This window comes from Zalophus californianus, chromosome 14 (assembly GCF_009762305.2).
Source record: "Zalophus californianus isolate mZalCal1 chromosome 14, mZalCal1.pri.v2, whole genome shotgun sequence".
NCBI classification, from domain to species: domain Eukaryota; kingdom Metazoa; phylum Chordata; class Mammalia; order Carnivora; family Otariidae; genus Zalophus; species Zalophus californianus.
The window spans coordinates 74,655,156-74,727,244 of record NC_045608.1 but is presented as its reverse complement, the minus strand read 5'-3'; the positions used below and the strand labels follow the sequence as shown (position 1 = coordinate 74,727,244).

Below are 72,089 nucleotides of genomic sequence, written 5' to 3'. Positions count from 1 at the left end.
GAGAGTAATGTCTGAAAAACAGAGGAAGCCCTCAATTCTGAAAGATAGAAAACTCTCAATTTCCTCCTGGGTAAACATAGGACTAATTTAACCACAAGATGGGAGGCCCAACTTACCATACCAGAATAATTAAATCATAGTCTCAAAGATGTTTCAGTAATATAATGTAAACAAGGACAAGATGGCTACATACTAATTTCCTGGTACTAATTTTATAGTGTGGAAATTATAAATATGGAGACAACTTAAATTTACTGGGCAATAACTTCAAAAGAGGGTCTCTAAAAAAGGACTCGGTTTCTAGAAGGGTATTCAGGATTCCTATGGAGCCAGGGTGGGGGTTCAAAACTCAACTGTTGAAAGTCTAGGAGAGATGGAAGAAAGGGGTGGGATATGCCATTGAATATGAGAGGGATGTTTTGAATCTAAGAGTTTATTAATTCCATCTTTGCTTTCTGCTCAAGTAAAACTTTTCTAAGACCTAACCAACATCTTTTAGAAATTTTAGTCATTATTCCATTCATCTTCTAGTACAGTTTTGTTTTTCTTTTTTTTGTTGTTTTTTCAAAGATTTTATTTATTTTTTGACAGAGAAAGACACAGCGAGAGAGGGAACACAAGCAGGGGGAGTGGGAGATGGAGAAGCAGGCTTCCCACGGAGCAGGGAGCCCGATGCGGGGCTCAATCCCAGGACCCTGGGATCATGACCTGAGCCGAAGGCAGATGCTTAACGACTCAGCCACCCAGGTGCCCCTACAGTTTTGTTATACAACTACGTAACACGTATATGACAAGCCATGATGTTGTGTATGATGTTGCTGGCAGATCTGAGCAGATTAGAAATGACTCTAGCCACTGGCAGAGTGAGTGTAGAGCTATAGGAACCTATTTTCTGCCATTATTATAAAGGGCAGGCTGGCTGTCTCAATTATTTTTCCTTGTGTTAATGGTATCCCTCTACTTTTATATATGTGATGAAACATCCTACTAGACCAGAGTCCACAAACTAGTGACTGACAGGCAAATTCACACAAAGTCATGTTTTGATGGCCAGCATGGTATTTATCTTTTTAAACTTGAATTGATTGTTTTAGATTTTTCATCATGCTTTATGGTCACCCATTTCTTTTGAATACTCCTTTTAATCTTTCTTTTTCTTTTGTTTTTCCTTTTCCTTTCTTTTTCTTTCTTTTCTTTCTTCTCTCCCTGCTTCTCTTTCCTCCTCCCCCTTTCTTTCTTTTTCTTCCTTCCTTCCTTTCTCTCTTTTCTTCCTTCCTTTCTTTCTTTCTTTTTCTTTCTTCCTTTCTTTCTTTCTTTTTCTTTCTTTCTTTTTTTTTTCTCTCTCTCTCTCTCCTTCTTTCCTTCTTTCTCTTTTTCTTTCTGTTTTATACATCTTTATCTCTCCCAGAGAAAAGACTGATTGGTACTCTTTTCCCCAGGCTTCCTTGAAGCAACAGTATAGGTTCTCCCGGTCAAATATGCTAAAGTGGAACTTCACTTCAGAAATAGGCACTGAAAGGAATCCTGTCTATCTGGGGTTGACAACAGCAGTGGCAGAAGTTCTTGTCTAGTAGTTAGCATGATTGGTGTGAGTTTTAGTGCCTATACCCAATGGTAACTATAGTAGGCTCTTCACTAGGCTAGCTCTGCAGTGTATTTTGGGTGCTGTTTTTGGCTGCATAATTGCTAGGACTGACTGTCTTAATCTTTTCAGGCTGCTGTAATAAAATATCACTGACTAAGCAGCTTATAAACAATAGGAATTTATTTCTCACAGTTCTGAAGACTGGAAGTTCAAGATTAGGGTGCCAGCATGGTCAGGTTCTGGTGAAGACCCTTTTCCAGGTTGCAGACCACCGACTTATTGCTCTGTCTGCACATAGTGGAAGGAGCAAGCAAGCTATCCCTGGCCCCTTTTATAAAGGCAGTTATCCCATCCGGAGGGCTCTGCCCAAAGACCTAACCAAAGGCCCCACCTCCTAATATCACTTTAGGGGTTAGGATTTCAGCATATGAATGGGGGGGCACAGACATTCAGACTTTAGCAGTGATTCTCTCCTCTTCTGGAGCATATCCAACTTATAAATTTTCAACCTTAAAAAATTGAGAGCATTAACCAAATTCCCCAAATTTCTGGTTTATTTTGGAACAGCAGATATGGCAACCCTGAGTTTATATTCCTATAGGTCAACATTCAGCAGGACCACTAATACTAGGTTGTGATATTGTGATTTATAATAAGAAATACATATTTGATCTTCATCTAACTCATTTCATGAGTTCCTAAAGTTCATGAAATTTTCCGAGTGATAAGAGCTATGGGAGTACCTTTTATTATAATATTTCATCTCTTGTCCTCAGTTCCTAAAATCTCTTCAGAGCCCTAATGGTGAAATGACTGTCTTGTTATTCATAACAAGCCCTTTCCATCACAACTAGGTTTATGTTAATGAGGTGATTGTTGGAAAGCACCTAAGGATGGAGACTCGTTGTCAGGGAAACTGACCAAGAATAGAGGTTTGAAACTTTCCATTCCACCCCCAATTTCCTGGTAGGGGAGAGGGCTGGAGGCTGGATCAAACACCAATGGCTAAAGTCAATTAATTACACCTATGAAATGAAGCCCCATAAAAACCCATAAAGAGGGGGTTCAGAGAGCTTCCTGGTTGGGGAAGCAGAATACTTCCAGATGTTACCACGCCAGGCCCCAAAAATCCATGGGGACAATAGCTCTTTCATTCAGGACTTTGCCCTATGTATCTCTTCACCTGGCTGTTGATTTGTATCCTTTAGTATTTTTTCTAATAAACTAATCATCTAATGAGTAGATGGGTTGCCTGAGTTCTGTAATCCTCCCTCTGGCAAACTAATCAATCACAAGAAGAGGGTCATGGGGACCTCTGATTTATAACCACTGAATCAGAAGCGCGGGTAACAACCTGGACTTGAGACCTGCATCTGAAGTAGAGGGCAGTCGTGTGGGATTGAGCCCCTAGCCTGCGGAATCTGATGCTACGTCTGGGTAGACAGTGTCAGAATAGAGTTGAATTGTAGCACACCCAGCTAGCATTGGAGAATTGCGTGGCAGTGTGAGGAAATTGCCCCACCACACACATGTACATACATACATTGGAATTGGGTTGCTGAAGCCTTTCTTACAGGCACATGTCATGTACTTTTACATATTTACTCTCTGTATTTCAATGTTTGACTCCTGTGATAGTTTCCCACAGGCCCCACCATTCTCTATAATCATAGTATCTTCTCCGATGAAGCATTTATAGCACCTGATACCTTGACCAACTCAAAAGTGTAGTATTTTTATTCATTTGTTTTTAATGAATGTATTTGTTTATAGCCTGGGTCAGTAAATAATCTTTAAGAATTGAAGTTGCTTGAGAAAAGATAGGGAAAACAAAATAAGCCACCACGTAGATTATTCACATTGCACAGAAGCTAGAGAGCTTGTTGTGTGCATCATGGAAGGCACTAGTGAATATGAAATGACTCATTCCCTCATTCATTCACTCAGAAAACATGTATTTGCTACCTAGGCACAGTGCTTATAGTTAGGTTCTTATCAAAGTTTTCTGAATTATTCCAACTTGTCTATCCTGAGCACAATTTTTGAGGAATTATCAAATAAAAAAGCAGGGAGGAGGCAAGGAGACAGGAGAGAGGAAGAAGGGAGAAGAAGGGGAAAGATGAAAGGGCAGAGTATAGAGACTATACACAAAATGGGGTATCCAAAGATTATTAGTTGTCTTCATGATGAAGTATGGGCTCGAAGTGGTTCCCTGAACTAGTCTGAACCATGCTTCTCTATCAAACTGCCACGTGACTCCATCAGATATATCTAATTGTTAATTATGTAGATTGATGATGGAGGCCAGCCACAGTAAATCAATTAGATCATATTTATTTGTCCTGTCATTAAAGACTGCCTTCTATAATATATGGTTGTTTCAGTAGTCAAAAAGGCAAAATCCATTGTTATAAATATCTTAGTACCCATGGTGGGAATCTAAATAATAGATGGTAGAAAGGTGAGTCTAGGTAAACTATAAACAGTGACAGTGACACTTCACAAATCAGGCCATTGGTAGATAAAACTAGTTTATTATTAATAGACACACTTGTCTTCTTAAACTGTTAATCATTCACCATAAATACAGTTTATGTTATGCATTTGCTTTGGAGTCAGATACTGGCCTTGCAACTTGACAATGATTTTGTGGTCTTGAGTTAGTGACTTATTAACCCTGGGTTTCAGTTTCCCTATCTGTAAAATAGAGATATAATATCTACTGTGAAGGCTTTAATAAGAAATAAATATAAAGAGTAAACATGCCAAACCGGATTGATGAGAAAGAACACACCCTAACCTCCCCTTCAACACACATACACACTCACACAAACACCATCCTCCCCAACTCATAGAAATTCTGCGCAAGACCTCAGCAACAATAAAAGTAAACTGTTAAAACATGGCCACATGACTTCTGGTTAAATACAGAATAATGAACATGTGGGCATTTAGTGTCAGTCCTTCCCAAAATTTCATCAAAATAAAAGGATAAAATTATATAAACCCTTAAAGGCAAGTTGAACAGGAGAAGATTCAGAAGAGAATAAGAAGTGTCACCAAATGTTAGAAGGCAGGAAGCAGGTAGGGTGGTGAGAATGGACAGCACAAAGGAGAAGATGACAATATAAATGCGAGACTGTGATCATATGCAAAGCAAGTACATTTGTCAGATAGAAACCTAGAAGGCATCAAGAAATATAAACACCTGACTTGATGGAACGTGGTAGAAAAGGAATGAGAAAAGGTCTAAAAATAAGTGGATTGGTTCAAAATTTATATATCTAACAGTCTCCTCCTCAAGCTAGACAATAACTCCATTGCCACATTAGGGATTTTTTCATTTCGGGGGGTGAGGGAAACTAACTCTAAAGGCCTTAGACTTGGAGACCCAAAGCTCAGTAGAGGGCAGTGAATCACTGCCTAAACTGAATGGTAAGGCGCTCACCCCTGCCCCTTCTCCCAGAACTTTAGCTACCATGCAGGAGACTGGAGGATTCTTCTGAGAAGCTAAAAGCCTCAGGGGGGAAAAATTTCTGTTGGTTATCCCCAAACAAAAAAAAGCTATTCTACCCTCAAATCACCCTACCATAAAATCTACCACTTCAATACATCATTTTGTATTGAAAGACCACAAGAACTTTGAAGATGGCCAGCAACGTGAAAGAACCCAAAACAAAGAGGAAAGAGGACCTTAGAGGAAAACAGTGGAGGAAGCAGAAGAAAACACCAACAAGCTATCTCTGACATACTTTGTATGATAAAGGAAGACAACGCACACAGGAAACAATAATAGGATGCTCTATTTCAAAAATGAAGATAGAACATGAAAGAGCTTTGAAAATTAAAAATGGGACAGTGATAATATATCCTAGCAATAAAATGAATAAAGTCCTAGGGGTAGAATAAAAAGACAATGAAATGCTCCCAGATATTTCACAATACTAATATCTTCTTAAAAAAATGTAGAACACAAAGAATTAGGAGTCAGATAGCATGGGATTTTCAGGAACAATATCAGAAGCTAGAAGATAGTGGAGCAATTCAAACTTCCAAGAGAAAATGATTTCTATACCCAACCAATCCATCCAGCATGAAGTCAAAATGAAGGCAAATTTAGAAGGTATCAAATAGCTTACCCCTCACATTACTGTTAGACGAAGCTACTAGAAGGGCTAGCTCCCCAAAACAAGGAAATAAATTTAGAAGTAAAATGTGGCACCCAACAATACACAGCAAAAAAGAGAAATCTCAAGACAATATTTGTCTAAAGAAAATTAAACATAGATTAGAGAAGGAAACGGGTATGTAACCTATGGGGGTTACCAGGGAAAACATGAGATTGATGAACTGCTGTTTATGAGTTTGAATTAAAATAGAAAACAAACAAAAAATAGCTGTGTGTTGTTCAAAAGAAGTACTTTCCAAATAAAACAACACAAAATTTAAAAATAAAATATCATTAAGAGATACTTCACATAACTCAAAAGAAAACTGCATATTGATATCAGACAAGATGTAATTATGTCAAAAAAGCACCAAGACAGGGATGCTCTAAAAAATAAAAGGTATAGGGTCACCTGGGTGGCTCAGGCAGTTAAGTGTCTGACTCTTGGTTTCCACTCAGGCCGTGATCTCAGGGTCCTGGGATTGAGCCCCCTAAGGGCTCTGTGCACGGTGGGGAGTCTGCTTCTGGATTCTCGCCCTCTGCCCCTCCCCCACCCTCACCTTTGAGCATGTGTGCACATTCTCTCTCTCAAATAAATCTTTAAAAAATAAAAATAAATAAAAAATAAAAATAAAAGGTACAGTTAATTGATTAGCTACAACAATCACATGTTTGTCTCTACTTAAAACCTAAGCCTAAAAAATTAAAGCAAAAATTGACAGAATTCTAAGCAGAATATAATATATCCACAATCATAAGGAATAAAATAGATGAGTATACGGAACTCTGCACCCACCAAATAGAAAATACACATTTTTTAAGTATGTATAACACATGTATAAAGCTCACCAGGCCATATGGAAAATTTGAAAAATACTGCAAATGATGGAGTCTGCGCCCTATGACAATGACTGACATAGAGTCAGTTAGTTGGTGTTTGTAAGAATCATCTCATTTCTTTACAGAGAATGCAAATCGACCCCTTCAGATTTTTTTTTTTTTTTTAAGAAGTCTGTATTCCTAGAGAGTGAAATATTGGCATTATAGAGAGGGAATATGTTGCAGTTCTTAGTAGCTCCTGCTCTGTCAATAGTTAAAATTCTGACTGGGCCCAGTTGAAGCAAGGCACTAAATGCAGAGCTTCAGTGCCCCTGTTGTAGAATTTGGAGGTGGGGCCATTTGTACCGACAGTCCCTTCCAATTCTAAGACTTATTTACTGCTTATCAGTAGAAAAGTCCTGTCTATCTTTCCTTCTCTGTCTCCCTAAATTTGTTAACCAAAGAACATAATGTGGCTTATTTCTAAATAATAAAACGCATCCTGACCCATCCGAAAGTAGGGTGAAAAGACACTGTCAAAAAGTTTTCACATTGAGCACATAGGGATGTGGCCAAGTAGAGAGGGAAAGCCTAAATAAAACATACCGTAGGGTGAGAAGCTGTCAACCCGTACTCAGTAGCACATGCACTGTGTAAATGGAACACAGATTGAAAGAAGGTAATTCCTGAAATGCCACTCACGCATTAAAGATGGCCTCTGGGGGTCAGCAATTTCTCCAGAAGGGAAAGAAGCATCCTGCCTTGATCTGGAATGGTCCTGGCATTCTCCTAAAGCTTCCTTCCCAAGTTCAAAGCCTTAATATCCATTCAAACTGTCACAGTCCTCCAATTATCTCTGGTACAAAATATACCACAGTTCAGTACTGTGCGACATTGTGTGGCTTATACATGACTAAGTTTTGCCCTGATTGATAACATTTTCCCAAAGTCAAACAGACTCCTCTTTTGTCTCTCTGCTTTTCTCAATATAGCTGCACTTTATTTCAATACTTCTCTTGTAATTGAGCAATTCCATAAAATCAAATAAAATGATTTATAATGGAATGATTACTCCAGGGTAACATTTCAAGTGAAATTAAGATTGAAATCTAATTTAAAAGCTTTAATGTAAATGGGTCATTAGAGGAGGCTCTCCGGGGAATTTGCAATTAAACTAAAGTGACAAGGGTTTTGTAGGGGTGATAGACCTAAAGGTGTTACAATACTGATACATGTGCTCATTTTGGATGCAGCTAGCCCTATCACAACTGCTCAACAAGATCAGAGTCGCTAAGGGAAAGCTGCAGTCAAAGTCCAACAAAATCATCCCAACCCATTACAAGAATTTCTCATGAAAAGGGAAGTTCTGATTTATGTAAGGGCTTTAATGAATTCAGTATGTTTAATTGACATTAATTAATCTAGTTAACTGTTGTTAACCATCTCCATATTATTTTCACATCCATATCTTACTTTGATTAACTATAACTATTTATTTAACAATAACTACATTTTCTATTGATACAATCTTTAATATATAATTCGCTACTGCATAATCTCGAAACATAATAATAGAATACTTCTTTCCTCCTGGCCTTTTTGCATCCAGCACATCTCCATTTTCAGAGGCTTCCTTTTGACTGTATGCTTCTTTGACAATTAATCTTTCCTTTATTTCCAAATTCCTTTTATTTTTGTTCTTAGACCTTCTACTGATAGTTAACCTTCCAGGTGAATAGTTCCCAGTTCTCCAAAAAGAAACCATGTTCAATTTTTTCTTGAGTCCCTACAGTCCTTGGAATACTACATCGCAATAATAAGGGTAATAAATATTTGATCTTACTAACAATAATAATTATATTAATAGTTAACTTTTATTGATCATTTAAAATGGGCAGAGCATTGCTCAGCCATTACTGTAAATTCTCTCACTTAAGCCTGCCAGTTCCCCTAGATAGCAGAAATACTGTTATCTCTATTTTAAAGATCTATAAGCTGAAGATTAGAAATGTTTCAGTAACTTGTCCAAGGTCACCGGGTTAATAAGTGGCAGATCCAGAACTTAAAAAACCACAACTACATATCTCCAAAGCCCCTGGTCACACCTATTATGCTACATAGTTGAAGGTTGATAATTGGCTATGATCAACAGGAGAACCAAGGTTATGATGGTCTCTTCCTATTGTGTATATCTATACATCTGATTGATTTTGTATAGTGCCGGATTTAATTGGTTACAGCTCTTCAAAGCTGGACTCATTCAAAAATGATAAAAATAAAATTCCTGAGCCATCCAACAGATGTTTCCAAATGTTTAGATTTATTTTTATGAAGGTTTTATAAGAATCAATTTCAATTTATATGCTTTATTTTTGTGGATGACAGAGATTTGAAGAGCTCTATTGAGAGAAGTGGCTGAAGTTTTACTTATTGCTTTTGAAACTCTCCAATTTTATATACATGACAGCTTTTTGCAGAAGAAGCAACATGGATGGCTCATGAACCACACTTTTTTCTTGGATGTCACATATAAGGTAAGGGCCTAGCAACTGGAGAGGTGTTCAGATCATGAACTATATAGCTCAATAGCAGATAATCAAGAGATTGCACAAACCACTTCAAGGAAGGGAATTTGGAGAGAAAATAAATAGTCTGAGGACATACACTTTCTTGCTCTCTTCTCACAACAGATACAATCTTTCTTTCAGACCATCAAAATAATTATCTCCTTTTTATGGTTGTCAAATTTGTCATCTTGCATAGATTTAACTGATAGAGCAGCGAAGGTGGGGGTAGATTAAGCTAGGGTAATAGTTTCCAGAGGGAAGGGAAGATCCAACAATGAGCACCTAGATAGTCAGAAAAACTGGCAATTCCTTTCAGTTTGTTCTGCGAGAACCTCACATGGATATCATTGGTCTATCCCAGAGGATAGTCAGGTATGTGCCTGCTCTCTGAAGCATGAGCATGGATTGGTTCTGATGGTCAAAGAGATGGTGTCTGGATAAGAGTAGTAACAGCTTAATCACACCCAGAACGATTTCTGGAAAATTATGTTTTATGTTGTGAAAGACACAAAGGAAATCTTCTAGGAAAGATATTGCATTTAACAACCATGGCCTCCAAGCCAGGTGTGATCCGGCTTGGCTCTCTACTCCAACCATTCTAGCTACCCATGCCTTCTTGGAAACATCAAACTTCTTCCTGCCTTCCTCCCTCGTGGCCCTTTCCTGTGCGACTCTCTCTACCCAGAATTCTCTTTCCTAAGATTTTTTCATCCCTTGATTCTTCTCGTCTTTTAAATTTTGGTCTCTGTGCAACTGTCACCTCCAGAGAACATTGTCTGACCATTCTGCGTACACGTGTACACACCACACACACACACAAATGGTTCAATACATACAGAGAACTCTCTCTCCTTTTAAAAGTTAACTGCTAAAAAAAAAAGTTGGGGCACCTGCATGGCTCAGTGGGTTAAGCATCTGCCTTCAGCTCAGCATCAGGCTCTCTTGCTCAGTGGGGAACCTGCTTCTCCCTCGCCCTCGGCTTGCCACTCTGCGTACTTGTGCTCTCTCTCTCTCTCTTTCTCTCTCTGTTAAATAAATAAAATCTTAAAAAGAAAAAAAAGTTAACTGCTAATGAAAAATGAGGAAAGATGGAGAATCTGTCACAGATTAGAGAAGTCTAGAAGACAAGATGACTATATGCAGTGTGGTCTTCCAGATTAAGCCCGGGAAAATAAAAAGGATATTAATGGAAAACCTGGGGAAGTACAAGTAAAGTCTGTAGTTTTGTTCAGAGGGTTGTACCAATGTTCACAGCTTAGTTTTGACAAATGTACCACAGTTACGTTAAGATTTTAGTACTGGAGAAACTGGATGGAAAGTATCTAGGAACTCTCTCTACTATCCTTGCAATTTTCCTAAAATTATTCCCAAATTAAAAGTATATTGAAAAAAATTAACTTCTACGTAACTTCTCTAAGTATATAACTTCCTGTGTCATGAAGCATGACGGTGACCTAGTGTCCCTGTTTCCTTAGTTTTCTTTCTCATTCCTTGCTTTTACCATGTCTGAAGCTTGGTTTTCCATAGTAAGGCTTTCAGGAGAGGGCTTATATCCTTGGTTTGCTTGGGTAAGGTATGAAGGAAAGCACCATGAGAAGTTCCAATATCACATAATTCAGGGCACTGGGCTCAGTTCCTTCAACCATTTCTGGGTGTGCTCTTAGGCCTCCCCGGGCATAGACGTCAGAAGACTTCCTTGCTCCCCACCCCCCTCAGATGGCCCACACTGGCCAGGTGTTTTGATCCAGAGACTTATTAAAAACTGTGGATATCACATTCCTAATGGTGAACTCTCTATGGCTAGATTTTCTGAATGTAGAGACAAGTTTTCATTTGATATAAAAGAAAGTCAGATTTGGTTACAGCAAGTAACAACCATAAGTAGGGCACTTGCTTAGCCCTTTGGGACACAAAGATGAATCCGACAGAGATAGCTCAGACAACCAGTTGGAGTACAGAATATGTCTTCCAAGGGTCAGCTCTTGTGAAAAAGAAAAACTATGTTTATGACACAGAAATCATAGAATGAGTGACCCTTTCAGATAACTTATATTTTAAGTAAGTTATTTGGTACATGGTAAGTACTCAATAAATGTTATAATTATTGTTATTTAAATAAATATGTAAATAGCAAATAATGTTAACAGGGTAAGAATTAGGTTGAATAAGTTCCACCTATTACTGCTAATCAGCAATTTAAGTTATTCTTCCACATTATAGTTCATGGAACCTGTAATTTAAATAAGAGTATCATTTTATCTGCTGATTCATGCAAGTATAAGCAAAAAAGTAATGTACACATACGTTCCTTCCTTCCTACATATACAATAGAGGCCTCTCACTTTGCCCAAAAGATGTTTCTGAAAGTAGAGTGCAAAATAATAATCTTATAGATTGTGAAAAGAATTCCCATTAACTGACATTATTAATTTCATATCTGATTGATCTCAAATTAGCCATTATTCTTGAAATAGAAAATTCTGGTATTTCCTGTTCTATTTAGTTTACCTATCGGGTAGCTAATGATACATGTGATGTTATAAGGCATTTGTCCACTGCCACCACCATTCCAGTCTCCTAGATCAATGTAATGGAGCCACCGATGATACGATAAGTGATTATCTCCAGACATTTTAAGATAAAACGTTTGCCATTTCAACTGGAAGGTTAATTCCGCTGATGTTGATGGAATGAAGTGAAGCTAATGATGTCATAGGAGACAGAATCCCTCAGTATCATAGTACTCTAGAAAGAGAACAAGATCTCTCCAATGTAAGGTCTGCCTGTCCATCCTGCCTCCAGCGTTACCATCTGCCATCTAACCGCAAATGTGGGCTTTATGGAGGAGAGAACAGAGGGAAAAGTTCCATGGGCTTTTTGTACTGGTTTGCCTAGGTTTAGAACTGGGAAAGTAGAGATCATGGCATCAGAATATTGTCTTTCATTAATACAACCCTTTGCTTTGTTTTAACAGGCTTTAATTTCATGATTTTGGAAAGACTTCCACAATGTAGATGGAAAATTTTCAAAGAAAGAAGAAATACCAGTTCTTTGATGAAGGTATTGGCCCTTGACAATCTTGACAAAACCATCAGTGTTTCTTTCTTGTTCTTTGTTTTTATTTTTAACATTCACTGTCCTCTTAAAAAGCAGTGGAAAGAACATGAACTATTTAGTCAGAGAAACTGAGTTCAAATTCTTACTCTATTACTCACAGCTTTGTGACTGTGAGTCATCTGTAAAACACATGATATTTCATGGATTAACATGTAGAAGATCACTGGGTGCTATGCCTACATGACATGGTGTTTACAGGACCTCCGAGAGATGAGGACACTGAGGTTGAGGAAGGGAGGGCCTTGCTCAGGGTTGCAGTGATCGCTGGAGCTGGGCTTCAAACCCAGATGTAAACAATTAAATTAGCTACACCTGCTAAGCTCCTACAACAAGCCAGTACAGTACCTTCTATGGATTAACTAATTTAAACTTTGCAGCAATTCTAGGAGGTGAGTACTATCATTATTCTTATTTCATGGACTATAAAATCCACTAGGCTGCCTTCCTCTGTCAACACACTTCTCATCATATAAGCCCCTCCTTTATAGGTGGATGCATGATATTTTCCTAATTTCTTCATGACACACTTAAACATAAAATGCTAATAAAACCCATGTACATGTTTCCCAAAATGTCTTGAGTGGGTTTTCCCTGTCATTGTGACTCCCAATCAGACACTTTTTCTCTGGGCTCCTTTGTGGCATGTGGAGAAGGACATAATTTATCCTCCATTTACAGAGCTTCTTTTAATCTCTCTATTCATCTACCTATATATAGTTAAAATGCCAACCCAAGACGTCACCATTAAAAACCTTTTGTGATTTTTTATCACTTTTTTTTTCTCCTGAAGAAAAATATAACATTTTACTCATTCAAAAACCACCAAGAAGCAACAAATTTAATGAGAAAGTAATGACGAGGAGAATTATTTCAGTCAAATTCTGAGCCAAGTTGAACCCTAAGGTTTTAAAATGTTCAATCAAATATCACCATCCTAGTGTGGGAGTTTATTTTTTCTTGGCATCATGTAACTTCCTGTTTCTAAGAAAAAAGGATTAAAGTGTCCCATAAAGAAAAAAAAAAAAAACCTCCAAAAGCTTCTTGGACATCAAAGAGACCTTACACAACAACATTTTGATGAGTTAAGTGTAAAGGAATCAAAAACACATGGATTAAATTTCCCATAAAACCCACATGTGTTTAAAAATCAAGGAAAAACGTGCTTGGCCAAATGCATTTGGGGTTTTGTCAAACCCCAAACATTTGAGGAATAGTGTGAGATGTTTAAGGAACCCAAAACACAGCTGGATCAGCCTATATCATTCCAAAAGCATATGCCAGTGGAGACAATACAGAGATAAACCACAAAACTATAGTTTCGGCCTAAAAATCACATCCCTGGTTATTGATAAGAAGCTTCCAGATATATATTTTTAATTGCATCTAAACTTAGAAAGTTACAATTTATATTACCTGCCAGAAGTCACTTATTAAAGAGCACTTCAATTTTTAAAAAAAGAAAAAAGGAATCATCATTTCCAACCTTCAGATTTTCCAACTTAACCAGATGGAATGTTTTCCACAGCTTTCAAACCTGGATCAAGTTGCCCTATGTTTTGTATTATCCTGATTTAGCTTTGCTAGACTAAGCACATTATTAATTGGTTCCCCTTTTATTTACAATACTATTGCTTGAAATATATACTAGAGTGTATAATTGAATTTTGGGTTTACTGTAATTAAAAAAGTCAAAAGAGCAATAAACATAAGCGTTGGTAAATAATTGCCTCTGAGAACTAGCATAAATCATCAAGATTAAATGATTTTATATCATATTTAAATTCCTTAATTTTAATTTATGATTGCCAACCCATTTTCAGTCACTGTTGGCTAGAATTTCTTGTCAGTGCTTTACATCGTTAGAGGTGATGGCAAGGGACTGATGAAGATTCCCTTTTTATGGGGGCCAAAATAATTGATCCATGTCTTTTCTTTCTTGCCATCTTCCTAGTGCATTCTATTTATTTAAAAAATTAGCCCAAGTAGTAAGAAGGACAATTTGATCATAGATTTAAGTACTTTTCCACATCTACCTTCTAATTTAGTAAGTAAAATTTTGACCTTTTGAGTAGATCTACTTTGTAGATATATGAGTAGATGCTTCCTGTAGCTAAGCAGTACTGTATATCACTTTTTGAGTGATAAAAATAATTATTGAAAGCACTGCCATGATTTCCAAGGAGGTTCAAAAGTTAATGAACACATCACTCTGCCTTCCTGACCCCCCAAGTAGCTAATCAGCAGCATTTATCTTTCTCCTTTCCAACATAGACAACATAGAATATCCTGCAAAAATATAATGCAATGAAAATACACATAAAAAGAAAGTATTTTTCCTTAATGAAAGCACAGATATGGGAACAATGTATATATTTTCCACTCTCAGTCTCAAACACTGCAATATGAATTAACAGTTTGTACACACTTGAATCCAAGCTCTGTTCTCCACATGGTAATTTATGATGCATAGCAAGGTCACATCTCAAGAGCTAACTCTGTACATAATAAAGACAGCAAGAACAACCAGAATACCATTTATTGGAGCCCATCATTTGCTAAGATCTGAGTGTGATATTTTAAGACATTGCCTCTTAAAGCTCACAACAACCTGGTCAGGTAGATTTCTATTGTTTTCATCTTACCATTGAGAATGTTGTGTCTTGAAGAGATTAAATCATTTGCCCACGAATATACAGAGAGACCTGTTTGGTCACAAAGCCCACACCCTCTCCTCAACTCTGTTGCCTCCTATACATTTAAGGCAAATAAAAGATAACAGTGACCATCTCTTAGGAGACTGAAGAGAGGGACCACAGGAGAGAGAAGAGTAATATAATCCTGTCTTAAGAGGTTGTCAGGCTCTCACATCGATACGGTTTGTAGTTCTTGAAATCACAGATCCTGTTCTCTTGCCCACCCTAATGGCCATTCTATGTCCCAACGTGATACATCTTTCACTCTGGACATGACTTGGATCAGTTTGCTGCATTTATGGTCTTTTAAATTTCCCTTGCACATGCTCAGGGCATCATTTTGGAGAGCAGTCAATTGCTCAGGGAACTGACTCCATGATGCTTCCAAGGCCGTCACCTGTTTCTCATTATTTTTTTTCTGAGCTTAGCTAACAGACATGAGTGTTATACCTTGGGAATGAAAAGTCTGTGGCCAAAAAAACAAAATCACACCCGCCATCATTGTGTTCTTCCTATTACACTCTCATCTCTCCCATCAGTGTGATGTGTCATGGAATGAAGGGAAAACTTGCTAAATGACAAGATTTTTTATTTGCCACAGCCTTAGAGGCCTTTCCACTAATGCCCAGGATCTGTAACTGGGATGATGGGTCACATTAGATTGGCAGTGCATGGTAAAATAATTAGGAGATGATCCTACACTCGAGCAGGTGCTGTCCTGTGAATGAGAACTGCAGATAGTCTATGGCAGGCCAAGTTTGTGAAAAATAATGCCAAAACCAAAGTCACTACATGAGAACAAATGAACAAAATGAAATCATGGAGGAGGGACAGCTCCCCAAAAGAGAGACAAGAAAAATGTGCTGTCTTGACAATCAGAGTATTTTCAATTAAGTAGAACTAAAACTGGGGGAAATGGCAGAAGAGAAGATGCAGAAAACAGATACATTCAAGTTATAAGAAAATGAGTCCGTACATTGTTGGTAGTTTGAAAAGGTTGGGAGCGAATATTTTTAAAAGCCTAATACGGGTAGTCAACAGATAAATGGACAAATAAAGAGAAGAGCTAATTTACAAAGAAGAAATATAAAGAAAAATATTCCTTTTCACTAGAAATAAATCTATTTTTTTAATGATGCATTGTTTTGGTCTATTAAGTTCGTATTTTAGAAGTGTATATTTCCCATTGATGGTGAGGATTGGAAGAAATGGACACTTTCAAACGTTGCTGATGGTACTCTGAATTAGCACCACTCTTTTGAAAAGAAATTTGACAATGCATATCAAAATTCTCAAGTGTTTACACATTTTAGCCTCTTCAGAAAATTGATTCTAAGAAAATAATCTCAAGTATACAAATGAAAATATTCACTGCAAAAAAAAGAAAGAAAGAAAATATTCACTGCAGTATTACCTATAATCAAAATATGGAGCAACCCCAGAATGTCCTAAAATGGAAGAATAACAGATCCATTTAATGGAATCTGATTGCAAAAGTGATGATATAAAGACCATATAAAAAGCGAGGAAATGCTCTTCCTATAATATTGACTGAAAAAAGAGCAAGAAAAGAACTTCTACGATAACTATGGGCAATCAAAATTGAGTATCAGTAAAAAGACTGGAAAGAAATACACTGGAGTAATAGCACAGATTGTACTGGCATGGTGGGATTCTTGCCGATTATATTTTCTCCATTTGCCATACCTTCTTCAATGTGATTGCATTACTTTTGTTAATATAATGTTTTTCTAAGGAATAGAGCTAATATTTTAAAATCAGTATCTTCTTAAATAATTCATTGAAGAACCAATCCAACAAACAAACAAACCCAAAAAACTATGAACTAGTCAAATACAGATATAGATAGCATTCATATTTAAGAGAAAGCTTGTAGGAGGACATCTAAATAGGTCCTATAATTTCTAAAATGATGAATTAATCTCTTTTATCTAGAAGGCAAAATGTATTGAAACATCCAAAAAGGTTTTGAAAAAGAAGAATTCATGCCAAATGAAATGAATTTCCTTCTAAAATAGTTGGGATAAATAAATAAGGGAGAAAAGAACAGATATCTATGAGATGGCCCAGGCTGAGAGTATTATGTTCTTGCCATTTTAGTCCACATGGAGTCAATCGACAACCCTGCTGGACAGTGTTTCAGAGTGTTTTCCCTGAGGCCACAGGGCTCTACTAGATTTCTTGAGTTATCTTGCAGCTCTACTGTGTATAATAAATGCTAAAGTAAGCAAGAAAGCTTCCCTGATATTTGATTCCAGTTGGTGAGTTCAGTGAGACCTAATCATTAAAAGAAAAATCTTTTTTTTTTCAATTCTTGCTACAGTATGGTCACCTCTCGTTGAAATCATCTTTCCATAAGTTATGCACTGCCTGCTCAATCAAGAACTGGAAAGGACAGACTCTTTTTACTAGCAAATTAAAAAAAAAAAAATTCTTGTAATTAACTATAATAATATCTACCCAAACAGACACGGAGCATGGTTAGAATGGCTGGGAGTGGGCAAGGAAACATGGTCTAATGTGGTAGTGGTGGACTCGCCACAAGATGGTCTAAAGAGTTTTTCTCTATTTGTAGTTCCCATCTTGAAAAATTTGCAATTCTTGCACTTTCATGGAACAACAGACTGTGATTTAAATTTCTCAGTTTGTGCAGCTCATTCTGTATATCACCATGTTTTGTGTTCTATCACATATCTGGTCTTTATACTTTTTGACTTTCCCCTCAAGGATGCTGGGATGTCACATGTGTCCCATTGGGGAGGTGGTACTGGAGGCCAGGTGGGGACAGGAGGGAGCAGTACCCCCCACCACTCTCAGAAATACCCTCCTCCTATACTTGTAGAGATAGACCCACGTCAGGACGACATTCCATTTGGCTCCAGAAATAAGGACTGAAAACAAAGATATTTCCAATGTAGGTGGAAAAGACAGGAAACAGAATCAATTTTATGGAGTGCTTGCTTTTTGCAGAGCATGTTACTGCCCTAGATGAAGGTCGGTAAGAGTGTAGATACTGTCTGTTGTCTTCTGAAGAGTTAATACTCCAATGGGAAGACAAGCATACATGGATAAAAGAAGAGGAAGTTAATTTCTATAAAAAATTAAATGGAGCAAATGAGGAGGCAAGACACATAATAAAGCCCTTGGTTGGTGTAAAATTTGTCCCTGAAGCCTACAGTCTAAGATCTTTGTAAAGGGAAGCATTACAGAAATTTTATTAAGAACAGCAAGAGAGTAGAGAGGTCATTTGCCTCTGGTTGTAGGCATTTGTTCATGAAATATATACCAAATGATAAGATACTCTTCATTTTTTAAAGTGTATTCTTAGAAACATCGTGGCTCATTAGTTTTACATCTCTAGTGATGTTTTGTCAATTACATTGTTAAGATTCAATATGTTTTTAAGAAATTGCATTTTACAGAAACTACAGTGCTAGTGTCTATAATTTCTTTTTTGGCTGGTTATGGGCCAAATCAGGGGACGACGGAAGCCCTGAGATCCAATACAGTAAAATACTACGTACTTCTCAAATTCAGAGGGGGACTCATTAATCTTTGTTGTCCATCCTTGACCAAATTCCAAATAATTTAGATGATTGGATGGGAGAGATGCTGTATGCAGAAGAAGAAAGGCTGACTTATAGACTATTTCTTTATATCCTTGTCTACTTGTTTGCTTTCTTGCTCTTAAATTTTAAAATCCTGCGGTAACCGGAATGTGCTTAACCATGTGCTGCCCAGAAGGGATTAAGGCAATAATGAAAGGAAATTGAGATTCACTCTGCAGTATGTCTGCCTGTGCTAGCATTGCAAGTAAGTTGTCTTATGAAAATATATACAACTTCCCTTGTTTAAAAGTCGGGTATTTTGTTAAGATAGTAAATATGCCACCTTTTCATGTGGGCCTGCTGCTGATTTGCTTAGTACGTTAGCGGAGAGGACAAGAGTCTACTTTCATGCCAAGGATAAAGTCCCAAACTGATGAGACTTTGTAAATGAGAGCTTATGGCAGGCTTTTAGAAATATTGTTATTGTCCCTGGAAATAGTGGTAGACGTCTCCTCTTCATCTAGACTTTCAAAGCATCTATTGTCCCCGAATGACTCTATCTGCCTGGAGTTTACAGGGTCTGAAGCTGGTGATTTAATGTACCGCTGCTCAGACCTGCAGTTTTGAGTGAGGTGAAAGTAATATTTTCAACCAGATGTGCTTCAATCATTCACTCTGTCTTCTTCTACAAAAGAATCGTCCTCAGACAAGAAACTTCACTCTAAAATGCATTAATTGATTAAATATATAGTAGATTAATAGATGTATGTGTAAGCTGGTCTCTTACCATTCCACATTCTTACCTAATCCAGAAAATGTCATAAAAAAACATAAAACTTTGGCCAGAAGAGGCCCTTAATTTAATCCATATCAATCATTATTTCCTGAAATCCAAGTGGTAGGGACTGGCATTTATTGGGAATTCCCTTTGTGACAGAAACTCTGGAGTAATTTATATCTATTATTTCAGTTGATTCTAATGACCTATTTTGAGATAACTGTCATTATCCCATTGTACAGATGAGGAAACTAAAGCTGGAAAAATTTAAGTACACTTCCTACGGTCATTCTGCTACTAAGTGGTTAATCCACAAAGAACACATTTGATTGATTTTGGATAGAGCATAAAACCTCACATTTTATGCTGTTTACTTCATCACTGCTAGATTACGATTGTGTAACTGCTGATAGATGGAATTCATTAATTCATCTCTTAAAAAGTATGCATCTATGAGCACAACACTGGGAGTTTTTAAGAGATCAAGAACAAGGATAGTAAGGAAAGAGCAAGTCAAGATGCCTAAAAAGGCAAAGGGCAGATTCAGTAGGTATTAGGACCAGATGCAGTTAACACATACATTATGACAAGCGCCAAATACTGCATTTTTGAAGCATTTAAGGGACTGATTTACCTAGATTAAGATCTCGATTAAAAAAATTATTCATATGAGACAAGCTGTATTAGAATTTCATTTTGAGGTCTTTTTTTAAAAAATGGAATAAAAGTTGTGTTGCAGTGGGTTTCACTGGAACGCGTTTTTATTGCCACCGAGTGTCTGATGTGAACATCCTGCTGTTCAGAATGGTTACTGCTTGAGGGCAGAGAACACATTTGATTGATTTTTGATAGAGCAGTTGACTGATTGACAAAGAAATCTTATTGATTTTGAGGCAGCCCCTGACAGGATCTGCCAAGCATGAAGAGAAATTTCTTTGATGCTGGGATGTGGTCTATCTTGCCCAGCGTGTTAGGACTGGGTAACAGTCCAAAGAGGAAGCCTCAAGGAAAGGTGGGGGGGCCAGGGAATAGGCATAAATGGGGGTGTTAGGAGATACACCAATAGCAGCCCACCATCCGAAGGCATTTTATGAGAATTCTCTGTCTAGTTTATGCAATTCATTACAAGGTGGATTTGGGGGATGGGTAGAAGTGGGGAAGCATTCCTTTGATTCTCTTTCTAAAGCACCTTCTGAAGATGTTTTTGGGTTTGTTTTGCTTTTACGTTGTCACGATTGCTTATAAATAAGAAAGCATTCCAAATATTTTAACACAGATATATACACGCATAAATATACATATATATTTACACAGGGACTGTCATCAATGTGTTTGATGATAGGCAGATTTTTTTTTTTTTAATGATAACTTTGCTTCTTTCTCTAAATCACAGATATTCACAAGCAGAGTTGGGGGTGTTTTCAAATGGTTGCAAATCCTCAGCCCATGTGATAAAAGATGCTGACATTAATATTCTGGTGTGCAAGCTAATTCCTTCAGCCAGCTGTGAGGCTGAGGCTCTGCGGACCGAGGTGAGACTGCCGCAATGTGCAGCGTGTGCAGGGTCCTCCGAAAGGCTGATCTGTTACTTGCACCTTGAGCAAATTGTAGCAGCTTGACTGTTTCCATGGGTGAGCAGAAGTAGCTCTGTTTTCTTGCTGCTGCGTTCAATTTACTGGCTGCCTCGAAAGGTTCAGAGTGGGCCTAGGGTTTGACTGTTAACTATTTATTTCCTATCAGTTTCTAGACTTCATCCACCATTGAACCCTCTGGTTTACAGAGGAGAGATGAGTAAACAAAATAGCACGAAATCAATAGTATTTAGCTCCGGTGTCTGCAGTGTGTTCATTAAGCAAATCTCCATCTTGCTCCCAGCCCCAGAGAACAGCCCAGTATTTTAAAGAGTACCATTGTGCTGAGTTGCTACTTTCAGGATGTTCCAGAAATTAACCCTATACTTTCTTATATCATTATCTAGTTATTTCTTCTATGTTTTCTTATCTTCCTATGTAGATTTCTAGGTCCCTGAGTTTAGAAAGTAATGTCTCCTTTGAATCCTCCCCAGCTTCCAACCATACAGTTGGTTTAAACGTAACCCTTACTGGTTGTGAAGAGCTAAGAACAGAGTCAGACACACGGCACATGCTCTGTGAATGTTTGTCGTTATTAAAATTTTAAACTGAAATTAATGAAAAAAAAGCCACAAGGTCTGACACGACTAAGGAGTAGCTGGGTCATTTTTGGCAGAGCCTCCATTTCTGCCCATCCTTCCTGCCTTCTGGATCGATGCTTGGCTCCAAGGCTCCACTTTCACTCAGGCTACAACCAAACAAGGTCCGTCACAAATAGCTTTGTCCATCAATACCCCCAACCCGATCTTCGTGACTCCACGGTCCAAAGGCACCTTGTACTCCGGACGACACAGGCTCTACAGGTCCGAGCTGCCTAGTGCCTGTGTGGTGTGCACCTGCTTCCCACTGCCATGCCCTCCCAGGAGTGTCCTCCCAGCCCACATGCAGGACCACCTCAAGCCCCTCCTCGCTAACATGAAGGCTTTGATGACGGACTCCATGCAATTGATCACTCCATCTGTGTCCTCGGGGTTATCTGGATATACTTAACACTGGTGATCTTACTTGTCTAGATATCTCCCTCCCCTATCAGATATAAGTCCTCAGAAAACAGGGTTGTGTCTTATTTATCCTTGTATATCAGTGCTTGACATATAAGGAGTGGTTAATAAATGTTTCTAAGTAAAACATGAACACCTGTCACTCTGTAAATTTCTAGGGTAACACTTGCCATGCCCCCACCCGCATCCTCCATCCCAGCATCAGTCTACCCTCATGGAGTGACCTGGTCGCTTGGCCTAGGTCTCCCTTCCCGGCACTTTCTTGACCACTCTCACTCTTTCTTAGCTTCTGGATTTTCTCTAACTCTTAATGGAGATCTATTAATTATTGTTGTTTAGCACCAAAATTCTTTATTTGGGAAGGAGACATGCTTCTAAGAGGTATTGAAGGATAAAATAAAAGATACTAGCAATCTTGAGATAAGATTAGCTCAATCCAACTATCTAACATGAGATGCTGTTGCAGATCTCCGAAGAGGCAGTTAGGGTCATAACAGGGAAAATATATGAGAATGAAGAGCCTATCAACTTTTTCAAAGAGTGAGCAGAAAAATACAAAGAACAGAGAGCCACGTGGACTGATGAAGAAAGGAGAAACAAAAGCAACCACTGAGCTGGTCACAGAGCTTGTAGGTGGTTGAGCCTCCATCAGAAACAAGGTCTCATGTCGTCCACAGAAGACTTGTCCTATCAGCATTATAGACAGAATTAAAACTCCCTATGCTGCCAAGCATAAACGTTCTTTTTTTTTTTTTTTTTAAGATTTTATTTGACAGAGAGAGACCCAGCAAGAGAGGGAACACAAGCAGGGGGAGTGGGGGAGGGAGAAGTAGATTCCCCGCAGAGCAGGGAGCCCGATGTGGGGCTCGATCCCAGGACCCTGGGATCATGACCTGAACCGAAGGTAGATGCTTAACGACTGAGCCGCCCAGGCGCCCCAAGCATAACCATTCTTTTGGTCACAGACATAGTTGCTGGGTTTATTCGTTGATGAACCTGAGTCTTAACGTTGCACCTTGTGGGCGGGGAGCAGGAGATGACAGAGAAGTTGTTTGGGGGGTTTTGTTGGGTTTTATTTCTTTGTTTGTTCTATAATCACGGTCGGACCAAGGAAACGGGATAGCTAGGAGTGAAACTCTGGGGCCACACCGCGTAGATTTGAAAAATGGCTCAGCCTCTTTTTAGCCATGTTACCAAGTAGCAATTTCCCCCTTTGACACATGTGCACGATAATGACGCCTTCCTCCCAGATTTGCAGAGAGGACTAAGTAAATTAATAACTGTGATGCTTTTAGTGAAATAGTTGGCATGTGGTAAGTGCTCAGGAAATTTTATCTATTAAAGAATTTTAATGTTTAATTTGATTTCCTAGAAAAGCGATTCCCACATTCAAGCTGCTGTATCGGACTTATTGAGCTCTTCACTCTTTGAGATCACTGTGATTTACTAGATACTGCCAAGAAAATATTCTAATGTGTCATATTTACTCATGTTCATAAATCTATGTGCATGCTACCTTCAACAAAGATATTTCTTACATTACGCATTACACACATAAACGTACGTCTTCGTCGAGGAACAATAAACGATGAATGTTTCTCTAATAGCCATAGATGAAGCAGAATAAAGGAAAAAGTGGCAAAATCAAAAAGGATGCTAGTGTCTGGAAATAAGGACAAGGTACAAAGAGGTAAGAAGGGTCAAACAGACAATCTGTCTCTTGCCACTGTCCTGTTCATCCAGCATTAGTCTACTGAGCTGAAGGACAGTCTCTAAAGGGCTATTCTTGGACTCCTCTCTTTCTAAGACAAGATAATCTCTTCAGCCAAGGCCCTTTGAGAGAGATACTTCTGGGTCACCTTCTAATTTCTCATGGCCCTAGATCAGTACCATGAACAGAACAGATATGTAATCATGAACTTTTTTTAAAAAAGATTTTATTTATTTATTTGAGAGAGAGAGAGAGAATGAGAGAGAGAACAAGAGAATGGGGAGGGTCAGAGGGAGAAGCAGACTCCCCGCTGAGCAGGGAGCCTGACGCGGGGCTCGATCCCAGGACTCCAGGATCATGACCTGAGCTGAAGGCAGTCGCTTAACCAACTGAGCCACCCAGGCGCCTAATCATGAACTTTTTATGCACTGAGAGTGGAGGAAAGAATGAAGAGAGAAAGGGTAAGTGCACAGAAGGAAAAGCCCCAAGGCCAGAATGAGAGAAAGGAGAAGCATCCATATGGTTACTTCTACAAAGGTTTCGGAGAACAAAAACTTATCTATGTGGGAGAGAATTCTCTGCAGATACACATAGGTATTCATGATGATCCCACAAAACAAAAAACAAAACAAAACAAAACTACCTAGCCTCCAGCACTTTAAAATCAGGGCAAAGGGCTAAAGTCAGGAAAATGTGTTTTGAGACAGAGATTTCCTATTTTTCTTTTCTTTTAACCACCCCAAAGAAATCATAGGCACATTTTAGCATAAGGTGGATCTTCACACTCAATTCTCATATTTTTTTTCTATTTGAGGAGAAAGAAATCAGGACCTAAGAAGAATAGAGTTGTGCTTTATTTTTTAGTAACATCTACAGTCAAAAGAACCTTTTGTTCAGTGGCCCAAGCCAGAAAAACTTATAAAGAAGGGTAGAATCAGGCCCCTTCTATAGATGTAACCAATTGGTGATCAACTTGTCCAAGGCTACAAAACTCAATGATAGCCAAGCCAAAACCAGGATCTGGATCTGCAAACTCCTAAGTGAAGATTCTTAAAGATTTCCAGATCTCTTATTATACTATTATTGTTAAATAGTAAATAGAGGGGCACCAGGGTGGCTCAGTCGGTTGAGTGTCCAACTCCTGGTTTCTGCTCAGGTCGTGATCTCGTTGGTCTTGAGACCAAGCCCTTCGTTGGGCTGTGCACTCACAGGGAGTCTGCTTGAGGATTCTCTCCCTTTGCCCCTGCCCCCCCCATAAATAAATCTTTAAATAGTAAGTAGATACACTGAACTAAGTCTACTATTTACACTACTAGAATTCTATTGAGTTTTAATTGAGATAATCTGATTTTTTTTGCTACCCATATTTATGCCATCATTTTACAAAAGGAGAATTAATCAAATACAATTTCCTATAGTTACAACTATATATATTCAATATAATTATTTTACAATGTACTTTGGTGTATATCGTAACATGTTGTTTGTGATTTAATTTCAACCCAGATAGGGAATTTTATTTCATGTTAAAAACAATGACTGAAGCACAGAGCTAAGGGGTTTTTGGATGTGTATTTCTTTTGGCATAGTTAGGAAGAATGTAAATAATGTACCATTATCAGTCATATTTTAGAAGTTTATTTCTTTTCAACTACGTTACAATTTTTGTTGTGTTTTATGCCAGTTCTTTTAGGTCAAGGTACAATGAATTACCATAATCAAGGCCAAATTATTCCATTAGCAGAAAATGGGTTTGATTCTACTCCTGCCCTAACCCCAGGAAGGTAAGTTAAAATTACAAATGAAGAAACAGAAAACAGTTGAAAGTAAGTTATTTCTGGAGAAACAAATAACTAATAAGATTGAGAGAGGCTCTTTCAGTGTAAAACCCAGCTGAATTGATTTTGCATGATATTCATCTTTCCAAATAACCTTTTTCGTCATTTCTCTCATCTCAAAACCTTCAAAGGCACCCCATGGTCTAGAGAACAAGGGTAGACCATCTTGACCTGACATTAGCTAGGGCCCCACATAGCCCAATTATGTGTACCTGTGCCAGCTTCTATCGCTTTACCAAAACCTTGTGCTCCACTAAGGCAATTTGTTGGGATTGACATCTCCTGACAAATAGGTAACATAAGACTCCAGAAAAACGTGAAGATAACCAAGATCCCATAGAACTTTCTGTGATGTTGGAGATGTCCTGTATGTGCTGTCCAAAGCAGTGGCTGTGAGCACCTCAGATGTGGCTAGTAAAATTGAGACACCACAATTTCACCTTTGTTTAATTTTAATTAAATTTAAACAACCACATTTGGCTAATACTCTATTGTATCACATAGCTCTAGAATATTGCAGTGGATTGTGGATATAAGCCTTTAAGCAAGGATTCCAAAATTTCAATTATTGATTGCTGCACAACACCCCAAGCCTTAGTGGATTAAAACAGCACTAATAAATTGTTTCCCATAATTGTGTAATCTTGGCCAGGCTAAGCTGTGTGGTTGTTCCACTCCACATGGTATTTGCTAGGACAGGGAGATCCAAAATGGCTCCTTCACTCACTCATCTTATGCCTCAGCTATCATGGCTGAAACAGCAGGGGGCTGGCTAAGTGTCTTTCTCTCTTCCCCCAGAGTATCTCCCTGTGGCTAGCCTGGGTTTTCTTACAACATGGTAGTCTCAGCGTAGTTGAACTTTTTACCTGGGACTGGCTTCCTAGGGAGAAGGTGGAAGCTTCCAGACCTTTAAAGTCTAGACTTAGAACTAGCACTGTATCACTTCTTCCACATTCTATTGGCTAAAGCCAGTCATGAGGCCAGCCCAGACTTAAAAGGAAGGGAACTAGGCTTTACCTTGAACAGAGAGGAATGGCACGTGCACAGAGGGAGAGGAGGAGTTGTGGCAGCCAGCTTTCGAGACTAACACGGCAAGTCTGGCAGAGTTGACTGGTCAGCAGGAGAGCTGACAAATGAAAAATGAAAAGTAACTTAGAATTTGCTTTGTAACAATCATAAAAAAGGAGAAAAGAGAGGGAAGTGGAGAAGAGTCGACCAGCTGGAGACCTATGAAAGCAAAACATCAAAACAACCAACAACCATGAGGGTGACCACCAGCCAATCCGAAGGAACACAGCTATCGATGAGGACTGATGGATAGCCACTGGTGGGTCCAACTTAAACACACACACACACACACACACACACACACACACACACACACACACAAGATTGTACATCTGGCCCAATTTTGTCTACTGACGCTCTACATGCAAGCTCTTTATTAGTGATCACCCTGACCCTCTCAAGGATGCCTGTCTTGGTATTACATGCCTTTATGGTCCCTCAAACAGCACCACGAAACTCTCAACTTCCTCAGAAGAGAGGAGCAGCACATTCTGATCAGGAAGCAAAACGTCACTGGAAAAGACATTAAGGTCTCTCGCCTTAGGAGTTCATCCTACTAGATGAATCAAACCAGATTTTCTTGAAGAGAATCACTCCAACCTCCCAAAACTGTAGAAATGGCACAGCACCACAGATGAGAAAAGTGCTGGCAATGTCCCAACCAAAACTAAAGGAAGAGTTTTATTAAGATGTTGACTCATTATCATGAGAGCTGAGCCTTCCTTATCGAGACAGTGGTGAAAGAGGGCAAGAGACATAAAAACAGAGAGGTGTGAGTTGTCTCTGTGATCCTGGACAATTAATTCAATACCTCTAAGTATCTGGTTTCTCATGCAAACAATGAACATAATTCTATCCACCCTGTAAGGTTGCCATAGAGAAACGCCAAAAAGGTTGGATTCAACGAATACTCATTTCCTTCCCTTAGCCTCATTCTGAGTTTCCCTGCTCTCTGTCTTAGGACACTGAGTGATGATAATCCAACTGTTCAAGGGGTTTTCAAAATGATGACCTTTTAGATGGCCTGAAAAGCATATGCTGTAGTCACACTATAATGTTCCCCATGAAAGGGAGGACTTGAGAAATGGAATGGTATTTCTGTAATAAATAACCTTTATCCGAATTTGAGTTGCTTTCCATTGCATTCCATACTTCAGAGAGGTTTACATTTAGTTGTCTTTTCATCTGAAAAATTAATGCTGCATCCTTTGGTAGCTAAAAGGGTCTTATCTTATCTAAGCCTGATGAGGCCTTTGATCCAACCCAAGTCTGCACAGATTAACTGCCATGGGAATACACCATGTCAACTCACCCTAATTTCACAGACATCCATACAATGCTTCATCACTACATCAGCCCGCTGCCATTGAAAGCCTATGAGGTATTAAGGCCAGGAAGTACAAAGAGCCATCGTAATTTCTCAGAGAATGCATAATCTCATTGGGGAGAAAAATATACAGATTACAAGATAGCCCACAATGCTGGCCTGTGCATAACGTGTTCCAAATGAATGACAAAGACCTCGTTTGCTGTAGGTCAAGGAGAGCACAGCCTCACAGAGCAGCACAGCGGGCTAAGGCTGCACCGACAACAGGAACTTTACAGTAGGGCCAAGAATGAGCAATCACATGTAAAGAATGGCAAAGGAAAAGAAAAGGCAAGCAGGTGGTGAGTGGGCTTAGGTGGGGATGTGTAAAGTCTCATGGAGACAATACTGACTGGGGCATGCATTGCTGCAGGCATAACGAGAATGACTGGGACCAGGTCATGAGTCCTTGGATCCTTGAACAACAGAGCCCAGACAGAAAGTACTAGGGGAGAAAGAATTTGAGATCTGGAGAATGACACGTGCCAAATGTTCTCGGTGGGGATGGATTTATTGCTGCCCCTCCCCTGATTATGTTTACCTTAAATATGACAGTTCCTGCCAAAAGCAGATCACAGGGCACCTCTCACAAAACCTTGTATATTGGTGATCTGTCATTTCCCGCCGAGCGGAATTGAAAAGTAATTTGACTAAAACAGCATTCTATAACTTTTCTCGCTGAGCCCTATCAAGTTTCCAACAGCCATTATCATTTTATTCCTCTTCCTAGAGATGTGATTTCTTATACCCTTGGCCAAACAGAAAGACCAACTACTTGCCTAAGTCATCAGTGAAAAGGACCAGAAAAAACACTAACGTAAGTGAAATTTTCATATAAACCTCTTCCTCATTCATAAATGTAGCACAATGTATACAAAACACCCAGAAATAGTGAGGACCCTATGAGTAGATGCATATTCTGCATGTGACCTGAGGCAATGGGGAAAGAGTACAGACTGCCTTCACCACCAGCCTAGAAGCTGTGTTCAGAATCCTGGACTCTGGTGCACTGAATCTCTCTCCATCCGACAGACGAATTGACTAAATGTTTACTCTTGAACTTCTTTGAACACTAACTTCTGCTTTTCAGTTTGTCGTGTCAATTTGTCTGAGCACTGAAATGGAAAACTGAATAGTTATTTCAAAAGTACAGATGGAGCCCCTTGTTTATAGTATAATTCTTTACACCAAATGGAACTGCAGGAGGTTCAAAATTTGTAAAGGTCTTCCAAAAATCCAAACACATTATTCATTTCAACAAATCTGACAATTTTTGAACTACATAAATTTTTGAACAATTTTTTTAGTCCATTCGTGTTAACTGAGGTTAATTTGAAGATACTGCTACTTCCCAAAAGAAGTAGTTGAATTCCAGAAGGCAATTTATGCCAAACATAATTCAGTTAGACTCTTCTATCTTAGGTGAACAAAGAAATTACCTGTAGGAAGGACATTAAAACTTTGAAAAATCTAGTCTAACTCATTTTACAGTTACCAGATAAATGTTTTTAACATAGTGGTAATGGCTTTTAATCTATTTGCACGAAAGATAAAATACAAACATTACCTTTTCCCATCTCTCATTAATTCTCATACTATTATAATTACATTTGTTATAAGCGTTTAGTTTTGTGCTTTTAAATAAAATCAGATTTTTTTTTGAGGTGGGGATAGTAAAATCTAATGGGAAAATAAAATAATTTTAATTCATTTCAGCCAATTGTGTTGGCTAGAGAGATTATGGCCTAAACGATCTGGTATGTTGACAAGTATCCACTGACAAGGTGTTCCAATCATAGGTGATTTTCAAAGCATGCTTTCAGAGACAACACTGTAAATATACATTCTTCTGGCATATTTTTAAATTTTGAATGCTAAAATTGCTACCTATAAAGAGATTACTACCTATAAATGAACAGAGAACCGTGAAAGCTGGAAGTCTGGCCAATTGTGGGGCTTTTAGGCTGTCTTTTTTTTTTTTTTTTTCCCAACAAAGAAATACAAATTGCTGCTTGAAATAAAATTAGTTTCTATCTTTGGACACCCTCAATGAGATGTTTGTGTTCAGTCTGATTTATATGGGGTAGAAATCCAAACCTGAATTTTCCAAATCACCTTTGCATTTTACTGCTTATTGATGCTATACAATAAGAGAGCTCTGCCCCAGAAAACAGGTTTCTAACGCAAAAATAGATGATTTGCAAAAGTGACCTGCATAATTAGGTGAACTGGCCACCCACGTGTGCCTTCCTGATACCATCAAAGATACTGTGGAGGGGACAAAATCTAACCCTCATTCCTTTTAAAAATGAATCTCCTTCAAAACAACAAAAGAGAAATTTGGAATTTCATGAGGATTACTCAGAATCCTCCAAAATAGTCTTAGCTTTGTCAAATCTGGATTTAAATGTCAGTAATTTAAGGCTAGCTTTATGAATACAATGTCTATCTCCTGCAGCTGGGCCATATTATTTCAGTGACTTTTTTATGCTGAAGTTGGCTATAAGTTCTATGCTTGATTTATGAAGCAAAACACTCTATTTACTGTACAATGCTAGAGTGCTGACATGCGGGGTCACTCCATAATGCATTTGGAGTGGAGCGTGGGAACAGGGTTAAATGAGCAACACGCAATGGTTTATGAATGTAAAATGTGGCTTTTACAAAAAGAAAGCAAGATTCTAAGAGCCCAAATGAAAATTGTGACAAACAGTAGCAAGCTGTTTGAATTGATTTGAAAGCACAAAGATTACATTTGACTAGGCAACTCTGGACTCCACTGAAAAGTGCAAAGTGTAAAAAAATAAATAAATAAAAATGGCAGTACAGACTTGCCAGCAATCCTCAGGGTGGTAGGTTTCCATGAGCTTAAGAATTTCTCATGCTTCTATGGGTCCTCCACTATAACGACTGCCTCTTTTTTTAGGAAGTCAGGAATATAAGAAATAAACAGAGAAGTGTTCTATATGGATATTCTTCAGATTGATCCCAGTTGTCAAATCTGGGTGACCCATAACCTGAAAAGCTTCAGGCACATGCATTAATACAACACAGATGATTCCATCATATTTTGAATTTTAATTCTAAAATGAAAAGTATGCACTCTCATAGCTTCTTTCTTATAGGGTCAACAAAAGAGGAAATAAATGGATGAATGGTAGAAAAGAGTACTGATACTCTCTTCTGGTAGGTTTTGTTTTGGTTTTGTTTTGGGGTTTTTTTGGCAGGGGTGGGGAGCAATTTTCTAAATTTTTTATATCAAATGGCCATGAAAACCATGTGGAGTTCAGGTGTGAGATGAAGAATATAAACTTGGACAAAGCTGGTCAAGGGATCTGCTAGTTCTTCAATCCATGTGTGATTTCTTCTAAAATCATTTCTCTAAGTAGAGATAGCAGAACTTTCGAAGGAAACGTTCCAAGTCTGTGCCACATGGAAATCGTGGAACGCTCTTCATCAATGTTTTGAATGTCTGAGAACATACCAGGAGCGTCTAACTTGTTTTGGGAATGTGCTCCCGGAAGCCGTGAGCCCCAGATATTCAAAAGCAGAAAAGGGAAAACAGGCAAGCATGGTGCGAGACCTGGGCAGCTGCTGGAAAGGAATCGGGGGAAAAGGAGAGAAAAAGGGAATGAGAAAAACACGTTTGTAGAAAGCAATTGTTCTGGAGGCAGATTAATCTTGTTTTCATTTGAGATTAGGCTGCCACTACGACTTAACTGCTGTCAGAGCTGGATGCCATTTTACAGTTAAAACAATACCCACTTGAAAAAATAAAACTGATTGCATTTGAGAAAACATTCGTACAATTTTTTCCAGATTCTCCTCTGACATTAGGGGAGACTTTGCCAGGGTTACCACGTGATCACACTGATCCTGATCCTAAAAGTGGAACAGCTGGGTAAAGTATTAAAGGTGCCTTAAACATGGGCCTTCTACAAAAAAAAAAAAAAAAAAGTAATCAAAAGGCAATGCCCCAAAGCAACTGAATACTGTAAACTTATCTTACAGGGAGATCGTTCTCAGATACTAAGGGTGTGACCCAAATGGTTCAGTGAAACTTAATTTCCTGCGAGGGAGGGAAAGAATGACAAACCCCTAATTTGATTAACTCAGGATGAGAGCTGGTAGGTCTCCCGCCACTCCTAGGACTGATAAGATTTCAGCCTAATAGCTGCAGTCAGGGGAGAGCCCCCACCTTTTTTGGGGACAACACTTGTGCTATCAAACAGATGGAATATTTTATCAGTCTAAAAGAGGAGAGAAATAAAATGATTTGCGCTCCCGAGAGTCTTTCCACATTTTGATTTGAACTATAGGGTTTCGTTTGCCAGGGTTCACAGCTCAATAGATAACCCAGTATCAGTAAAGCCGATACTGACCCTATCCAAAGCACCACTGGATAACTACTTTCTGTTGAACAGAGTATGGAGTATAATGATAATTTTGTCATATGAAAATGGGTGACTGCTATCCCTCCCCCTTGACAACTGACATTCTGAGAAGCAATTGGATATCTCACGTGGAGTAAAAGAAAGATGGTATGAGTATAAGCCCACGAATTAGTATACAATCTAGTACAATGCAAATGTTGACTCTCTGCTTAGCTTTTGTCCCATATTGTCGGGTGTCCGTACAGCAAAATACTAAGAGGAGTCACAATAAAATTCTATCTTCAATGGGCTATTAGGAAATTAAAAAAAAATTTTTTTTTAAATTAAAGATGAAATAACATTAGGTAGAAAACATGTAAGGGGACATATCAATATTAAGCAATACAAATGGAAATAACTTCCAAGAGGATTCGATTCTTTGCCTTTCCCTGCCCCCCCCAACCACCTCTGCTTTCTGGCACCAGCTGACTCCCCCTTATCATGGTTCAAGCCCAGAGTCACCTTTGACTTCTCATTACTTCCAGCTTCCAAGTCATGAAGATTTTTAATCACATTCCTGAGTATGTTCCCTGCTTTTTTGTTCTTACTACCTTTCTTGAGTATCTTGTCACTTCTCCTCTTGTCTCTCCATCTCCTCTTTTCTATTTTCATTTCAATTCATGCTATAAACCAGTGCTAGAGTGACCTTTTAAAATGCACATCTGAGTGTATCATGCCCCTGCTCTGAAATCTGCACTTATTCCCTGTTGCCCAAGCAATTAGATAGCTAACTCTCCGTTACTGTTTTCATGGGTCTGTGCCCTACAGCTTGAATTTACTTTGGAGCCTCCCTCTACACTAGACATTCCAGTCCAACAATAGTTATCACAGTTCCCTAAAACTGAGCTGAATGCTTTATAATTGCACTCAAATTCATTACTCATTATTGAGACTCATTTCAAATACTATTTCTCTCTTATAAAGAGGTTTCTTTTCATCAGTTAGATGTAATATCTCTTCTTTATTAAACATTCTTTATGGCAATTATTTTATGTTGCGTGCTTTTATAGCTCTTTGGGTACTTATCCCACTGTACCTAAGCTTAAGCTCCTTGAGGGCAGGGCATCTCTCACTCATTTTTGGTATTCCCTCTAGGACTCTGAGTAGTGCCTTAGACATAATAGCTTCTCCATAAATACACACTGATTTGAATAAGATGCAAATGTAAAATGCAACAAGAAGGAAAAACACAATTTTATGTCATTTCAATAAAAAAAGAGGTAGAGTTTGAAAGGCATCATGCTCCACAACAGCTTATACATTCATAAAATATGCATTCAAAAAAAAGTAGATGGAAAAACTCATTTTAGGGGAAAATCTTAATGAATGTACATAATTCATATTCTGGAATGAACAGCTCACCCTTCAGAAATGGAAAGCATTACCATTACTCCCAAACACAAATCCATCAAAATTAAAAGTGTAAAGGAACTATTAGATCATCTTGGTTTTCGCTCTGTCAACTCCAGATCTTGACTTCATTCCATTCCTTACCACGACTGGAAGCAGAAGTCAGTTTTAGTCTATTTTCAAGTCTTTTCACAAATGGATATTAAATGACTCAAGTGACTTTTTTTTTTAGGAGGCCGGTTTCATCAACAAGTAATAATTTATTCTGCTTGCGAATAAAATCTTCCCAATGTTTTAGAGGTCACTAGTTGCACAATGGAGGTTTGCACTTTCAGTCTGTTTTCCTTGAATAAGTTGGTCTCGTTTTCAGCCCCACCCTTTTTTTCTCTAAAATTTAGAGAATAAGAAATATCCAAAGACGTTTGGATGTTCATCTTTTGAGTGGTGAGTTTTATTTATTTCAGGATGTCATCTGGAGAAAAATGCTAAATACCTCATGCCCACTGGAATTCCATATCAGTGGCAACTGCAAAGGTTGGTGCCAGGGCATCAGAAACTGGGTATATCAAGAAACGTAGTAGGATGATGAACTTGATCTGGTTTGCTCAGGACCTTCCCAGTTTGGGCATTGCAAGTCCCATGTCCCCAAAAACCCCTCAGTCCTGGACAAATGCTATGGTTGGTGATCTTATTGTTAACAGCAGTGCCTGGGGATAGGATCCCTCCATTGCAAACCCTACTTTAACCCTGAATATTGTATTGTATGTATAGTACTTATTTTAAAAATTTTAATTAAAATTATAAAATGACGACAGGGAGCCCTAACAACCCACTTGATAAAAAAGACAAAAATGTGCCAGATAATACAAAAACATAAAATATTGATTGATTCCATCTTGGTCCCAAGAGAAAAGGCCTCCCCAGACCAGCAACACTAACCTGGGGATTCCAGACCCCTCCAGAATTATGGAGTATCCATAAGGATACTGCAGATTCATATATGTATACCTAATCGTATCTACAGACAGAATAGTAAGACTCACAGAAACATGTATTATTGTACTTGAAATATTTGTAGGAATCACTATCATAAGATAAGAATTCATTTACAATTTTTAAAAAAATCAGTGCATGAGTCTTAGAATTACAGACTTTCAGAGCAGGATGGGACCTTAGATATCTACTCATCCAACCCCGCTTTTTTTACAAATGTGGAAACTGAGTTGCACAGCTAGTTAATGGAGTGTGGGCTCTGTGAACGAATCTACCTCATGGTGCTAAGCTAATTACAGTACGGTTTATATAGCTTTTATAGAATTGTGATTAAGTCCTGTGGGGATATGTGATCACCAATTTGCTATCTATCTTCAATGGCATTAAACAGTGACTCCCCCCTCCCTTGAGTTATCATACAGTGAGCATACAGTGAGTATGGAGTACAGTGGGAACAATGACCTGTAACCTATGCTTGGTTCTGCTACCAACTCATCAAGCCATTTTGGGCAAGTCATTTACCAGCTCTAGACTTTGGTGTCCTCATCTAGAAAAGAAAGGGACTGGCCAAAATAATCTCTTATGTCCCTTTTCTCACTAACATTTTATGAGTCTGTAAACCATTAAGAGAACTTCCTTGGTCAAAGCTTATAGAAAATTGGCTCCTGGAGTTTTAGCAGAAGCCAGGATTATACAGTCAGTCAATGTCAGAATTACAATTAGAATCTAATTCTCTGGACTCACTGCTTTTTATCTACTTCGGTCCCCATAGTATATATAATTAAGCTTGCAATGATTGCCATCTGCCCCTAGGAAGTGTGGAATCACAGATCAACACAACCATGGAAAAGAGAAGAGTAGAGGGTAGTGATAAAGTCCACACTCAGGAACTTGAGATCTTCTACTAGGTGAGTTATATCCAACAATAACAGTTATTGGTATCATTAGTGTTTTTGCTGTTGTCATGGTTATTATTAATTACTTATATTTGAGGGATGCCTTAGAGGTTATGAATCACATTACCTATATATATCATCTTATTTAAGTCCACAGATATATTCTGAAATATGAGAAATACTTGCTTTTACCATCATTTTACGAGCATGGTGACTGAGGCTCCAAGACTACATTCTCTCCTAAGTTAGGCATTAACCATATGCAGCTATTGAAATTTAAATGCATTAAAATCAAATAAAATGTAAAATTATGTTTCTTGGTCTCACTAACCACACTTCAAGTGTTCAACAGCCACATGTGGGTAGTGGCTACCATATTGCTTAGCACAGGTATGGAACGTTTCCACCATTGCTGAACGTTCTATTGGATGGCCAGCCCTGGAAGATTGTGACTTGCCCAATTCCACACAGCTAGTAAGTGGTAGAGCCAGGGCCTTGGTCTTCTGACCTGAGGTCCCAGGGGCCCCACCCCAGGACAGCTTCTTCTCACCACCTAGCCTATATTTCTCTTGCTCTTTAATTAGCTATGTCCACTAAAGAAATGCAAACCAATTTTAATACTGCCTCAACGGATGCATGATAAGGTAGCCCCATTCGAGTTTACAGAATGTACTGGAATACCAGGTGATAAAGCAGACACTCAAGGTCTGAGTGAAGAACTAAATCTCAAGCATGTCTACTAGTAAACTGAAAATTAAGTCTTTATTGTTCTGTGCCTTTTAAACACCAAAGAATTTTCAAATATCATTAGTGACAGGGTTCTACTTTTCAAAGACTAATTCTGAATCTGGAGTCAGCCAAAAAGAGGCAAAAGCAGGACCAGAATGCATACCACTTGGAATTCTAGCCACAGCAATTTTACCCACATTCATCATCCCACATTTTCTTTAAAAAAAAAAAGAAAAAAATGTATTAATAAACAAATTAAAGGAAAAATATGAACTTTATCACACTTTCATCTGTACTGATTTTTACACAGTTGTTACAGAAAGACTTACTATTTACTTCCATATCTATACTTAATTCAAAACTAGGAAAATAAACTTAAGCTTACCAAAAGGGCAACAAAGCCTAGTAAATTTTTTTCCAACTCACTTTTGAATAGATCATAGGTGTATATACCAAAAAAGAAACAGTATGAGATCTGTAAAGTCTGAGCTTCAAAGGTACACTATGTCTTGCTCAGAATCTTCCTTAACTCTTTCCTAATTGCGTGGCTTCCAGTGAATCCCTAGTAAACTCTCTGAAACTCAGTTTTTCCTCATCTGGGAAATAGATTAACTATTAGCTACCTTACAGGGTTAATTTGAGGACTGATGGTAATCTACATATAGCACACACAGTATCCGGTGAAATGCAGGTATTTAATAAGTAGGAAGTACTGTTATTAATTTCCCTTGAGGGAAAAACACTAACATACCCGTAAACCAATCACTGCTTCAGTTGAAAAAAAAAAAAAATCAAGCCATTAATAAAGTAAAAATTCTCACTGAAAGAATCACCAATCGAAGTTGTTACCTAAATGTCATGCACTATCCTATCTCACCTGAACTGTATTTATTTATTTATAATAAACCTCTCATTGAGCAGTTAACAGAACCCTGGATCCAGAAAATCTTGTTTTTAGATATCAGTTACATATGTGTATGTTTATAGGTTTCACCCCAGGGAGAAAATCCAAATACTCATCTTCTACCTAGGTTTTGCAAGAACAAGTTCTATGGTAACTTCTAAATTCATTATTAGCAAAGGTTGTATTTAAGATTCCTATGTCTACTGCTTAATAACACCCAAATTAGTCTCGATGGAATTAGCTGTAATTAAGGACATTGTGAAATATGGTGGGGCAAACAGAATTACACTGTATTACTTTATTAATAATATTCTTTAACTACACTGTAAATTGCTATTAGGCCTGCATATTACTGCCTGGATATGGAAATAGTCTTTTGCTATGCTAATCTAACACAATTTTCTTTTAAATGTAAACAAATTATACTCTATTAATATGCTGTTCTACTTGCATAGTTAATTATTGTAACAGTAAGAATAAAATTGTTCTGCTTTCTCTGTTTCTGATGGAAAAAGGGCTACATAAATAGTTTAATAGGGAACTAATTATGCAAAAAATTTAGATGCCTAAAATGTGTTTGTAATTACATTAAAATGGTCTTCTGTTCAAATATTGGAAAGCCTGCTAATTGGAGGCTAGCTGAAAATTTAAATATTGTGAATCAATGATTTTAATACAGTACATGTTTGGTTGTGTTTCTGTTCATATTTGTCTTGAAAATGAAGAGAATATTTAACAGTGTTTAATAAGAGAGGGTCTGAGTTTCATACCAATGAAGTTAGTCCACAGCAGACTGGAATTTTAAACATGTACTTTACAGCATTACCATTAATTTACTCAAGGGGTATGGGCAAGTTTTGGCTCAGGAACAACAACAAAAGTATATCGCTTGGAGGATAAGTTGATGTGAAAAGAAAATCTAATGTAGACCAAATCAAAGAGTCCTGGAAAATGCCCCATGACAGGCAAACCGGAGTTGATACGGTTGTAAATTGCTAAATTGTTTTAGATAAATAAACACATGTAGCAGATCACCTGCCTACTCTCCAAGGATTTCCAAGTGAGTCACCTTATCCAGTTGTAATTAAGGAGTGTTAAAGATGTAGTGCCTTGTTCTAAATGATTCTTCGTGGCATCCAAGCTTTTATTTTGATGCGTAACGGAGGTTCTTAATCTGAGAAGAAAAATGCAATGCTAAAATAAGCGCACTCTTTTGGAGAGAATTTCAACAACCTGTCCTGAATTTTAAACTATTTTGGAAAAAAAGAAGGGCAAACTGTTCATTATAATTTTTACGACAATACAAATGAGAGTACTGCATATGTAACCAGGATTAATTGCACAGATAATTGGGAGCCCAGAAATAACTTTATAATTTAAAATTCTTGCTTACTTAACAGAGCTGTTGTAAGCATCAAGAGATAGAATGTACTTGAAAACGTGTTGAAGACTATAAAGCCCACAAGGAAGGTAGCAAGACAATCACTATGGTTATTAATAATAAGGAAAAAGATGAAATGTCAGTTGTCCTATAATGTAATCCCTGCTGGATAGTGCCTTCCACTCAAACTTCCGTACAATGCAGTGGTTAGGCTTGAGCTCTGGAAGCAGCAGACCAGAGTGTGACTCCTGGCGCTACGTCCTCGGGCCTGATAGACCGAGAGATGATGCTCTGCAGATCTGATTTAAGTTCTAATCCAGGGAACAGTCACAACCAGTCAACCGACTCCTTTCTCAAGAACCACTACCACATTCTTTGACCTAAAGGGTAGCTTTTTGCTGATTTGGAAAGGAAAAAAAAAAAAAAAAGTCTACAAAATCAGAATTAGTTGTAATTGCTTTTAAAGATACTGTCTATTGGGCAAAGCCCAACACCTTAGCCTTAGTTCAAGACCTTCTGCCCTTAGACCTCTCCCTATCACTCCTGTTAGTTCTCTACGCTACTCAGCCGAGGGGTCCTTTTTTCCCCAAAATGCCACACCCCTTCCCACATCTGGACCACTGGGCCTGCTATTCTCCTTGCCTGGAATGCTCCCTCCTTTTTCCCATTCCCATTCTCTCTCTTCTCTAAAGCCCTTCCCTGAACACTCTGGGTCTCGGGGACTTCGCCCTTCTCTTTGAATTCCACCAACATGTAACGTCTGGACCTTTTCCTTGGCGCATGGCTTGCTTGTAACTTTGCTCTCTTAGTATTAGATGTATTTTACTCTAACTTGAGAATATGCTCTTCCAGATACTTTCTACATCGTTATGTTTCTAGCACATGGTATGACAGGTAGTAGGCTTTGTACAGATTCTTGCTCTTTTGCAAGGGCAAAAGCACATGGCCCTCAAAGAGTATGTGCAAATGTTCCTAAATCAGGTTAGCCAGTTTATCGTAAATCATCCATTTAAAACGGGCAAGGTGAGACAGGGAATCTGAGCCTACTGACAGTTCTGTTTATCCACATGATAGGCCTCTGTGTCTGAGACTTCTTGCACGACCGTAGAACAGTTGATGACAAATATTTTGGTGAGGTGGTATCTCATCTAAATCCATGCTGCCACTACCCTGTGATTACCCACCTCTGCTACCTGATACTGGAGCTCGGCATAAAACACGTATGTGAAAACTCTCAATCCTGTTTTTCCTCAACTAAAATTATTGCTCATGTCTCTTTTCAAAACAAAAGCTTCAAAGATGCAGGATTTCTATTTCCTGTAAATGTTCATTTGGGGTATTTATTATGCCTCATGAAAGGCAGATGACCATCATACTCTCTGCTGATGGGGAAGAATAATCACAAACTCACTCCCCAGCTCACACTGGTAGTTTAGCCATCAGTATCTACCTTTGAAAAAATGCCACCAGGACTTTTATACCAGTGGAAAATCATGTATTGATTGATGCAGTCATCAATTAATGTATTCCCTCCTTTCTTCCCACAATTATTAATGAGCAGTGAAATGCCAACATGGTGGAAACAGAAGGCAGAGTAAAGAACAGAAAAGACACTGATCATTTAAAACTAAAGAGGCAGCTCATGAATAATGGATAGCTATGTGCATACAAATTGCCAGGAGAAATAATTTCTATTTTTCTACGATAGTGTCCTTAGCCCTGTACTTCATTCAGAAGGGTTCTATTCCTGAGGCCAAGAGGGTATACTATGCGTATATTCCACACAAATACTTACGAGAATGAAAAATAGCTAAATTTTCCTTAATAAGTGGAACAATCAACCTAGTCGGGTACGTTCCCTAAATTAAAAATTTTCATCACAGAGAAGAGACCCATTCTTGTCCACTCAGAGCCTTTATTCTTTACCATCTGCCGTGTTTCGATCTACAGAAACCCGGAAACACCTTGTTCAGTGGATTGTCATGGAGAGAGACCCCCAAAGGCACGTCCAATGGAAAGTAGGTCACAGGGAGACGCTAAGCCCACTAATTTATTTTTCCTTTTTCAGTTGGCATATATATGGTGCTTTCTTGACCTTTTGCTATTTTTTCCACCAGTTGCATTACATATACATATAACATGACCACTGAAAATATCATATTATCTATGCCAGACTAGTCCATTTTATTATGTTCTGATATTCCAGCACATGACTTACAGACAGAATATTAAACTCCAAGAAGGATTTGGCTCAGTGCACGTGTTGCCACTGGTAACCCACGGTAAGAAGGTAACCCTATATGTTCACAAGTGCCATATGTCACATGCGTATATACATATGCAGGCACAGAAACTGTTTTTAGAAAACTCATGCTTTCCAATAAAAAGAAAAAAAAGAAAAGAAAAAAGTATTCCTTGGAGTATATCACCAGAGATTTAGGCTATTGATTCAATTTATTCTCCAACTTTCAGAGCTTTATTTCTGGTTTTACAGGAATTACAGGAAAACCAAGTTATAAAACTTCTCAAGCAACAGAGAATGAGTATTTACTGACAAGTCCCAATGAAATGAAGTCTATCAGTAGATGCCCAATGTAAGCCACTTAAAGATTTAGATTCAAGCTAGCTAGAGCTTTAAAAAAAAAAAAAAAAAAGACAAAAGTTAGTTCGTTTTCTAACAAAATAATAGCCCCAATTGTTAATATATATACATCCAATAATATATATATCACTGGATATATACACATATGATCAGTATTATATACACATGTACATATATAATCATATATATACATATATAATTGATAATATTTATATATTCCTGATCATTTATATAATAAAGCTCTGGTAATAAAAGATTCTTTAATGGACTATTTTTTTTTCCACGTCTCCCTCAAAAGTCAAAACTTCAGGACACTGAAGATGTGAGAAGATGAACTAGATTAATATTTTCCAGTCTGACCATTCAAAACCAAACCCTAATGCAGCACCATTTATGAAAATTTAACATTTTTCAAAAGGGAAAACTAGTTTCTTGCAAGACCTTATAGGCTTCTTGATATCCTCTTGGTTTGCTCCGGGATGGAAAGAACACATACTCAAAATCAGGGGGAAGAAGATCTCATCTGGAAGACAACAGCTATGTTTGTCGTGCTTTGTTTTAAACTTTGGTGAATGCCTCGAGGAAGGCTACAATGAAGCAATTGAATAAAGACTTGAAAGGCCCCAAATCAGAGATCCGGAAGCTTCTCAGGAAGCCCTCTTATCTGGAATGGCCATTTGCTGTAATGAATGTAGAAGGCTGCCTCATTTTCTTCAATAGGATTGGAACTGGACAGAGTGTGGGGAAGATAGCACCATGATGCACCTTTATGTGATCCCCATTCAAAGGGCAGAGCAAAAAGGAACAGTGCTCATATGCGGTGCTATTAATTATACAACTGGTTTCTTTGGAGCAAAGGAATATTCCTAAGAACACTTTTTATATTAGTCTATAGCTCTCTGTGTTTTCTTTTTTCTTCCAGCTTTATTGAGGAATGACTGACAAATAAAAATTATATTTATTTAAGGTGTACAAGAGGATGTTTTGATATATGTATACATTGTGAAATGATTAGCACAAGATAATTAACATATCTGGTTAGTGTACGTCTGTGTGTGGTGAGAACACTGGAGATCTACTCTCAGCAAATCTATCTCCCTGGGTTTCTATGACAGTGCGTGTTGCCTTCACAGCTAGAATAAAAAATGCTTTCAGGACAACAGCAGCAAGGTCTGACTGAAGTCCCCACTTCTGTACCATGCCACAGAGAAGCCGATTCCTTCCTCTTTTTCAAACATTCCTATCATGCTTGCAGGTTCCTCTTCCTGTTTCCTGGCCCAGGACACCTCCCTCCAGGCCCACAGAAGCTTCTCTGACCTCTTCCGCACTCTCCCCTCCCAGTCCCCCTCTCTTCACCAGGAGCCCCGCCTTTTCTCTCTCCTTCACTTTTACATACTTTTTAAGCGCAGTAACCTCAAGGAATTGTAGTTACCAGACCTAAAATGCTCTGAAAATACGTTACCCTCACCTGAGCACATTACACAGGCAGCGAAATGGAGAAGGCTAGTCCCAGGCCAAGAATTACCAAGAAGTCAGTTTTTATTAGATGTGGTAATTCATAAAGCAATGTGCATTCTAATACTCGGAGAACCTATCTAATACCTCTGTTCTCCTCTTAGGTTTTTTTAAATGGATCTAATATGAGCATATTGTTTTTACTGCTAGTTATAGCAAAGCAATGTCTAATAAATGTTCAAAAAGTAAATAGATTCATAATAATAGAGAAATTGCAGGAGAAAAGTAAAATACATTACACCCTCTCCTTTATTCTAAGTTTTCTCTGTGTCCACACACAGTAATATATTCCTGGGTTCTTATATCCAACCTCTTGTGACATATCTGTTATGTTTTGGAAAGAAAGACTTAAAAACTCTTTTGGAGCATCCAAAGAATCTGTGCAACAGTGTTTCACCCAAAAAATAAATAACCACTTGAACATTGTCCTTTACTCCCTCCTTCTTCACAGAGTCTTCTCATTCTCTGTTCAGCCTCACAAGTTCTCTGGTTTCAAGTCTGCTATTTAAAAAAAAAAAAAATGTATGAGTTGCTTTGGAGGATGAAAGTCATTTGTCACCGCAGAGAAATGAAGGTGAACCCAGGGCACTCTAGGGGGACGGGTTGTTGCATATTATATGGATTTGCTATAAATGCAGGGAGACACATGGAGACACATCCCAGGAACAAATACTGCAGATACGTTCAAGACAAAGTTGGTTTTACTGACTAGAAAAAATATAAAGAAATTAATTATGATAATGCCATCTAAAATAAAATACAGAGTATATTAAGGGGCAACAATACAATAAGTCATCTATGGCAATCATCACTTTATATGATTTCTGTGACTTTATATTTCTCTCTTAACTATGAAGGGAGGAAGAAGCTCTAGGGCACTGAAAAAAGTTAGAATTAATGCAGACGTCTTCTTCAATTTTTCCTCTTTACAAACTTCCAAGATAATTTAAGGGATTTATCTTATGGTTTCTTTATCCTGGAAATCTAATGGAATCCTGACTATTAGAAAAAAAAAAGCACACACACACGAGAGTAATAAGTGAGTAAGAGTACTTGCCTGGGAGATGAGGTGAGAGAGGTGTGCTGAGTGAGGCCCAAGGTGGCTGACCTTTTAATACCCAATAAGAAGTTTCTGTGAGGAGGCATCAATTTAACAATATATATTAAGGGGCTGTGAACTTTGAGTGAAAGATCTTTGTCATATTCATGTAGGTTGTTTATGTAATAGTTTTTGTGAATGTTAAAACACAGTTAAAACACACCATTGAGTCAAATCTTAATAAGAATACACTGAAAATTGACTTTCTCTCAGTGTCCCCCATTCGCTCTTTACCAATTCTTTCTTCACCCTGCTCTTCTATCCTGCACGCCGCCATACCACCTTCACCAGGCTAAGTGCTATTTATAATCACATTCCTTTTAGTGACTCTGCCTTACGTAGGTCTTCCCTGTACCCCATTCTAAGATTGGTACCCAAGTACGCAAGCTCCCACAGTGCTCTTGAATGCCCCTTCCAATACTCATTCTGGTTCACTCTACTTGTCTTCCTCAACAGACCAAGTTCCAAGGGCAAGAAACAAGTCTGTCTCTTGAACCACACTATCTCCAGGAAACTCAATGATAGCCACCTAGCACTCAAATATTTGTTAAGTTAAAGTAAAATTTATCAAGCCACTTAACTTTGGACAAGCTTATGTCCAATAACCTGGTGGTTGAAAGTTTAATGGAGAATGGATTTCTAACTTACCAAAAATGTCAACTGGTAACTTTAACAGATTCGAACTCTTAATTCATTCAACATCTTTATAAGTGTTTGCTATCATTAGTATTTGCCACTTGCATTCTCTCCCACAGTCTCCTCCTCTTCCTCTTCCTCCTTTTAGGACTCTTGTTTCTGTAGTTGTCACTGTCCTCTGACCCCAAAACAATATAACCGGAGAGGAAAACCGGATGTTCACAGTAGCAGCATCAACAGTCTGCAATAACTGCATTTCTTCCTGATGGGGTCACATTCCCAGCTCTAACTGCTCTCCACTCAGTCACAGGTACAAACATCCCCAGGGTTAGTTATATGAAATGAGATCATGCTATTTCTTCTGTTCACTACAAAACAAACATCCAGGCAAATTATCGCTATGTTTCAGAAGTCACTGGTTTATCTTTTAACCACTTGATATTCATGGAATTAAGGGCTTCCCAATGGACCCAATGCCTGTGCTACCCATGTTGCTCCCGCCCTCACCAGACCAGGTCTCCAAACTCTCAGATGCTAGAAGGGAGAGCTGCTCAATTTTTGAGCATCCATTTTTCAAAACTTCTTTTAAAGGAAAGAGAAAGAATTCTGAAAACATGATTTCTGAAATGGCCCAGAGCCCGTGGAGATAACCTTGTCCTCATTAGGCCTGAGTGATGCACGAATGATTCCAACAACCAATCAACCAAAAACAAAGACGCAAAAGACTTTCATGATGATCATTTGCTAGAATTAAGATAATCTAGAAAATAAATGGCTGATAGAAAATGTAGAATACTGTTTCATAAGCAGCCTTTAGGGAGAATAAAACCTACAGGAGCAACCTCTACCAGAATAATTACTGTTGATCTTCCTTCCTATGGATCTTATTAGGTGATGAAAAAAATGCATAGTTTTGAGTTATTTACTAGGTTAAATACTGTGACAGTTCTCTTTAGTTGTAAGCTGTTTTAAAAAAAATCAGAAAGCACTAGTAAAAGCAAGCCACAGACTAGAAGAAAAAAATATATATATAGGTATATTTCACAAAGAACTCCTATCCAGAGTGTAATATATAAAGAACTCTTATAAACTGTTACTAAAAAGATATTTAAAATATAAATGACCAAATTTTTTTAATGAACAAAATACTTGAACAGTCACTTCACGAGAGAAAACATCTGAATAGCCCATAAATATACACATGAAAAGACAGACCAAATCACTAGTAATCAAGGAATTGAAAATTAAAGCTACAAAGAGATATTACTACACACCTACTCAAATGCTAAGCTGTAAAGACTGACCAAGTGCTGGTATGCAGATGGATCAATGGGAATTCTCATATATTCTCAGCGAGATTGTAAAATGTACAACCACTTTGAAAAACTGCTTGGCAGTTTCTAGAGTTAAACATACATGCACATTCCATCTTAGGAATGTACTCAAGATGGATAAATGCCTATGTCCAGAAAAGGCTTGAAAAAGAATGTTCTTTAGTCATAATAGTCCAAAACTAGAAACATCACAGATGTCCATCAACAGAAGAGGGGATATCCATGGACATCTATGTTACTGATTGTGTCAGTCCCTCATTCCGTGTTATTGGGTGTATCAGTAGTTCTTTCTCCTTTGTTACTGAGTAGGAAGCTATTAATAAAGGTAATAAAAGAGCTAGTAATACACTCGTCAACATATATGAATCTAAAAAATAAGATATTAAGCAAAAGAAGGCAGACACAAAAGAATACATTTTATTCTTAATCATTATTGTATGATTTTATTCCCATGAAATTTAAGAACAGACCAACCATATGGGATAGAAATCAAAATAATGGTTGCCTGTGAAGGCACAAGGAAATTTGGGGGCTGATTGAAATGTTCTTTGTCTTGATCTGGGAGATGGTTTTAAGTGAAAAATTACTGAGACGCATTAAACATTTTACTGTATATAAATTACACCTCAATCAAGTACTATTTAAAAATAAGTTAGGATATTATACACAGCCTCAGGGAGTTAATCTCCTTAGAGTGACAAGAATGTTAAAATTTCAGAAAGAGCTATTACTATCTCAAGAAAGGATTTATTGGGTGTGGACTTAGAGAGGAAAAACAGAGGATTGGGAAGTTTATTCCCAGTGCGGTAAATGGCATGAGAATATGTCTGGAAGTTGTGATAAGCAATATTCATGGAAGAATTTCGAAAACTACTTTTTTCTGAACCAGAAGCTATTTATGCAAGTTGCAGCTAGATTGTATAGAACCTTGGGTGCCAGGCTGAGGCATTATTCTTTAGGTTGAGGGTATCCATTTTCAATTTTAAGCTGACGAGTGTCATATCCCAAGTGATCAAAATTAATCTGACTGAGGTAGGGAGACCGGGTGGGAGGCTTGAGTTTTCATGAAAGGTAGCACACACCCGTAGCCAAATAGTTTTATCAACCCGTTTCCCGCCTGTAGAATTTTAAGGATTCAATAGCCTTCTTTCATTTTATATTCTCTCTGCCCCTCTCAGTACACACTGACAGTGTTTCTGGTGATACAAAAATTATCAAGAACTTTGTGGTCTCCTGTGTATGTCACTCATACACAGAAGCTTCTCTACAGGTCTATCCTGGATAATCCCATCTCTATTTTGGCTTCTGTTGAGCTGGCTGAGGGTGTGTAGGAGTCACATACTTAATCTTTTCAAAGAGCCTTTTGTGTGAATGAATACTCTGACCTTTTAATCTTTCTGAGATTTTAGCCAAAGGTTTTCCATTCACACCTCGCTTTCTTCTCCAATGCACAGTTTCCTGGCAGTGAATCTATTGCTGTTAACATCTTTTGCAATCTGGATAGGCCAAACATTTCTCAAGTCATCAAGTCATGGTTCCTTCTTGTTTATCAGTCTTCCCTCTGTTTATCTCTTTTGGAGCCACATCTTCTTCTCAGCAACAAGAGAAACCAGACTGCACCTTCAACACTTTGCTTGGAAATCTTCTCGGCTAAATATCTAAGTTAATCATTTACAAGTTCTGCTTTCCACATAACTGCACGCCACATTTTCCTAAGCTTTCTACTACTGTATAATAAAAATTTCCTTTCCTCCAATCTCCAATAACATGTTCCTTATTTCCTTCTGAGCCCTCACCAGCAGTGCCTTTAATGTCCATGATTCTACCAGCTGTCTGTTCAGGACAATTAGGTATTCTCTAAGGTGATAGATGTTTTCTTTACCATACTTCTCACTTTCTTCTGAGTCCTCAATAGCAGAGTCATTAACATCCATATTTCTACTACCAGTCCATTCAAAGCAATGTAGGCTTTTTCTATCCTTCTCAAAATTCATCCAGACTCTGCCCATCACCCAACTCAAAGTCACTTCCACATTTTTAGGTACTTAATAGGTCAGCATCCCACTTCCAGCTAGTTACCAAAATCTGTATTCGTATTGGATGGCTGCTACCACAATCTCTAACTTGCTTTTTCCATAAAATATAGTATTGGTGACACTAATATGCTACATAATATAAAATCTTTTATCACATATATGAAAGCCATATGTTGACCCATTACCATAATGAGTCAACAGAATTATATTTTAATATCCCAAACTCCAATTATCTCTCATCCAGCTAGACGCAGTAGAACTCACATAACTAAAAACTGTAAATTAGTAATAATTTTTAGTAATAAATTTCCTATAAAAGATGTACAACTACTGCAAACAGGTTAAGTACCCTGAAGGATTCCTTGATAATTAAGAACATAACTGTTTAAATATATTGCTGGAAGAAATGGAAGAAAGACACAAATAGGTGGAAAGATATCCTGTTTATGGATCAGAAGAATTAATATCGTTAAAATGTTCACACTACTCTAGAGATCCAATTTAATCCCTGTCAAAATTGCAATGGCATTTATCACAGAAATAAAATATACGTATATATGATATATATATATATCATATGAAACCACAAAAGACCCCAAATAGCCAAAGCAATCTTGAGAAAGAAGAACAAAGCTGGAGATATCACACTTTCTGATTTCAAACTATGCTACAAAGCTATGGTAATCAAAATGGTATGCTACTGGCATAAAAACACACACACAGACCAATGGAACAGAATCAAGAGCCCAGAAATAAACCCATGCATATAAAGGCAACTAATATTTGACAAGGAAGTCAAGAATATTCAATGGGAAAAAGATAGTCTCTTCAATAAATGGTGTTGGTGAAACCGGATGTTCATATACAAAAGAATGAATTTGGATCCTTATCTTATATTACTCACAAAAATTAACTCAAAATGGACCAAAGACATATATGTGAAACCTGAAACCATAAAACACTTAGAAGAAAACATAAAGAAAAAGCTTCTCAACATGGGTCTTGGCAGTGATTACTGGATATGACACCAAAAGCACAAGCAACAAAAGCAAAAATCGACAAGTAGGACTAAAACTAAAGAGCTTCTGTAGAGCAAAAGAAACAATCAACAAAATATAAGACAACCTAGGAAATGGGAGAACCACACATCTGATAAAGGGCTAATATCCCAAATACATCAGTAACAGATACAACTCAATAGCAGAAACAAACAACAACAACAACAAAACCCAAAAGACAAATAATCAATTAAGAAAATGGGCAAAGGACCTGCATAGACATTTTTCCAAAGAAGATATACAAATGGTCAACAGGTACATGAAAAGGTGCTCAACATCACTAATCAATCACCAGGGAAATACGAATAAAAACCACAGTGAGATACTACTTCATACCTGTTAGAATGGCTATTATCAAAATGACAAGAGATAACAAATGCTGGTGAGAATGTGGAGAAAGGTTCCTTGTGCCATGTTGGTGGGAATGCAAAGTGGCGCAGCTACTATGGAAAACAGTATAGAGGTCCCCAAAAGAACTGTCACATGGTCCAGCAATCCCACTTCTGGGTATACATATGAAGGACATGAAATCATTTTCTCCAATAGATAGCTGTACCCTGAAGTTCACTGTAGCATTATTCACAATAGCAAAGACAGAGAACCAAAGAAACAACCTAAGCATCCTTCAATGGGTGAATGGATAAAAAAAAACGCAGTGTGCGTGTGTGTGTGTGTGTGTGTGTGTGTGTGTGTGTGTGTGTGTGTATACATGAATATAAAGTGGAGTATTATTCAGCCATAAAAAAGAAGCAAATCTTGCCATTTGGGACAACATGGATGAAACTTGAGGGCATTCTGCTAATAAGTCAGACAGAAGAGGACACCTATTGTATGATCTCACTTATATGTGGAATCTTAAAAAGCTGAACTCCCAGAAACAAAAAGTAGATTGGTGGTTGCCATGGAATGTGGGGTGAGGGAAATGGGAGATGTTGATCAAAGGGTACAAACTTCCAGTTACAAGATGAATAAGTGTGTGTATGTATATATAAATATATATATATATATAAGTTGCTAAGAGAATAAACCTTAAATGTTCTCACCACAGGTGCACACATACACACCCGGAGTAATTACGTGAGGTAACAGAGTGTTAACTAATCTTATTTTGCGATATATACATGTATCAAATCATAATTTGTACACCTTAAACTTACATAATGTTATATGTCAACTATATCTCAATAAAGTGGTGGTGGGGGGAGAACAGAGCTGTTTAAATGTTTCTGCCAAGTCATATCAGTTAGTCTGACAAATGCTCACATTCTATTAAGGATTATATTTATGTTCAGAATATAAATAAGACCACAATCCTCTCTAATATTCTTATTTAATTGTATTTACCTAGAGACTGATGAAAACAAATGCAAAAAAATCTTTAATTCATTTTTACTTTTTACTCATTTTTACTTGGTGCCTTTTCACACAAGAAACAGTCAATATGCAGTTCAGTCACTGAAATATGACAGTTGAGATGTTTCATGTATATTAATTGTGAATATACTTATTTCCTATACCATTTTCTGCATTTATTATCTGTGTTGTTTCATTTGAATTATAAAATTCATGAGTGCTAGATTGCATTTTCTTTGTTTCGTCAGAAAAGAAATAACTATCACATATGCAATGGGAGATCAATATTAATTAACAATGATCATCTTGATTATAACCTCCACATCATGAAAATTGTTTCAAGTGATTAATGCATTATTTATTGATTAGGCCCGTTTTATCCTATAAAACACAATTATTAGCCACTCAGAAAGGAACTGCTAGAATTTTTTTATTGGTAGTTTGGAAGACAATCAAAGGCATGAATATAAATTCCAAAGTACTTATAAGTAAGGCCTTGTTGTGTAGCTAGAACTTCGTATCTGGAACCTAGAGAAGTCTTTCACCAAATGATCCTTTAGGTAAAGCCTGGGAGAGCTAACACATGAAGCCACTTAAAATGACATTTCATTTAGTGTGAATTATCTAAATTAAAAGAATGCCACCCACTAAATATTGGATGAGATAAACCTTCATGATGAGCATGACAGCTCTGATGGAGGAATAAGAGGAGAGAGCAATTCTGTATGGGGTGTGGAGTAGAGTCTGGGGGCACAGGTCGTGTTGATGCCTATCAGCAGCAAAGGAGAAGCAGAGGGGCTCAGTCTCTAAAGAAAGAGCACTGAGAGGGAAGTGAGGAAATATCAGGATATGCTCTAAGACGTAAAGGCCAAAACCAGTAACACTGCACAGGGTGCTAATTGCCTTTTCACTTTTTCATATAGAGGGAATTTTAAAAAGAATGTAAATACTTAGCCTTATTGGAAAATAGAAAAGTAAAACTGTTTCTGGAGTAACTGAGCACTTAGATAAAAAATCTTAAAAACATGCATGTATTTTGATGCTGAAATGCAATGTTAGAATTTTTTTCCCCTGGAGGACTGAACAAATACACCAAAGATCTGTACATTGTACAAAAAAATAATGTCGCAGTGTCACTTATAATATCAAAAAATATTAAATGACTTAAATGTTTATCAGTAGAGAGTTGGTTGAATAAATCATCAAATATCCAAACACTAAAATCCTAAAATGATTATGTAGTTGTGTATTTATTGACTTGCAAAAAAAAATCCATGATAGTTTGAGTGGAAAAGGCATATTTAAAAGCTGTATGTGGACTATGGTCTGCATTATTGTATTAAAAATTTACATATGTATAGAAAACAAAAGGCTTAAAAAATATTCACCTATGTGTGATTATCACTGAAGTGGGATTATGGCTAATTTTATTTTATTTTTGTATGCCTTTCATCCTTTTCTCTATAAATGAGGAAACAGACATCAAGGTCAATATTAATCATTGGAACTAAATGCATAAAAATCAGGAACAGTTTAACTGCATACCCTGAACATAGCAGGTACTAAATAACTATGGATTATTTGTTTGTTTTATTGAGTTAGTGAGTGAATGAGTGAGTGAGTGAGTGAGTGAGTGAGTGAGTGAGTGAAAAGGTGTCACTAATGGGGAGTGAGCATGAAGCTTAAGGAATTACAGCGAAAGAGTGGTGTGGTTAAATGCTAAAGTTGATTCTATTTTGTTGGCAGCTGCAGAACGATTCCTATTCTGCTCCCTATAATTGCTAGGAGGATATTTAAATTGTGGAGCTCTAAGTGGCTGCCCTCAATTTGCTTCAGAGATAGTAATAATGCCATCTTACAGTTTATAAAGCACCTATTCTTACATCTCACTGGAGACCTACAATAATCCTGTATGAATCTAAGGACTATTATTCCCTTTTCAGATAAAGAAACTGATGCACAGAAAAATGAATGACACATTAAAAGTCATAGAACTTGCACTAGTTAGGGTAATGCTAGCACCTGCAACAAACAAATACTAAAATTTTGGCAACTTAATACAATAGATCTTATTTTTTTGTTATCTTACACCCATACAGGTGTTCCTGATTGGTGGAGAGTCATCCATGAAGTGATTCAGTGATCCAGGCTTTTTGCATCTGGGACATCACCTTCCTCTAGACTTCAACTCTTCTGCATCCAGAAAGCAGATGGGGAAAGAGGGAGTGAAATAAGCATTCATGCATTTAAGCTCCTTGGCTCAGAAATGATATTTATAACTTCCGCTCTTGTTCTATGGCTAGAACAAGTGACATGAACCGCAGCTGGACAAGAGAGGATGGTGCCAAGAAATAATCCCCTCCTGGGCAGATGTTTTTCAGTGCAACTCTATTCTATGGAAGAAGAAGACAATGCTATAAGCCAGTAAGGAGACTCTCCAGGACTCAAAACAGATAGATGACTTTAAGTCCAGTGTTCTTGCTACCACAACACACCACCTAGGCATCCAGAGTTGGCTCAGCTTGCTTCAAAACACTTGAACTAGCGCCTGACCTAACACTGTAGGTAGTATGGGACAGGGGATTGTCACCAATGGGAAGAATACTTGAACAGACCGATGAGGAGAACCAGGCTTAAGCCAGGCTGTGCCATATCTGACTGAATAAATCATGAATTCTCTCTGTGTCTCTTTTTTCAGGGACATTGATCCAAATCTCTATTTCCCAATCTTTCCCACAAAGCTTCTGGACTTTTCTATTATTTTTCCCTAAGATGCTCAAACATTCCTATAATGTTATAAGAGCCCATGAAAGCCCCGTAACAGCAAGAGGTAGCTGGTAAAACCACATGTCACTGATATATTCCATGCAAAGGTAAAAAAGGAAACATTACTTAGCCTTGGTAGTCGTAGCTTGAGCAACTGTTAAATTTCTATTCGCCTTTTGGAAATATATATATATAATTCCCCACCCCTATTAACTACCTCTGTGGACCTAGTGAGTCCAGAACTCCACGACCTCCTAAACCCCCAGACAATTACTACCTGAAAATATCTTTTGTTTCTGTAATCTTGACAAGTGAATTCCAGTCACACACACTTGCCCACTAAAAAGAGTGTGCCTGGAAATACTGGTTTTCTCCTTCCCCACTTGTCTGAATCCAGAAGTGTATATTGAGCTGCAAGTGGATGAAGGTGATGGACAGGAAGACCTGGAAAAACACACCTCAGGAAGCCGAGCAACAACTTTATCAGAAGCCCCGTTACTGTTTGAACTCCAGGGTTTTCTTCATTCACAAATCCATATTCATCACTCCATCCTGAAAATCTTACCCCCTCCTTCATCTTCTCCATGAAATATATCAGAAATAACAAATAACAGAGAATATGGAACTCCCATGTACCCGTCCCTCCATCAGCTTTGTCAAATCTGCACACTTTGTACACTTGTTTCTGACGTTTTCAATAAATAATGTAAATAACTTTTAAAATATTGAAGGCTGACTAATCATTGTTTCTCTATCCCACTTTCCTAATTCCTTCCCCAGAGGTGACCACTAATTTGAATCCAAATAACTATCCCCCGTCTAGTGTTAATCACTCCCACACATAAATGTTATGTTACATATTGTTCAATAACAATATGTAAACACTTCTTGGAGCGCCGGGATGGCTCAGTCAGTTAAGCGTCTGCCTTCGGCTCCGGTTATAATTCCAGGGTCCTGGAATCGAGCCCCACATCAGGCTCCCTGCTCAGCGGGGAGTCTGATTCTCCTTCTGCTCCTCCCCCTGGCTCATGCTCTCTCTCTCTCAAATAAATAAAATCTTTGTATCTATCTATCTATATATATCACCTCTTTTCATGATGTCAAACTTTATATAAATGGTATCATACTGTATATATTATTCTACACTCGTTTCTTCGGTTGTTTAAAATGTTGTTGGGCACCTAGGTAGCTCAGTTGGTTAAGCGACTGCCTTCGGCTCAGGTCATGATCCTGGAGTCCCGGGATTGAGTCCCACATCGGGCTCCCTGCTCAGCGGGGAGTCTGCTTCTCCCTCTGACCCTCCCCCCATCTCATGTGCTCTCTCTCTCTCATTCTCTCTCTCTCAAATAAATAAAAATCTTTAATAAATAAATAAATAAATAAATAAATAAAATGTTCTTGAAATTTAATTATTAAATGCATGGTATTCTAGCACATTCATTTTAAGAGCCATAAAGCCTCCTTTTGTATAAATACATCAAATTTTAAAACCCATTCTCCCTGTGGCAAACCACAGTGACATACATTGACATTCTTGTATATATTTCTCTGTACAAAAGTATGAGGGTTTCTGTGATATACATATGTAAAAATTCCCTTCAACTTGACTAGATATACACAAATTTCTCTCAAAAATGGTTTTGATAAGTCCTGAAAATTCCTGTTACTTCACTTACTTGCCAAATTGTTTCTTACTTATCTGATTGGTTTTAACTGGCATACCAATAATTCCTGGTGAGATTAACATGTTTTCATGTACACATTGACTTTTTGGGTTACTTACTCTGTGAATTGATTTTTCATATCCTTTGCCTATTTTTATATTAGATTATTTCTTTTTAATGATTTGTAGGCCTTCATTATGTATCTTGGATAATAACTGTTAGTTATTGAGTTACAAATATCTTCTCCCAGTGTTTGGCTGTTTTTTTGTTGTTGTTTTAACTTTCCTTTGGGTTTCTTTTATTCATGATAATTGACACTTTAATATTTTTATAAATCTTATCCTTTGTGGTTTATCCTTTTTGCATCTTGTTTAAGGAAGAATATCTGCCCTCACAAAGATATATTCCTTTCTTTTTCTGAAGGTATTAGTCTTCCTTGACATTTCGATATTTAATCACCTGGAACCTATTTTTAAGCATTGCTTTCTTTAAGCATCTAATGTCATGGTAAACCAATGAGTATAGTCATATTTTTTGAACTAATATAGTTAGTTCTACTATTGTATTACTCTTTGGAATTACACTAATTTTTCTTGGTTCTTTGTGTCTTAGTAGTTTTAGAATTATGTGTTGAGATTTTTTTATTGAAATAGCATTGAGGGGCACCTGGATGGCTCAGTCAGTTAAAACGTCTACCGTGCGCTCAGGTCATGATCCCAGGGGTCCTGGGATCAAGCCCACATCACATCAGACTTCCTGCTCAGTGGGCAGTCTGCTTCTCTCTCTCTCTCTCTCCCTCTGCCCCTCCCCACTGCTCATTCTCTCTCTCTCTCTCAAATAAATAAAATATTAAAAAAAACAAATAGGATTGAATTCATAGATCAATTGTGGAGATAGGGATTAATATCTTTACAATCTTGATTTTTCTTACCCAGGATCTTGGTTTATCTTTCTATTGGAGCATTCTAGTGTGTCTTTCAAGAATGTTTGTAAGATTCTTCACACAAATCTTGCTCATTTTTAGTTAAACGTATTTCTAGTACTTTACAGTATTTGTTGCTATTTGGAACATTTTAATTAGTTATTTCATGTGGAGAGAAACACTACTCAGTTTTTGTATATTGATGTTTTATCCAACAACCTTTCTAAAATCTCCTATTAGTTCTAATGATTTTTCTATAGAGTTCCTTGATTTTTCTATGTAGAACAATTATATTACCTAAAATAAGAACACATCTGTCTCTTCCTTTCCAATGTGTATATTTATATTTATTTATATTTCTTTTTCTTGTCTTAGTGTACTGCCTAGAACTGCCAGTAAAGAGTACTGAAGAGTATTAATAGTGGGCATCCATTGTTGTCTTTTTCCTAACCAAATGGAAGGCTTCTAATTAATGGTTCACAGATAAATGATGTTTGCTCAAAGTTTTTCATAATTCATTCTTCAGGTTTGGAAAATTTCATTTCTTTTTTTAAGATTTTATTTATTTGACAGAGAGAGAGAGACAGTGAGAGAGGGCACACAAGCAGGGGGAGTAGGAGAGGGAGAAGCAGGCTTCCCGTGGAGCGGGGAGCCCAACATGGGTCTCGATCCCAGGACCCTGGGATCATGACCTGAGCCGAAGGCAGACGCTTAACAGCTAAGCCACCCAGATGCCCCCAAAATTTCCTTTTATTTCTAATTTGCTCTGAGTTTTGTATTTTGATCTTGTTTTTTAAATATAGAGTTTTACCACTTTTGTTGCATCTATTAAGATAATCACACCCTTTTTCTCTGTTCATCAGCTAATGAAAATTACATTAATTTTCTGATATTAAATTAGTCTTACATTCCTAAACTCTATTTGTTCATTTTTTAAAAAATACACTAGTAGATATAATTTGATATTTTATTTAGGATGCGTGCAACTATGTTTATAAGTATGATTAATCTATATTTCTTCCTTTTATTCTCCTTTTAATATTTTTACCCAAGTTACAGTTTTTCTTCTTTCTCTATTCTCGGCAATAGAGAAAGAAAGACATGGTACATCAATTTCTTAAAGCTTTAGGTGCTGAGACTATTACTTAGTATTATTATCTAAAACACCAACCATCCATTTATAGATGTTACTACATTTATTGAACCTTACTTTTATTTCAATAGCCATATTTTTATTTTTAAGATCCTTATTTTTTTATATCTTCTATCCCTGTTTCAATTCTGCCTGCCTTTGTTCCATAATCTTTTTCTTTTTAAATGAATCTTTTTATTTATCTCTTTAAACATTCTAAACATTCTCATTTTTGTCTTTTTTCTGACTATACCATTAAATTAATTCCTCTTCTGTTTGGTAATTTTATTGATTATTTTGTTTAGCATTAGATTTCTTCTCCTGTTTTGGATATTTATTTTTAATGCAGAATTTTTCTATCAGTTCTATCTCCTTCTCTCTTTTTATCTATCTTCCTGGGTTCTCCCTTCCCAGTCTATTGTTGAGACTGACACCTAATCAACATCCAGGTGATAGAAAAGTGTATCCTTTCTCATGCTCCATCATGATTTCAGAGATACCACAAATCTAATCATCAGAGGGGCTGGCTCAGTTCTTTGTGTTGAGGCAGTGTTTTTGTCTGCTTGTCTGCCTGGGCCCATAGAGTCCCATAAAGCTATGACTTCAGGCAGTGAGTCAGCAATAACTTTTTTCAATCTCATTTTCAGAAGGTGGTGGACCTACCTCAGTTCGTGGCTTCAAGCTGTAAGCTTGGCTAGATCGGCCCTCTGTCTTGATGCAGTAGGCCCCAAGCTGCCACTGCCTGTTTCCAGAGATGGAATCTGGCAGGCCTGCACCTCCATCCCTGCTCACACTTTATGTTCCTGTTTTATTTGTGATCCACAGACATGTTTACTCATTTTTGTACCTACCTATATCATTTTGGTTTTCCCTTCTTTTTTAAAAAAATTCCATCCTTGGCTGCCAAGTGTTTGAAATAAAGGATTTTGTTAAAGCATAAATTCACTTAGCGATTTTACCCAAAATTGCTAAAAATTTGTTTCTTAAATTTATTTTGCATCTTTCCTAATATCCGGAATGACCTATGCACTCCACTGACTTTGATGTGATCACATTAGATGAACAAATGAATAAATGAATGAATGAATGAAAGGGGAAGGAAGCAATGAAGTAGCATGAATAATTAAAAGAGAACCAAGACACACAATGCTGACTCAAAGAGGCTTAAATGATTAGCACAATTAATAAATTACATAATTCAAAGTTCACAGGTAGAGTACGCTTTGGGCAAGGTCCTATCAGGACGGCGGTTTTATTTCTCTGTGATTCTCTTAGCTCAGGCTTTCTCTGACCCAGAATTGCAGGATACCTCTAACAGCAACAAAGACAAATTGCTTCTTCACTCACATTTAGAGGGAGAAAGAATGGTTTCCCACAACTCTTTCAAGAATAGAAAAACATCCTTAGAAATCTCCAATAACCTCTAGCTGGGTCTCATTGGATAAAACCATATTACACATTCATTTCTAAACAAAGGACCAACAAAAAAGATGGGGTTATTCTTAGACCAACTTGTTCCATTCTTTAAGCAGGAGTCAGCTTTTCTAACCACACTGCTGCCTCTAACTTAGAAGGTATAGATTGAATATTGGAGAGTCAATAACAATATTCACTCTAGCAGGTAATTGACTTGTTTTCTTTAATGCCCAGAGGTAAGTTATTTGATTGGGTATGGAAGATTATAAGTTTAAGTTTAATTATCCAGAGTAGGATAAAGAAATGTACTTTTTAAAGTTTGTCCTGTTTGTAAAGTGACAACTATGATAGGGGACAATATTCCTTAAAATATTTTTTATTGTTTTCTCACTTGCTTTAGTTTTTAAACAGCTTTTTGTTGAAGATTTTAAGCACTCCTAAAATAGTCCTGTGAAGCAGGAATTATTACTATTATTCTTATTTTACAAATAAACACTGAGCTTATCAAGTGGTAGATGCCAATTAATTGGGGAAGATGGGGTTTTAGAGAGTGTGGCCAAGCAATTAGGTGACTGTTTGGCAAACAGTCACTCTCTCCTTGCATATAATACCATGCTCCATTGATGTCAGGCTTTGTCATGTGACTTTATTTGCCCAGTGAGATCTCAGCAGACCTGAAATTATCAAGAGATGGTGCAATTTGCCTTGTCTTCTGCACCTCTACCATCACCATGAGAGTAACATGCTCAAGCCAGCCCCCAGGGACCAGGAGCATGATGGACACATGGAGCAGACCTGGACTAACTTGCATCTTGGTGCCAACACGAGTTGACCTAGCCTCGATCTACTGAATATCTGCAGTTTGGCGAAACACAGGTGCATGAACGAGAAGTAACAATTGTTAATGTTTAGCCACTGAATTTTGGAGTGGTTTTTATGCAGCATTAGTGAGGTAATAGCTAACTGATACAGAGAGGAAGAGAAAATGAAAAGCAAGCTGGCAATAAAAAAAGAAAAGAACTTAAATAAATATTTTTAATTGCCCAAGGTTAGAGCCAAATTCAAATCCAAATCCTTTGCCTCCAGATCCTTTTGTTCTCTAAAACATGCTCTGACTCTCTCAGATAATAGAAATGTTGCAAACAGGTTCATTATTTTACCACAGCACTATAGTTTCAATGAATAATTCAGCCATATTATCACATGGATCATTATTACTCATCCCATTACATTGATTTATCAATGAGGATACATGTCAGTTATTAAACATAAGGAAGATTAGTTATTTCTAATAACTATTAATCATTTATAAAACTTTTGTCCCTGTAGCATTTCAAGCACATATTTCTTATATAGCTGCTCTGTCCAGTGTGGTAGCCACTAATCACATGTGCCTATTTAAAATTAAATAAAATTTAAAATTCAGTTCCTCAGTCACACTAGCTACATTTCAAGTGCTCAGTAGTCATATGTTAATAATGGCTACCATATTGAACAGCACCAATACGGGACGTCTCCATCATTACAGAAAGTTCTGTTGGACAGCACTGTTATAAAGAATATGCAAAGTAATACCTTCTTTGCAATTAAGTTGAGTTGACTCATTTGTAGAGTTTTGTGATACTCCCAACATGCTGTAATTCACCAGTAATCCCTGGATAAATAAGTCTCTCTTGAATTAGGACATGTGGAGCCATACAATGCTGTCAGCAAAGCTGGTTGGAGATGTTAAAGAAAATGTGTACAGGTAGTCCTGACCTCTGGCCTCCTGATTCAGCGGCAGTTTACAGGATAAAAGAGCTTCTGTCTCAATCTGAAAGCATCTGGAAGCATGCTCAGCAGTCAGGCAGCTGTGCTTACCTCCAACTTGCTGCCAAGCTCAAACGGGAATAAAATCAATTAAAGGGATAGATCACAGTGTTTACAAAGGAGGAACCCCCCAAATTTATAATGGTGAGAAGAATGATTTGTGATTAAAAACTGAGCATTGAGAAAATTACAACTCTTGGTCCAGATTGGCCCTTGTCTAGAGAAGTTATTTTCATTCTCTGGGTATTGTATTCCTATCTGTAAGATAAAGCAAGCACAGTTTCATACCGCCAAATGCCATAATGCAGAATTTCCAGGATTATCCAGCCAAAATAATCCCCCATCCTCATTGCCAATGTCATCGGAGAGTTCCGTCCCATCTAAGGAATGTTCCTTGCCCTTTGTAGAAATCTGACATTAGACATGTGCTAGAATATCTCCTTAGGGAATTATAAAACTTTACTGATAGAACAGGACTTTATACATAAAAGTGCTTGGGCTTTTGCATCCTGAGAATGAGTCATCCATCCTACATTCACAATCTTAGCCTTAGTCTCTCTCTCTCTTTCTCTCTCTCACACACACACAGACAAAATTAAGTATTTAAAATATTATAGTTGCAATAGCAACTCTTAAAATGCATTAAATATAAAAATGAATAAATGGCTGGTGTGAGCAGTGTTTTACAATTTCTCTTCCAAATGAAAGAGACCCCCTGTTTCTTTTCATTTGGTGGCTTGGCTTATACTTTCATTTTTACAGTCCAGACAACCAGCAAAGTTAAATTCAAGCCTACTTTTGTTCTCTACAAAAGGAGCTTGTTTCAAAATAAAAAGGTTAATAAAAAAAATAAAGGAGCTTGTTCGACCTTTTCTGAAAGGTAGATTATTGCCATGGAGAATGAGGTCATCACTTACTCCATAGGTATTATACTCCACCTGAGTTTCCAAACCTAAATAAAAGTACCAACACTAAAGGTATTATTATACTTACCCATACAGAGACCATTCTATTCCAAACTGCCCTATATTCCAAAAAAAACCTTAGAGGCTAAATATCAAACTTCTTTTTTTTTTCCTCCTTAATCAATAGATTTTAGTCAGGAAAGAACTGACACAGAGTAATTCAGTCAAATCCATTCCATCTTCATCAATTAAACACACAATTTATGATTGTTAATCAGAATTTTCTGTAGCTATTTCTTTAGCCTAGGAACACAAGTCTCATTAAAGTATATTATACACCTAAAAGGTGTGAGCGAATTCATCACAAGGCAATGAAGTACTATGTGAAAAGCCATATGAGAAGACTTTATTGGGCTGCCTGGGTGGCTCAGTCGGTTAAGCGTCTGCCTTCAGCCCAGGTCACAATCCCAGGGTCTTGGGATCGAGTCCCGCCCCCCCCACCCCCCGTCGGGCTCTCTGCTCAGTGGGGAGTCTGCTTCTCCCTCTCCCTCTGCCCCTCCCCCCTGCTCATGCTCTCTCTCTATCTTTCTCCCTCTCTCATGCTCTCTATCTCTCAATAAATAAAATCTTTAAAAAAAAAAAAGAAGACATTATTGATGCAAAGAGATCCAAACATGATGGTGACACGGTTTCTGTTTTCAAGAAGTATTCATGTAATCTGGTAGAGAAAATACAAGTCCTCCACCATAAGGCTCAGCACAGTAAAATGGAGGTATAGAAAACAGGTATAAAAGAAATGCAGTATGTTCTGAATGGAAGGATCAGAGGAGACACAGTAAAGAATGGAGCTCCGCAGCCGCACCTGGAACAACAGAAAGGATCTGATAAGCAAAAGGAAGGCAGGGTGCTCCTGTGCATAGAAGGGAGGTATAATGGCATTTTCCCGGTGAGGTGAAGTTTGTCATGAGAGGACATAGGGCATGCGTGGGAAGCAAGGGGAACAGAGTGGAATGACTGAAAGCACTGAATGACAGCGAAGGGATCTGCACCTTACGTGTGGACCATCAGAAATTTACTTTGAGTCATCAAAGATCTCTAAGCAGGGCCTGGGATACCCTCATCTGCCTATTAGGAAGTTCACTCTGACAGCCCATGAAGGATGGTTAAAGTTGGAATCAAAGAGACTGTTAGGAAAATATTTTGCTGTCAGGAGATGGCACAGGCCTGACTTGAGGCAGAAAGGACAGGGGGCAGATAAGGATGACATTTCAGATACATCACATGGAAAGGGCCAGGTTAGTATTTCTAGCCTTGATGAATAAGAAGATGTGACCTACAAAAGCAAATCAAATTTGCTGCCATTATACTTTTTTTTCAAAATGTTATTTACTTTGGGATGGGCTAAGACTCGGGATATAGTATGAACATATATATTACATATCTACATTAACATATTTCTGTGTCATACTCTGTTACCTACTGCCTGACCCTAAAAGAAAGAATAAGTCCAAAAAGAGATGTCTTCCGTAACAGACATTTATTCATTCATTTATGTGACTGACAAGATTTCACTGAGCACCTCTTTGGTATACAGGACACGGATAATACATCCATAAATAGCTACTGTAAAAAACAAATATTTTCCATGTTCACGGGTAAGAAGTTACTTATGTAAGGAGGGTCAGGAAAACATTTTTGGAGGTGGTGGTGGTCGAACTGGCATTGGGAGAATGGGAAGGATTTGAAACCAAAGAGTGGTGCATGTAAGTCAGTGTCTGAGAAGCTGCTGGGAGTTAGCTTAGCTGTAGAGTGGGAGTCATAAAGTGAAGCAGGGAAATCTGCAGGAGGAAAGGGAAGGTGGGAACAGAGTTTGGAGCACTTTAAAAATGACGACTTTATCTGGAAGACAACAGTCACTACTGAGGATTTTATTCAGGGATTTGACATGTTTAAAAGATTGTTCAAAATAATGCCAGAGTCAAATTCCCACATATTCTAGAAAGTTTGTCTTCATTTATTTTGTGTTTTAAAGCTATTATAAGATAGAAGGAAATTTTTCTCTAATTTGAGTAACTAATTAGAATATGGAGGATTAAAATGTTTGGGGTGTCATCAATCCTAGGTTCCATCTCTGCCATAGAAACATCATCATGCTGTTATGGATAAAGGGCAAATGAAAATATATTACCAAGAAATTAACTACAGTCTCTAATGCTTCTGTGAAATGGCTAAACTTTATTTAATAAAGAAAACTTTCACAATTATCACTATTAATTTATTTTCATTCATCCAGAACACTTAAGTTCTGTTTATTAATTTAAAAGAAGTAAATAAAAATATCTGGTTTGGGAGCCAAGTCCTAGAATTTCATAAATGATCCTGTCTAAAAATTGTTATGGCTGAGCAATAAGTCCCTGGAAAACGATGCTTATATTTGTAACAGAAATGTCACCAGCACTTTAAATATAGCAGTGCGACGTGTCGCTATTACTGTGCGGTAAAGTCAAATTTGTCATTGATTTTGACTTGTACCTCCTATAATGTGTGCTGAGTCTGGTGGCACTGGGCAGGATTTTTACACACTTTAAATCCTAATTTTATCAAATTAGATTAATCTGTAAATCAGTTTTCTCCTCTTGTAATTCATACACACCTAGCTTTCTCTTCTAAGAGCAGATGAATGTGTTCTTTGAGTATTTGATTTGTAAATAATGGATTTCGGTAGTTGTTAAAATAGTCCTTGGAACTCTTACATCTCCCAGCTGCACTGAGATGATGAGAGGTAAAATGAAGAAATCTCCAAATCAAATTTTTCATTTACACAGAACTGAACTTCTGATGGTAAGGGCACTGATGGACATTCCACAGCTGCTAGGAAACCATGTGTCAACATTATTTATCAAAGTGATGTGATGGTAATTGTGGTCTTTATTCTGGTCTGGAAGTAAGCAAGGCAAATAGATACACATACTTAGTCCTTTAACATCCAGCATTCAAAATCCAGTTAATTATTTGTTGCTGGGGACATGCGGAAACGGCAGTAGAGGCTGTCTGGGCCCAATACAATGATAGCTGTATTCAGCAGTGTGGATTCAAAGTTTAAAAAATTAATTTACGAATGGTTTCAGAGATTCTACCAGATGAAAGAACAACAGACTTACGTCTAACTCCTGAGCTGGCCGTCTATGGTAGGAACATTGCCAGCTATAAAAAATAATAATCAGAGGCCCATGAACTGCTTCTTTAAAATGGTTACATTAAAACCCAGACACCTGTAGTTTTACTAGTTGCTAAAACGGCTTGTAATCGCACATGCATGAAACAGATGTGTAACCAGAGCTGCAGTAACTGGTTTCCATTAGACAAACACAGGTGAATGGCGGGCAGAAGGAGGAATGGAAAACTGAGATTTGCACGCGTTAAATTCTAACATCGAAGACTGCACATAAACCTTCAAAAGCATTTTTTATTAATTATATATTGGTCCGTCTCTTGAATGCTTTTAAATCACGCGTATTTACATTTTCCAAAATGATCTGCTTAAATTTGGACAAGATAATAATGACTAACCCTCATCCCCTAAAATGTGTTCTTCAAAATACTTGTCTTACTGAAATAATTGCCAGCGCTATGTAGGAAAATTTTTAACAGACTTGAACTTTTTAGGGGTTCTTTTTTAGGTGTTTTTTAAAACAACATTGCTTAAAGGTCTCATAAAAATCAACATTAAAGGATATTTCCAGAACTTTCGTCTTTCCAAACACATGAGCCAAGGCCTCGTTTCCAGCATCCTGGTGTTTGGTTGTTATAAAATTTACAGTACGGTGTGGCAGTTCATTTGGGACTGAGTCACACGGCCCGGAACACGGTGCACTGAGGAAGTCATGTGAAACGTTGCACAAATACATTTTTGTCAGTGTTTGGTTTGAGAGCTGGGACTCAGTTGAACTTTAGGGGATTGCATTTTAGTTCAAACGTTCCAAAATTCTGGTTTACAACAACATCTGGGATGTGGAGAGTGGATCACTCGTTTTGGAATTCCTTAGAAAGGAAAAATCAAACGCAGACAATAATAACATTCAACAAGAACTGTCCTTCCAGAAATCCTCATCACACCTGGGATGGAACCTTTGAGCCAATGTTTCCTTTCAGATGTCTTAGAAAAAGGAGTGCAAACATCATGAATGAGTTGGAGCAAACAGGCATCTCTGTGAAAACCTGTCTGAATGGAGAAGGAAAACAGGATATGTGTTCATGCTCTCATAACTCATCAGGAAAACTCATTCCAAGTCATTCCCAGGGATGATCTACTCCCCCAGAAGACTGTATCTTTCCACATTTTTTCCATTCTGAAAACATAGTTGAAAAAAAAAATCAAAAGTCATTCTTGGAATGAAAATGTAGCCTCTTGCAGAATGTGAATGAAAGACATTTTGACCTGGAGGTGCACACGGGGTTTTTAAGGGGCTGCGTGGCTGTTCATCCCACAGCCGCGGCAGTTCTCTCCTCGAGTCAAAGATTCCTCAGGGACGGAAGTGCCACTGATGATGAGGAAAGTGAGGTGTAGAAGGCACCTGCTAAGTCTTCAGACTGGGGCAAAAACAGCAAATGGAGTCAACAGGACAAAGCTGTTTGGACATATTGCAAATATCATTTTGGATATTCCCAGTATATCTGTTAAATATTTATCTATACTCTGACAACTATGCCCCTTGTTCCAGGAGCTTGAAATTATTGGGTCTTTAAGTTATTCTTATAGTATAAACTGAGCACTCTTAGAAATGTATTAATTCTTTCTGACTGATGGTATACTATTTATTTGAATGACTATTCCACAGTCAATTGATGAGTGAGAGCACCAAAAAATAGCCGTTCCCTATCTGAAGGTTGTGTATCCATTCTGGTTCATGAGACCTTACAGAGTAGTCCTTCTCAAACATAGCTGTGCGTTGGAATGACCAGTAGGACTTTATTTAAATGCAGGAGCATGGGCATCACCCCCATATTTTCATTCAATTGGTCTGATGCCCCTATATCTGAATATTTTCTAAAATGTAAATCCCTAGATAATTTTCAGTATGTAACCAGGACTAAAAAACATGGACGAAGGCTAAGTGTTTATCAAAAAACGTTGCTCACACACACTTGCAAAGTTAAATTTACTGACCCATGAAAATGCAGAGTGATTTGAGCCCACTGCAGCATGCAGGTCCTTACTGGTTTGTGTGTTAAAATCCTGCAGGAACTGGGAGATGGTCATGAGCAGAGAACATAGTTAGCAATGTATGGATAGCTTTTAAAGTTTGTTGTGCTGGTGGCTCTTTTCCTGTCCCACAAATAATATAGTGACACCAGCAGTCACAAAGACTCTGATGGCATGGTTCTCAGGATGTTCCTGGGAAGGTTTTCCCTTTAATAGTCCAAAAAGTATATTTCTAACCATCTAGCAATGACTGGGAGATAGCACTCGACAAAGTCCTAAGACATGGGTACACCCAAAATGGATATAATTGCTATCAAGAGAGAACTGGATAAAGCTTCTTCTGCTAGAATAATTACCAAATCCAGATTCATCCAAATTAAAAATATTACTTACTTTCTGTCAACAGATGTCCATTTCAAGTATGTGTCAAGGATCAAAAGAAATCCCAGAGTACCCCACTGAATTTAAAAGAAAAGTTTAACTTGTCCTGATAATGCTCCCCTTGCCTAAGGTATATGAATTTTAAGTGTTTCACGGAGGATTTTGTTCTTCTTACAGTACTAGTAATCAATTATGAAGCAATTGTCCCTCCTTCTAGAAAGTTCTGAGAAGGCAATCTTTCATAGCTTCATAGTGGTAATTAGAGAAGTCCAGGTCAGCTCTACAAGAGGGACAAAAACTTTCACGCAACAGGGAAGACATTCAGCCAGCCTCTGCATATCTGGTTTGCAGAAACAAATATCCACGTCATTTTCTGAATTTTTTTACACTTTTTCATCAGCTACTTTGATAATTTATAAAAATACCAGTTTTATAACTTCAGTAAAATCACTTAATCATGATTTTTAAGACCCACCCACATAAAAAGGACTACTGGGGATTGATAAATATTGATAGAAAAAATACATAGAAAACATCTTGACAATCAGATTCTAATGCTACGCAACTCAAAATTATTTTTTATCTTTTCCATTTTCCACTGAAGGATACACTAGCTCTCATCTGTGCTTTATTTTTTTTATTAATACAAAGTGTTCATATCAAAGTCAAATTTTCTCAAAATCTTTCGCTTCCATGAAAAAAAAATTTCATTTCAAAACTGGAGTTTGATAATATTTACTAATTTTTAAGTTGGAAATATAGACTGTTGCAGTCTTTCACCCAGCTCTTCTTATAAGTATTTTTAACTATTTTTATGGTATTGAATATTTCCCAGATCTTCCAGAGAACATAATCTTGCTGAAGCATCCTATTTCATCCAGGTGTTTCGGTGAAGCCCATCTTCCTGTTCATGCTATAAGTGTAAGGGAAAATGAAAGAAGAATCTCTGCTTGATCACACCTACTCTACCTTTGAGAATTATTCTCTGGCCTTGCAATGTGACCTGTACTATACAGGGATGCTCTTTCTTTACTGTCTCACCCTGAATTCATTTCAAAATGCCAATTTCCATAGTAATTTAATGCAGCTGTTAAGACATCCTTTTTCTTTTGATCATTGTTATTAATGGTGTGCCATAACATATGCAAGGCTAGCAATCTTAGTTACCCTTTCTTATACAGCCATTGTGCATTCTCTTTCCAGAACCTGCTCCTCTCCCTCATTCTCTTAGCCACAGCCAGCTTCTTCAGCCCCTTGCAACCCTGAGGGGGCTCATCTCCTGCAGGAAGTTCATTTCAGAGTTATTAGTTCAGGACTCAGGAACTATGTGGGCAGTTTTCTATGGTGTACATAGATGGAAAAGAAATTGTTCTTCACTATTCCCCAGAGAAGCAGGTTGGCCTTAATTGTAGTTTTCCGTTTGCTGTTGGATGGTTTATGGCAGAATCTTAATGCTTTTTATTTTTTTTCTGGTAACTGTTACTCTCCTCAATGTTTTGAAATAGCTACTTCATAAGTGTGTTTTTCTTCCTAAAATCTAAATGTGTCAAAATCAACTGGTAAAACCCTTTAAGGAAAAGGAAATGCATTAGCCATAGATTAGATAAGAAAGGGTCAGAGATAAAATCCTTGTTATAAGCAATTTGGCAAGAAAAAAATGTAAAGTGTATGTAATACCAGAAAATCCTATTTTTACCCTACAGCACAGATTCCAACACCTCATTCCCCTCCATATTTCTCAAATAGGTTAAAAAGCTTCAAAATTCATAATCACTTTTGTGATTTTAATACTTCCTTTAGCAGATGCTCACTCAAGAAAGCTTTATTACCTTTAAAGTGTTGGGGTTTTGCTTTGTTTTGTTTTGTTTTGTTTTTGCTCTTTCTGATACAAAAAAAATCTGGTTTTTAAACAGATCAATTCTTTTATAGGTCAATATAGAAAGCATTTAATTTAGGGGAACAGAACTGTTGACATTGCAATTAACTCAAAAGTTTACAAACATATTTATATGGTTTTCATCTGAAGATTTCTTCTTGACTTTTAGTAAATTATTTGACTTAGTGCACATGAATAATCACTGGAAAAGATTTATTATTTGGGAAGTCTTTTTCAATGAGCTGAAAGGCTGTATACTCCACAGTGAATTCTGGTGAGAAATATACTGAAGAATTTCAGGCTCTGAAATAAGGAAGTTCTTGGAATTGTTTTTTCCGGTTAAAGACAGTCCAAAAATTGTGTCATGTTTTAATCAAAAAGCATTTAGATAAACGACATAAGGTAAACGTCTCTGCAGCAGCCAAAACATTATCTTAGTTCTTGATTTACGAAATATTAATGTCATTTTGGTGGCAGGAAACCTTTTTTGCTTTAAGCATCTCTTTAGAAGAATGTCAGAAAACAGAAAACGTTAACTGTGCTTTAAAGTGTTTTAAAGGAGCATGGCAGCCATGTCTTTGACCTTCTGTTTCTAGAATGAGTCAGCCCAGGACACGGAGGTAGGTTGGCAAGGTTTTGGAATTTGTGCAGACAGTCACTGCTGATCCCGCTCCTCTCTGGCATTCTTTATTGATAATGACATTAACCCCACGAAGATAAATAAGTCCATGAAGGAGACTAGGGGATAAGGAAAGGGAAGGCATGCGGCTCAGACTTTCAGGGGAATGATCATCAGAGGGAGATAGTAATGACATCAGAACAGAAACCCTTCTCTTCATTCTGCTTCTCATTTTAATGTGACCATTTCAATGGGTCTCATTTCCCTAACATGGAATATAGGTATATTGATCAGAGGAAAAATCAGATAACGTAGCAGGTGTTTTCTGACCTTAACTTCCACAATTCCTCTCATGGGAAATAAGGACAGGGAAACAATGGGTTCTCTATGAGCTTTTTGCCAAAAAAAAAAAAAAACTTTCCCTTTGAATTGCTGATATTTACTAGCGAATAAAATTATTTATTTTTATTATACTTTATATTATTTTATTTATTTGACAGAGAGAGAGAGCACACAAGCAGGGGGGACGGCAGGCAGAGGGAGAGGGAGAAGCAGAGGGAGAGGGAGAAGCAGGCTTCCCGCTGAGCAGGGAGCCCGACGCGGGGCTCGATCCCAGGACCCTGGGATCATGACCTGAGCCGAAGGCAGATGCTTAACCGACTGAGCCACCCAGGCACCCCTGGAAAAAATTTTAAAATAATTTTATTCACTAGCTGGGGCGCCTGGGTGGCTCAGTCCTTAGGCGTCTGCCTTCGGCTCAGGTCATGATCCCAGGGTCCTGGGATCGAGCCCCGCGTTGGGCTCCCTGCTCAGCGGGAAGCCTGCTTCTCCCTCTCCCTCTCCCTCTGCCTGTGTTCCCTCTCTCGCTGTGTCTCTCTGTCAAATAAATAAATAAAATCTTTAAAAAAAATCTTCCACTAAAAGAGTGAAAACATGAATGAGACACTTTCTAAGTACCTTCTAATTCCTTACACAGAAATTGTCCCACTGCATATTCATGGAAGCCTAGCAACAACAATACTTAGCTCTAGGAGTGACAACCCAGATGAAGTCAATCCCCATCCAATACTAAGTACATGGACCAGGACCGGGAACCCTTTACAGTTGAGTTTAAGTGGAGCTTCCCAAAGTAAAAATGAGCTATGAGCTCCAAGTACATGGCAGACCACAGCAAAACTCCAGGACTGTGGTATCAAGCTTAATTCTGGGTCTGGCTATAGGCACTTTTATTCTGATATTTTCGTACCCTGCCATCATACTACTCCTGAAGTTGACACAGTGTGTGTGTGTGTGTGTGTGTGTGTGCGTGTGTATGTGTGTGTCTATAGGTGTATGTGAATGGATGCATATGTGAACACACATACATTGTGTTTAAAACACATGAGGGTGTTTTAATGTTATATGCAGTTCATTTAAACAATAATGCCCCTGGCACAGGGCATTTTCTAGGGTTTGATGATTGGCTAGCAGCAGATGATGAGCTTTGCCCCATTAATTCCAGGATTTTGTTAATCTCCAGGACATGCTCTTCCCTGAAATTTTTCACTACTATTATTAAAAATAAATGTAAAATACAAGCTTTCCAAGCCCAAAGGGCACAGATTAGTTTTATGGGAGGTACAGTTTCAAATGGGACCCTCCATGTCTTGAGAGCTTTTTTTCCAATGAATTTCCCTCTCAGGAGATGAATCAATTTGTGATCATTGTTACTACATATTTTGCTTAAATCATTATGAATCAATCTAGTCATCAAGGCCTTACATGCAAAAGTTCCCTCTTCTTCATTTTCTTCCCAAGTTTCAAAAGCAAAGGAATAGGATATGAATGAACAAAAAAATTTTCCATGCCGCAATTTTTTTTAATTGCTATACAGGCAAAACAGGTGCTGAAATGTGAAACCCTTTGGAGGAATTTTCTCTATATAACAAATCAGTGTTCACACTAACCTGAAGTGAAGCCGGCTTTAATGTGAAACGTTGTACAAAAGCAGTGCCTATCGACATAAGATCCATACATGACTGTCCCAAAAAGACCAAAAAAAAAAAAAAAAAAGGCATACTGTCACTTTAAGAAAAAATAAACTAAAATATGAACTACCAAAAACCCTGCCATTTCCAGCCTGGGCTTGATTAATGATTTTTCTATCTAATAAAAGGTTCACAAACCATCTGTTTTTCTCCCTAATGCCTTGCCCAAAGGTTTTTCGTTCCTATTTCAGGCTCGGGGCCAACTGACATTCCACTCTTTTTTTTTTCCCCAGCCTTGTAAACAAACCCTTCTCTCTTTTTAATCTTCCAGTGCTGTTTCCTACCCATCGTTATGCATATTCATTGCGAGTAAACATTTTTAGTGTCTACACTTAATCTCTTCCACTGGCAATTACTGTTCTATGCTGTTTTGTAATGCAGAAGGGCCAACGCTTTCCGTTCTAATAACAGCTGGGCCGCAGATGGGGCCTGCAGTCATTGTAGAAAATAAAAATTTACAAGATGCCAGTGGAATTTATTTCAGTTTTATGGAGTCACAGGAGGAACCTTTCTGTTATCCGCCTTCAGTGGAATCTGTAGGCACAAGGCAAGCTTTTGACATTTAATCAAAGGGGGGTTCAGGTAGGGTCTGGAACCACGCAAGGAAGAAAGCAGGTGGATCGTATTAGGCTGTGCCATGGTTAATTTATTTAGAAGTGATTGGCTTAGATGTGTGCAGCCAATATTTGACATCATGTATATATCTTGTTTAGCACTGTGCCTCTAAACTGTTACCACTGGAGAGGAGACAGTGAGCTGTCACTGTGGACCGAACCAGGTGTCTGGTCGGGTTGCTACTTAGAGGTGCTGATGGAGATGGCACTGTGCTCACCAAAGACAAAGCGTTTTGTGTGGTTTCTAAAAGTTGATTCCTCTTGACTTCACGGCACCGGTCTCTGAACTACTGTAAGTGCTTCTTCACCAGAACCCCCGCGTGTGTGACTGGGCTTTTGGATATGGGCTGCAACCTTTAATTCAACAATGTGGTTTAACTGGGAATTTTCTGTGATCGGACTCGAGGATGTGAACATGGATTTATCGGAATGGTTTATGTGTCCGACGACGTAGGCATTACGCCGAGGCAGGGGGGGATGCGGATGGTGCCTGAACCACCTGAGCAGCCTGAGTGAGGTCGTTAA

At 37.8% G+C, this 72,089-nt stretch overlaps 1 long non-coding RNA gene across 13 annotated transcripts; it reads left to right on the top strand.

Annotated features, from left to right (window-relative positions):
- Positions 1–11,893: 11,893 nt before the first annotated feature.
- Positions 11,894–52,903, top strand: LOC113912833. 13 transcript variants are annotated; one of them, XR_003517000.1, is made up of 16 exons: positions 11,894–11,969; positions 12,114–12,199; positions 18,712–18,783; positions 20,690–20,828; positions 23,301–23,618; positions 25,324–25,423; positions 26,662–26,804; positions 28,081–28,213; positions 28,642–28,728; positions 31,037–31,097; positions 34,159–34,228; positions 35,501–35,595; positions 39,672–39,817; positions 40,548–40,615; positions 51,703–51,789; positions 52,330–52,903. It is a non-coding gene; the product is annotated as an uncharacterized LOC113912833 (long non-coding RNA). The 13 variants fall into 13 exon arrangements; XR_003517001.1 differs by lacking the exon at positions 26,662–26,804; XR_003516996.1 differs by lacking the exons at positions 26,662–26,804; positions 28,081–28,213 and having other exon boundaries at positions 18,715–18,783.
- The last annotated feature ends 19,186 nt before the right edge of the window (positions 52,904–72,089 follow it).